Genomic DNA, 69,355 nt, shown 5'->3' with positions numbered 1-69,355 from the left:
TGACAGAAAGCAGTTCCCTAATGGGCAGCAGTTGTTGAAAACATCTGACGTTTGGCGTGAAAGGGGTTGGCCCTGAATGCCCAGAGTTTGCCACGTGGAAGCTGTGTGGCTCATGATGAAGTCACTTCATCCACAGTTCCTCAACCTTGAATGTGTGTGCAGATCACCAGGGGGTCTTGTTAAGAAGCAGCACCTAATTCAGCGGGTTGGGGGCAGGACTGAGATACTGCGTTTCTTTCTTTCTTTTTAATTAAGTGGGAAGTGGGGAGGCAGAGAGACAGACTCCCGCATGCGCCTCGACCAGGATCCACCCGGCAGGCCTTCTATGGGGCAATGCTCTGCTCATCTGGGGCGTTGCTCTGTTACTCTGCAACTGAGCTATTTTAATGAGGTGGAGGCCATGAAACCATCCTCAGCACCCAGGGCCAACTTGCTCGAATCATTCAAGCCATGGCTGCAGGAGAGGAAGAGAGAACGAGAGAGAGAAGGAAGAGGGTTGGAGAAGCAGATGGTCACTTCTGCAGTGCCCTGACCAGGAATTGAACCTGGGACTTCCACACACTGGGCTGACACTGTACCGCTGAGCCAGCTGGCCAGGGCCAAGATAATGCATTTCTAACAGGCTCCCAGGTGGCACCTGGTGTAGTTAGGACCTAAGCTCTCTGTGCCTCTGGGTGCAACGGTGAAACCACAGCTGTGAGGCAGGAGGCGAAGTGTGAGTACAGGACATCAGTGCACACACGTGCGGAGGGGATGTTAAGTGGTGGAGCTGTGGCTGTGCAGGACATTAGTGCACACACGTGCTGGGGCGTGTTAAGTGGTGGAGCTGTGGCTGTGCAGGACGTCAGTGCACACACGTGCTGGGGGTGTGTTAAGTGGTGGAGGTGTGGCTGTGCAGGACATTAGTGCACACACGTGCTGGGGGTGTGTTAAGTGGTGGAGCTGTGGCTGTGCAGGACGTCAGTGCACACACGTGCTGGGGGTGTGTTAAGTGGTGGAGCTGTGGCTGTGCAGGACGTCAGTGCACACACGTGCTGGGGGTGTGTTAAGTGGTGGAGCTGTGGCTGTGCAGGACATTAGTGCACACACGTGCTGGGGGGTGTGTTAAGTGGAGCTGTGGCTGTGCAGGACATTAGTGCACACACGTGCTGAGGGTGTTAAGTGGTGGAGGTGTGGCTGTGCAGGACGTCAGTGCACACACGTGCTGGGGGTGTGTTAAGTGGTGGAGCTGTGGCTGTGCAGGACATTAGTGCACACACGTGCTGGGGGTGTGTTAAGTGCTGGAGGTGTGGCTGTGCAGGACGTCAGTGCACACACGTGCTGGGGGGTGTGTTAAGTGGTGGAGCTGTGGCTGTGCAGGACATTAGTGCACACACGTGCTGGGGGTGTGTTAAGTGGTGGAGCTGTGGCTGTGCAGGACGTCAGTGCACACACGTGCTGGGGGTGTGTTAAGTGGAGCTGTGGCTGTGCAGGACATTAGTGCACACACGTGCTGAGGGTGTTAAGTGCTGGAGGTGTGGCTGTGCAGGACGTCAGTGCACACACGTGCTGAGGGTGTTAAGTGGTGGAGGTGTGGCTGTGCAGGACGTCAGTGCACACACGTGCTGAGGGTGTTAAGTGGTGGAGGTGTGGCTGTGCAGGACGTCAGTGCACACACGTGCTGGGGGTGTGTTAAGTGGTGGAGCTGTGGCTGTGCAGGACGTCAGTGCACACACGTGCTGGGGGGTGTGTTAAGTGGTGGAGCTGTGGCTGTGCAGGACGTCAGTGCACACACGTGCTGAGGGTGTGTTAAGTGGTGGAGGTGTGGCTGTGCAGGACGTCAGTGCACACACGTGCTGGGGGTGTGTTAAGTGGTGGAGGTGTGGCTGTGCAGGACGTCAGTGCACACACGTGCTGAGGGGATGTTAAGTGGTGGAGCTGTGGCTGTGCAGGACGTCAGTGCACACACGTGCTGAGGGTGTTAAGTGGTGGAGGTGTGGCTGTGCAGGACGTCAGTGCACACACGTGCTGAGGGTGTTAAGTGGTGGAGGTGTGGCTGTGCAGGACGTCAGTGCACACACGTGCTGGGGGTGTGTTAAGTGGTGGAGGTGTGGCTGTGCAGGACGTCAGTGCACACACGTGCTGGGGGTGTGTTAAGTGGTGGAGCTGTGGCTGTGCAGGACGTCAGTGCACACACGTGCTGGGGGTGTGTTAAGTGGTGGAGCTGTGGCTGTGCAGGACGTCAGTGCACACACGTGCTGAGGGTGTGTTAAGTGGTGGAGGTGTGGCTGTGCAGGACGTCAGTGCACACACGTGCTGGGGGTGTGTTAAGTGGTGGAGGTGTGGCTGTGCAGGACGTCAGTGCACACACGTGCTGGGGGTGTGTTAAGTGGTGGAGGTGTGGCTGTGCAGGACGTCAGTGCACACACGTGCTGGGGTGTGTTAAGTGGTGGAGCTGTGGCTGTGCAGGACGTCAGTGCACACACGTGCTGGGGGTGTGTTAAGTGGTGGAGCTGTGGCTGTGCAGGACGTCAGTGCACACATGTGCTGAGAGGGTGTGTTTAGTGTTGGACCTGTGCTGGGTGGTTCCCCCTTTCATGGTGTGGGGCCCTCACACTTGCTGTTTATCTGCAGCTGCCTTAGGTGGTTGATGTGATCTGTGTGACCCCTGTCTTGGGAGGATTGTTCCTGTGCTGTCGTCTTACTTAGGAGCCTTCCCACTTTGTGACTGCGGGCTTCTGCTTCTGGCAGCTCGAGCAGATACAGCCCTGGCCTGCAGACCTGGCGTTCAGTGATCCCGGCTCCTCCTTCTTCGCCCACAGGTGGTGGCCTTGATGAAGTCTCCGGTGGGTCAGTACTTGGACAGACACCCTTTTGCAGCTCTGACCTTGCTGGTGTTCGTGGTCATGTCGGCTGTCCCCGTGGGGTTCTTCCTGCTCCTGGTGGTCCTCACCTCCCTGGCTGCTTTCGTGGGAGTCCTGCTACTGGAAGGTGACCTGCTCAGTTCTCTGCCCCCCTGGAAAACAACTCAATGGGGAGAAACATTTATTAGCCCCTGCAGCACTTGCCAGAGGTCCCGGTTCTTGTCAAACTCACATCAACCAAGGCAGCTTGCTGGCGAAGTTAAAACATGGACTTTGAAGGCTGCTTTATTTATTTGATTGATTGATTGATTTAGCATGCAAGAGAGAGAGAGAGAGGGGGTCAGACAGGCAGGAAGGGAGAGAGATAAGTATCAAGTCTTTGTTGCAGCACCTTAGTTGTTCATTGATTGCTTTCTCATATGTGCCTTGACTGGGGGGTCCAGCTGACCGAGTGACCCTTTTTTTTTTTAATTTATTTTTTATTTTTTATTCATTTTTAGAGAGGGAGGAGAGAGAGGAGAGAGAGAGAGAGAGAAGGGGGAGGAGCTGGAAGCATCAACTCCCATATGTGCCTTGACCAGGCAAGCCCAGGGTTTTGAACTGGCGACCTCAGCATTTCCAGGTTGACGCTTTATCTACTGCGCCACCACAGGTCAGGCCCGAGTGACCCTTTTTGCTCGAGCCAGCGACCTTAGGGTCATGTCTGTGATCTGACGCTCCAGCCGGGTTGTTGTTGTTGGTTTTTTTTATGGGAAATCTCTTTGCTTTCAAAAAAAAATCCAAGTTAACTATTGTTTTAAGCACAGTGGTTCAGGGGGTCTGGCTGCTCTCAGCTGTTTCCGGTGAATGCTTCTGACCACACTCTCCTCCAGGACTGGTCATCTCTGTGGGCGGCCTCTCCCTGCTGTGCGTCCTCTGTGGCTTGGGCTTCGTGTCCCTCGCCATGTCAGGGACGATCGTCGTGTCCTACGTGGTGGTGTCCAGCCTGCTCAGCTACTGGTTTGCTCCCAGGTAAGTACATGTCGACCCAACAGTGGAATCTCGTCCACGTGGGGGAATTTTACGGACGGGACCCACACCCGCCCCTGCCTAGAAGCAGCGTTGTAAGAGGCTCGTGTTCCTCAGAGTTCCCCAACACGGCCGGCGTCAGACGGGAGTTCACCGTGGCGTTTCAGGCACATCTGTGGCTCTCAGTATCTGCCACACGGGACGACTCATTTTGTTGTCATGACATGACAACTCTTGGAGGTGTTTGTTTAAACTGATGAATGCCTTTAAAAAGATGACTTCATTTTACAGGAATTTAAATGGGAACCGGGAATAAAGAAATATGTGACATTCCTGACTGACACGAATGAGTCTGACTAGCCACAGAATAGAGCTGAGTGAGAATGAGCAAACAGGGGGCTTCTGAGAGGGTTCGTGTAAAACATTAAATCCGGTGTGTCGCTCTTATAACGCGATTCAGAATTACTCATTTGGCAATCACAGTGATGCATATATAGTGTAACAAATCCAAAGTGTCTACAATCAGTTCTCTCTGATGGAGAGAGGGGGATGGGTGTGTGAGGACAGGGGTCACCCCATCTTCCTGGGCGGCTGGCACTTGAATAGTCAGACCTCTTTCCTTCTCATCCTCATCTGTGTCACATAGTTGGTTTCCATGGCGACAGGCAGCTGACCCGAGGGCTCTGCTTCTCCGAGTTTGAAATCCCGAGGGCTCTGCTTCTCCGAGTTTGAAATCCCGAGGGCTCTGCTTCTCCGAGTTTGAAATGAAGGTCTTCTTTCTGGGAGAAGGGGGAGCTCCATGGTGTGCCTGGCCCCCTGTTCTTCAGGCTGAGTGTCTCATCACCGAGTGTGAGTCTGGTGTTTGACTCCGGGGATCCTGCTCCTGCCAGGGACTTCCTTCCCCGGGGACCCCGACGGAGGGCACAGCGGTCCGTGTAACCGCTGCAGGGGAGCCAGCCCTGTGGTGAACCCACTGGAGACAGTGTGTCTGTCTGTCTGTCCTGGGCCGCTGTCCGAAGGGCTGCTCATGGTGATATATTGATATATATATATATACATATATTGATATCATATATATATATATTTTTTTTTTCTTTCATGCTTGGATTCTGTCCTTTGTTCTCAGGGTTTTGTATCTGAGTCCCGAGTGGGACGTGGTCCTGTTGCACTTCCTGTAAGCTCCTGCTCAGCCGGTGGTGGTGGCTGATACCCACCGAGCGCCCGCCTGTGCCAGGGACTCGGTTACATACTTGCCGGGCTTGAGCTCACGGAGTCCTCACCGCCACCCTGCGGGGCAGGGACCAGCCCTGTTCTGTGTCAGGGAAAAGGAGGCCACGTCCCAAAGCACAGAGTGGCAGGAAGGGACTCGCGTCAGGTCAACGAACTCCAAAGCCTCTTAGGCGAGGTACCGAGTGACTTCACAACAGGGGCCGGGGACAGTTCCTACATACCAGGGGCCGGGCTGTAAGTCTCTTAGACTTCGTGGGTCCTCCGCTGCCACCACTCAGCTCCGGTGCTGCCCAGACAATGAGGAGACAAAAACGGGTGTCACTGTGTTCTAATAAAACTTTATTTACAACACGGAGGCAGCAGGCCAGATCTGGTCTGAGGGCTGTGACGTGCCAGCCCTTGCCCTCGAAGAACATTTTGTTTTTTCTACAGAAGAGCCCGTGAGCTTAGTGGCTGTATCCCTGGAGTCACTTTGGCTTCTTATACATTCTTTCGATTGCTGTCAGTCTTAAAGGAGAGAAAAGGAGAAGTACTCGTCTCTTGACTGGGCTTATTGAGGTGGGTGCCTCTGAGCTCTGCCTGTTTCTGGACGTTGCTCTCCAGCCACAGGAAGTAGCAACATTGGAATGCCACCTGTTGACCAATGAAGAGACAGAAAAAGAGATTCAGGGTTTGTCCTCGGTCTCCTTCTCTCCTCCTCTTCCTCCCCCTCCTCCTCCTTCTCCTCCTCCTCCTCCTTCTCCTCCTCCTCCTTCTTCTCCTCCTCCTCCTCCTCCTCCCCTCCCCCTCCCCCTCCTCCTCCCCTCCCCTCCTTCTCTCCCTTCCCTCCTCTTCCCCTCCTCTTCCCCTCCTCCTCCCCCTCTCCTCCCCCTCCCCCTCCTCCTCTTCCTCCCCCTCCCCCTCCTCCTTCTCCTCCCCCTCCCCCTCCCCCTCTTCCTCCTCCTCTCCCCTCCAGACAAGGCACTTGGACACCTTGTTTTCCCTGAGGCTGTCAGTTGTCAACCTCTGTGTTCCCAGGTTCCATTCTACCTTCTTAAAAATGAGTCTTTCAAAGAGTATTTTTGTTCAGTGTATTCATAATTAGTCAAATGGAAATTATAACAGGAATTCAAAAAATATTTATTCATTTAAAAAGAACAAATATAACCCTGTTGATTGAAAAAGCACATATTTTATGAAAAGTAGCTGTGTTTTTCTATACAACATGAACTAAGGGAGTGCTTGTCCCACGTTTCACAGAGACCCTGGTGGGCCTTTGTGGGCGTTGGGGTTCTCCCTCTGGGCGGGTTCTCCTCTGGGCGGGTTCCTGTCTGGGCGGGTCCTCGTCTGGGCGGGTCCTCGTCCGGGCGTCTGTATTCGCTGCGTTGTGAGATGTCACCCTGGTTGAGGCAGAGGAGGAAGACCCAGCCTCACAAACGTGTGGTTGGAAAGAGGAAATGCTTTCTCAGGGGACTAGGGGTGTTCTCTGATGGAACACCGGAACTCGGCAAGTGCTGGTTTCTTCACGGTTAATTGAAACGTGAATTTGTTGTTCCAGCGGGACTTGCTGAAGTCATGGATAGGTTCTGAGACTTGAAGCAAAACAGTGTATGAAAGCAGTTGTGCCTGGGTGATTGATGTAACCCGGAGTTAAGCCGCCATGGCTTCTTATCAACACTGTAACAGGCATGACCCGATGACGGGCTGTCTTCTGTCACACTAAAATCCACTGGTCTATTCTGTACTTTTAATAGACTTTTTTTTGCCATGCATGATTTTGTAACATCATGCTCCAGTCACCAGAGAGTATTGGTTCATTGAGGCCTGCAGCTCTTCTAAGTGTATGCTGAAAAACAAGAATTTGAGTGAAAAAGACACGTAGTATGTAATATTACTATAAAAAAATCGTCACCTGAAAACCCTTCCAGCAGTGGATTTTCAAAACTCAAGAAACAGAGAACTCTTTTTGTTAAGAGACCCAAAACAGAAGGGGGGGAAAGAGGAACTGTCCACTTTATTCCATGACATAAATGGAATTTTGACGCTAAAACGTTAAGATAACACAACTAAACTTTTTAACAAAGGGAACAAAACTCTAGGATGTTCTCGTGACCACGAAGCCATCGTGGAAGAAATGCATCGCGCTGCCCCCCTGTGTAGACAGAGGAACTTTGAGAAGGACACCCCATGCTGCTCGGGTGGGCGTCAGCGAGACCCCCCCAGGGCCTGAGGTTTGGGGGCCGCGGGGGGCGGGGGAAGTCTGCGTCTGGCTGTGGGGTCGCCCCCGTCCTCGCATCTCCGCCCGCAGAGAGTGAAGGATCCTTCTTAGTTCTTTTCTGTGCTTCTGTGATCAGGTAGGAATGCCCTGGGGGCAGGTAATGGCAGCCGGAGGCAGACACTCGCTTAAACAAATAGGGGTTATTTTTATTGTGTGAACGAGCCGCAGAGAGCAGAGTCAACAGCATGCCAGGCCCCTTCTGCCGTTATGTTCCCGTCTGGAGCCCGTTGGGTCGTCTCCTCGTAGCTGGGGCGGCACCACCCACGTGCGAGGGAGGAGAAAGCGAGTGAGTCTAGCCCTTTCGGTCACGTGAGTGAGATCTCTTTTTCCTGCCAGGACCTCTCCCTGTCCTCCTCCAACCAAACCTTCGTGCCCAGAATTTTGTCAGGTGGACACTGAGCTGGAAGGGAGGCCAGGCGACAGGGCTCAGTGTTCTCAGCGTCTGTAAGAAAACCTCGCAGGGAGTTGGACCTTGGGGGACGCGGCTGTCAGCCAAGCTCGGGTGTGTGACCGTGGGGTGTCAGTGTGGGCAAGACTACTCGAAATGCTTAAGATAATTCACAGACTGGTTAGTTAATATCAACAGCACTACCTCCCCTTCCTTCTGAGATCTGCCGTCACAGGGGCCACAAAAGCCCTATTTTTCTCTCTCTCCCCCCTTCCTCCTATTAAAGTCGTCAAGACATCGTCAGTTAATTGGAATCCAAAGATAGGGGTCTGAATCCCAGCCCCACTGTGTCTTAGCTGTGTGATCTTGAACAAACTCCTTAACTTTTCTCTGTTCTAGTTTTCTTTTGTTGGTAAAACAGGGCTACTCCTTCCACAAACTGTGGACTTAAAAGAATATATTTATGATCACGCCTTGCTCTCCTTTCTCCCCAGATTGTGGTGAGGACAGAGGCAACAACAGGGAAGCACAACGTCTGATTTAGAAAAGGGAACAGGGGGCCTTGGTCGCTCGGCTCAGTGGTAGAGCGTCAGCCCGGCGTGTGGAAGTCCTGGGTTCGATTCCTGGTCAGAGCACACAGGAGAAGCAACCATCTGATTCTCTACCCTTCCCCTTCTCGCTTCTCTCTATATCTCTCTCTCTCTTCTCCTCCTGCAGCCATGGCTCAGTTGGAGCAAGTTGGCCCTGGGTGCTGAGGATGGCTCCATGGCCTGTGCCTCAGGAGCTTAAAATAGCTCCATTGCTGAGCAGTTGCCCCAGATGGGCAGAGTATCGCGCCCTAGTGGGCTTGCCAGGTGGATCCTGGTTGGGGCGTGTGCAGGAGTCTGTCTCTCTGCCTCTGCCCCCCCTCACTTAAGGGGGAACTAAAGGGGGAAAGGGGCCGTCACCCCACCTGCAACTCAGTCATTTCAACCCCTTGTGCCCTCAGGATCCTCACGGGTAAAACTGGTATAGCTCCAGCTCGGGTATGGTGACACCAAGCAGCTAAAAATAAACGGACAAAGAGTATCATCTACTCAGCTGTGCACACGCTCAGTCCTACTCTTCACAGCAGCCGCAGAGCTAACCGGTTTCCCTTGTTACCAAACAGACCCCTGACACACAACTCCAGCGGCGGCTGTCAGCTGGCTACGCAGTCCGCGGACCCAGAGGGGCGCTCCCGGTAGTGACTGGCCCAACGGAACCGGAGCTGTTTACCCCGTCCCCTCTGGACGGTGGTTGGATCACACGTGCCCTCCGATGACGACGTGGAGGCCGCCAGGTGGTCAAGCCCCCCCTCGGACGTGTTCTCTGACCTTGTCACCTGCTTGTCGGGCTGAGCACGGCCGTGGCTCAACACCTCCCGCCTCTCCCCCCTCCCCAGCCATGCAGACTTGACCTTGGCAGGGTCCTGAGCCTTGGGACCCGGGCCACCTGACCCCAAAGGCTCAGATCTTGGGTTGTCCAGGAGCCCAATTTGGGGTAACTGTGGATTGCTGGGTTGTTTTTTCTTTTTAATCTTTCCTTTTTCCTTTTTTTTATTTTCTTTTTAAGAAATGAGAGCTGTTTATTTCTAAAACAGACCAAGCTTTTCAATTTTATCAGCTTTTTTTGTCAGAAAGAACAGCCATGCCAAACAGTAATGGACTCTCAAAGCTGGAAAACAAGAGTGCAAAGTTAATGTTATACTTAAGAGCATTCTTTGAAAAAAAATCTCAAGGAATGGCACCCACTGTGGAGTGTACTGTTACGTGCTGTTCCTCAAATATTTGCCCTTGATACTTTTGTATTGTTTTAAAGAACTTGTACTGTTAAACCACTTAAAAAAAGAAAAAAGAAAAATGTTCTATGAAAATGCTGAAGGACTATAGAAATTTTTAAAATCCTATGGGATTTCCACTTCAGTGCTTTTTTTTTTGCTGTGGCATCTTAATAAATATTTATTTAGATGAGCTTTATTTCTTTACTGTGTTTTCTTCCCCGTTCCTCCCTAGATATCAGACCTCCTGTTCCTTCTCTGCCGATGTTCACGTCCAGGGCAGGTTTCGGGTAATGGGGCTTTTTTCAGTTACGAGTGATGGACACTCAATTCTGAGTGGCTGAAAGAACGGAGGGCTGGGGGGAGAGGTTCCCTTCCCTCCGCTGAAGAGCCAGGGGGTAGGGTTTCAGGCACTGCTGGGTCCAGAGGCTCAGGCGGTGCCCCGGGCACGCCCCGTCCGGTCCTGGCCCAGCTCTCCGCGGCGCGGGCTGCTGCTTCAGGCAGGCCCTCCCGCACAGATGTCCAGCGGCTCTAGTTACACTTCAGTCTGCAGTTAGAACCTTGTCCTGGACCAGGAAGCTGGGCTCTGCTGATGGAACATACAGCTATTCTGGGCTTGACACCGATTAGATAGACTTGGGCCGTGTGAACAAGCTTGAGTGACCAGGCGAATGGAATATGCTGATCGGGCAGGGTCAGGACACGAGTATTCTGGAACCAGGGAGGGCGTTTGCTCAGCAACCGAGCTCTTCTTAGTGCCTGAGGCAGAGGCCATGGAGCCATCCTCAGCGCCCAGGGCCAACTCGCTCCAATCGAGCCTTGGCTGCAGGAGGGGAAGAGAGAGACAGAGACAGAGACAGAGAGAGAAGCAAGAGGGGGAAGGTGGAGAAGCAGATGGTTGCTTCTCCTGTCTGCCCTGACCAAGAATCAAATCCAGGACATCCACACAGCAGCTGATGCTCCACCACTGAGCCCACCGGCCAGGGCCAACCGTTCATTGATTCCTTTCAATGCTAGTTATTCCATCCTCCCCCTGCCGGCAGTGCTCTGGGGAGAGAAACACTGCATCTCTTTCCCTTCAGGTGGGCTACATTACACAGACTGCCCCCTGTTCAGTCCACAGAGCAAGTCTCAACCCGGGGCGATTTTGTAAACCACCCCCCTCCCCAGAGAGGACGTTTGGCAGTGTCTGGAGGCACTTGTGATGGTCATGACTGTGTTTGGGTGGGGCTTGCTGCTGGCATCTTATAGGTGGAGACCGGGGATGCTGGTCAACATCCTGTGACGCTCAGGACGGGCTCCACGACACAGAGGCATCCGGGCACCAATGTCAAGACGTCCGAGGTGGAGACACCCTGGTCTAGACAAACATCATCAGGCCCAGCCGGTCCGGGACGGGGCTGGGACGGGGCCAGGTCGGCACCAGAACGGCCTGTTCCCCAGCGACATCCGAGAAACTCACACCTTGACGTCTGTGAACTCCTTCAGGTTTTCAAAGAGCTTCCCATCCGTTACCCGCTGTGACCTTTTCCCACAACAGCCCCGGGAGGTCCTACGTTCTCGTCTTCATGTCCCCACGTTCAAGCGGCGGGAGGGGGAACGGGGCCCCACGTACGGAAGTCACTTGCCAACTTCCCGGAGGTCTCAGAGCCGCATCACAATCCCATCGCGGGCGTGACCTCTGCCCTCGATGCTGGTTCAGTGACAGCATGAGCGATCGGGGCGGGACAGCAGGAAAGGGGGCGGAACAGCAGAAAAGGGGCGGGGCAGCAGGAAAGGGGGCGGGGCAGCAGGAAAGGGGCGGGGCAGCAGGAAAGGGGCGGGACAGCAGGAAAGGGCGGGACAGCAGAAAAGGGGGCGGGACAGCAGAAAAGGGGGCGGGGCAGTAGAAAAGGGGCGGGGCAGCAGAAAAGGGGCGGGGCAGCAGGAAAGGGGCGGGACAGCAGGAAAGGGGGCGGGACCGCAGAAAGGGGGCGGGACAGCAGGAAAGGGGGCGGGGCAGCAGGAAAGGGGCGGGGCAGCAGGAAAGGGGGCGGGACAGCAAAAAGGGGGCGGGGCAGCAGGAAAGGGGCGGGGCAGCAGGAAAGGGGGCGGGACAGCAGGAAAGGGGGCGGGGCAGCAGGAAGGGGCGGGGCAGCAGGAAAGGGGCGGGGCCACACTCGGGAAGTTAGAGACCCCTCCAGGCTGGAGACTTCGCCAGGCTCTCCACAGCTCCAGGTCCCCTGCACATTCCTGTCCTCTCCCCAGCGCAGGTGACAGCTGCCAGCTCCATCTGGAAACCTTGAAAACCCAGCCGAAGGAAAAAAGGAAGTGTCTCCTCAAACGAGTGTCTCCTAAAAACCAAGAGCTCCCTGTCGGCGCCAGTAGAGGGCACCCCTGCTCTGGAAAAGGGGTTAGACTTGCGCTTCTTGGTGCATAATGTGCACGCCTACAGGGGGTGGTTACAAGGCGGAGTCTGAGCCCGGAGCTCTCGAGCAGGACCATAGTTTCCATAGACCTTACGGACCTTACTGACTCCCAGGCAAAGCCTTCCACGGACCGCACTTTGAGCGGCAAGGCAGCGGACGCCCTTGGCCGATTCTCCCTTCTAGAGGGCACAGCTGAGGCGGAGAGGGGAAACTGCTTCCTCTGGCCGTGCTGCGCGTCTCTGCAGTGCCCGGCTGGACCCCGTGTCTCCTGCATCCCGTGCTTGCTTCTGGTTATACCCCACCCACCCCTGCTCCTCTAGACCAGGGGTCCCCAAACTTTTCACACAGGGGGCCAGTGCACTGTCCCTCAGACCATGGGAGGGCCGCCACATACAGTGCTCCTCTCACTGACCACCAATGAAAGAGGTGCCCCTTCCGGAAGTGCGGCGGGGGCCGGATAAATGGTCTCAGAGGGCCGCACGCATAGTTTGGGGACCCCTGCTAGACCCTCAGCAGCGTTCAGGAGGGGAGTCTGCAGTGTGGGCGAGAAGGAAGAGGCTACCATCTGCTTTGAATCAAGCTTCTCTGATCTAACCTTGTGGGTCAAATCGCTTTCCTTGCAGAAGTACCAGTGGGAATTTTAAAGATGAACAGAGCCTGAATCAGGTCCTCTTGGGCTGTGAGGGGGCAAAAGCAAACTAAATGTGTTAACAAAAGGTATTCTTTCTTATTTATTTATTTATTTTTGGTTTATACGATTTGGCTCTTAATCAAAAATTAAAAAAAGGCTTACTTATAACTTGGTATGTTCTTATAGATGTAAATTAGAGTCATAGACTTTTTTCTAAAAATAAAAGTTTTGTGGGTTTTGTTTGTTTGTTTGTTTGTTTAAGCTTTATAATATATGTCTTCCAATGACACTGGCTTAATTCTTCTTCCTATTATGAGTACCGTTACGTCCTAGGCAGTTAGTGTATGTCCGTTTTATACCTTAGATGCTAGCAGGGAGTGAGAGCTATTAAAAAAAAAAACTGTAGCATGTTAAGTGAGTAAGTGCTAAAGAAAGAAGACTTGGACCAGGGTGCAGGAGCAAGAGGGTGAGCACAGACTTCACGGAGAAGGAAACACTTGAACAATTATTTTTAAAGATTTCATTTGTTGATTTTAGAGAGGGGAGAGAGAGAGAGAGAGATGGGAAGAGGGGAGCAGAAAGCATCAACTCGTAGTAGTTGCTTCTCATATGTGCCTTGACCGGACAAGCCCAATGGCTTCGAACCGACAACCTCAGCACTCGAGGTCGACGCCCCATCCACTGCGCCACCACCGGTCAGGGCTCGAACAAGTCTTTAATGGAGTGAAGGGATGTGCTGCGTGAGTGCACTGGCTACCCACAGTCCTGAGGAGGGATCGTCGCTAGTGGGTAAGAGCTTAGCAACCGATGACAACAGCTCTGAGAAAAAGAAGGTGCCGTTCTATCCGGGTGTGGAGCCCAGCAGGCAGAGCACAAACGTTCACGCGGCCATAGCTTCAGAGAACAGGGGGTTCGAGTCCAGAGTGAAACGGGCATGGGAATCGCACCCTTTTACTAAATACTACTCTGGGCTGGTTCCTGAGGCAGAAAGCAGGGGCTTCTTCTCCGTGGAATGAGGCAGCCAGTGTCTCACGGAGTGATGGGGTTCTGATACTGCACGAGGCCCACGCCGCACCTGGCCCACGGCCGGTGTTCCGTAAATGGGTTGGAGCTGGAGATCTGTGCTCTCTCCAGATAAAGAGTAGAGCATCGGAGCCGAACGTTTTGGAGGAAGAGCCCATTCTTTTAGATTCAGGGGTAACAGAAAGTAATGGTCCTTCACCAGACCCAGCATTGATCACTGAGGAAGGAGGTCAAACAGTCAGGGCCTCTGGGGATATCACGTTTCTCTTGACACCCAAGAGAACTTCTCTCTTCACGGGCAGTTTAATGGGCTGTCTGGGCTGCGTTCTGTGCGGAGAACGCCTACCCGTTCATGACAATATTCCACGGGCGGAGAGAGGCTTTGGGGTCTTCAGTGGGTACTGTCCAGCAGTCATCTAAGACGAGCTTAATGTTGGGGGGGGGGTCAGTCCTGTTTAAGAAGACTCCTATTTCCAGGTAAACTGGTGGGCAGAGGTAGTTCACCACCGGGCGGTCCTTGTCCCCATGCGGTTGCAGGTAGGAGTTATCTGAAGTGGAAACGAAGCTACCTGAGTCTTCAGTACTCAAGCACCGGTCGCCACAGGAGCTGAAGCGTGACCCCTACTTCATCTGTCTGGTGGCATCAGAAGGGTCACTTTAGGGGAAAATTCTGGAAATAGTTAAGCAGCTTTCTCGGGCTGTCACGTGTCACCTGGGTAGGAGAGTAGGATCAAGGCAGGTGGACCCGGCTGCGGTCGTACTGGGTGCAGATGGGAGGGTGGAGACTTGGGTGCTGGTATCTGTGAGCATGTCATCTGTGCGCTGATAGTCATTCTGTAAGAGTGGTTGGGGGTGAGGGCACAAAGTATTTTAGGTTAAACAAACCAACCAACCAACAAACTGCTTGAATTTAATCTGGAGCTTAAAAAGTCAAGTGGCCCTTGTATTTGACACCTGAATTCACCATCTCTGGAGACTATGCTTGGAATAACATCTGCCCAGAGAGCATGTCTTTTATTTTTGTCCATGACTTTGTCACCTTGACCTTGAAACCAGAGAAAGGTCAGAGAGAGGATTGTGCCGGTTATCTCAAAGGGAAGTCCTAACCTCCTGCTCTCTGCCCATGACCAACCTGACGTCCTGTGCTGCATCCAGGCAGGGGTGTACGAAACGGTCTTGGCCCCTAAGATGAAGCTTTGCAGGTCGGCTGGCAGGATGAGATCCCCCCTCCACCCGGAGGGTTGCCAAGTTGAGCGCCAGTCTTATGTGGCGGCTGTGGACTTCGCCATTCATAACCCTGTCGTGAGCACCACACAGCTCACCTGTGATTAGATAGTGGTGAGAGTTTAAAGAACTCTGTCTGCTCCGTGAATATTGTCATCTCCTGACCTGGAAGTGTGACAATGGGAACACGTGGGGTTTCACGGGGAGGCACCATTGTGTTTGGGGAAAAGACCTTGATAAGTACCTTGAGCTACAAGAGGAGACGCTGAGGTGCCTGGACAGTAGGGAAGATGCTCTGAGTGAACAGCGAGGGTTTTCCACCCGGAGGAGGAGGGAGCAGGCGATGTAGAGAGAAGACCCAGGTGGGATAAGAAATCGATGAGGATGAAGTGATTTTAAGAGTCAGATTATTCATGGTTTCAAGTGTTGTGACTTGTCAGCCCCCTTCCTTCAAGACTCACACATCCTGAGTGGTTTGGGGAGAAGAAATTGAGGCAGGACATCATTTTTCCTATTTGGCTTGACCTGGTAAGATCTGTGACTAGCAGACAGACAGACAGATGCACAGGGACCAAGGCAATATGGAGCGAGAGAAAAGACCCAGTCCGCATGCTTGTTTGAGGAACTGGCAGGGGCGAAGGGGAAACCTTTTAAACTTTTATAATCCCTCTCGTGACAGGTGGAGAGCGATTTTACTTAGAGAAGAAGAGCTCAGGCTCCTAACGTAAAATAGATCCGGGGTATTTACGCCTGGACCCGTTATTGTGGGATCTACCTGTACGTACATTCTGGAAATGGTGCCTTCTTTAGGGTCCTCTCAGAGCAGCCAGACTGACATCTCTGGTCCGACCAGTGTCTCATTTCCTCCAAGCGTCAGCAAGACAGAGTCTGAGCTTCTGTGCGCTTTCCTTCCCAGACGCTCAAGCAGAGCTAAGGGAGAAGGAGAGGATGGGGAAACTACTCTATATATTTATATTTATATTATATTACATATTTATATATATGTGTATGTATACGTATAGATAAAGATCTTTACTCATAGAAACTGGTGACTCACAGTCATCACTTGGGATGACTCAGGATAAACCACCACGGACACTGTCTCCCCGTTGGCAGTAAAGAGTTAGTTTGAACGAAGATAGAAGAACTGATAGGGGAGACATTTTTCGGAGAAGGGAAAGGAGAGAAAAATGTCCGTTAGCAGCCAGGGCGTGTCCCGCTGGGCCCAGAGCAGGGCAGGAGGAGGAAGGAGGACACTGAACACCTGCCGGGCGGGCACACTTCGAGACTTGACTTGGTTTCCCTCCAAGCCGGAACGAGAGAGCCCCGGATCACTTCTGCCTGTCAGGATGCCTCCTGCAGCAGGAAATTTATTGCTTTAAAACGTTTGCCCTTAAACACCCAGCACTGCGTGTGTGCTCTTTGTACTGGACACTGAAGCTTGAATGAACAGGATCAAATTCCAGAGAGGCACGGAGTACCCTGCCGAGCCAGGTCTGAGTCAGAAGGACTTCTGCATTATTGCAAAACACACATTCGCTGACAGGATTACTCGGTGTCCCTGGCAGTGACATCCATCAAGACTGGCCTCAGTGAGGACAGTTCTGTGTAGATCGAGCTGTCCTGTTCTTAATAGGGCATAAGCCTGACTAGGTGGCGGCACAGTGGAGAGAGCATCGGACTGGGATGCAGACGACCCAGGTTCGAAACCCCGAGGTCGCCAGCTTGAGTGGCGGCTCATCTGGCTTGAGCGAAGGCTCACCAGCTTGAGTGTGGGGTCGCCGGCTTGAGCCCAAAGGTCACTGGCTTGAAGCCTAGGTCGCTGGCTTCAACCCAAGGTCACTGGCTTGAGCAAGGGGTCACTGGCTCTGCTGTAGCCCTCCCCCCTATCCCCCTGTTAAGGCACATATGAGAAAGCAATCAATGAACAACTAAGGTGCTGCAACGAAGAATTGATGCTTCTTATCTCTCTCCCTTCCTGTCTGTCATTATCTGTCCCTCTGTCTGTCACACACAGACACACACACACACACACAAAAAAAAAAATAGGGCATAAGACGTTCATTAGAAGCTTGGCAGCAGCCTGCACTGTTCGATGAGCAGAGAAAAACTGAGGAAAGCTTCCACGGTACAGGTTAAAGAGGTCTGGAGTCCACAAGTGAATTTCAGTTACTAGAGAATCCACTTTATGCAAAGTTGATCAAATGAGGCCGTCCAGAGTTTGAGCCTATTACACTGTCAGTTGAAATTACGGACAAGTCATCAGCTCACAGGATGACCCGTCCGGCTAGGCCTCACGTCAGACTTCCTACGCTCTGTGGTCGGTAATGGGAGGCACTCCTGCTTTAAGACGAGTTCTGCTGAAGAGCAGTCCCAGGCCACCTGTTGCTTCTGTTGTCAACCCCATTCTTACACAACTGGCTCGTGGCAACGCACCTGTTTCCGAAGCTCACAGATTTCAACTTCCCAGGAATCTCTGGTACGGCGAGAGTCACGCATGTGGCATGCCGGGTCACACGGGACCCGGGAGGAGCGATCTGTCACTTTGATAATCAGCCCCCAGAACAACGCCTTCCACAACCGAAGGTGCCCTGTCCTAGGGCCTTACCTGATGTACGAAGTCACTTGTGATGATAAAATGGTCTTTTGTCCCCAAGAATTACACGGATAAGGTTCACGCAGAAATGACCATTACCTTGGGCCGGGGAGGGGGGGGCACCATTTCATTTTCAAACACATTGGTTCCGTCGAATGTTGAAGCAACGCTAGAGGACTAGTCAGAGGCAGAGCATACACTCAAGTATTGGGCCCTATTCTGGCCCAAGTAGCCTTTAGACATTTTTGTCCAATGATGGTTCTGCCACAGACTCGAGTGTTAAAGTTTTTGTACTTCGTCATATCTGGCAAGCTAGGATTGATTGTCTTCTGATACGGCCTGGTGTCAGCTGATCATTTCTAGGCAGATAGGAGCAAAGGGCCACTCCTCTTTTTATGACTGTTGTACGGTTTCATCCTACGGAGAAAATGTTCACAGGACTCAGCGGTTTGTTGAGACGGGGCGATCATTCTTGTTAACACGGCTGGCCTGTGGGCACCGAGCTGTCAAGACCCGTTCTAAGTATGCTGACAGGTTAACTCGTTTAGCACAGAGCCGGGTCATTGGCTGGGAAAGCACTGCTATTGCCTATGAGGCGCAGGGAGGGCGAGGGTAACAGACAGCACACCCTGACGCAGAGAAGTCTTGAACAGCACGCTTCCTCTCCGTCACGGAGAGGACTTAGATCTGCGAGGGAGAGGCGGGAAGTTGAAGTCAGGACCACTTCTGCTCAGCACTGTGTCCTCAGTCCTCGGCACACGGTGAGCCCTCAGCTCCCCACGGAGTCAGCTGTGTGCTCACTGACTGTGAGGATGTGGTTGGGGATCATGCTTGGGTTTAAAGATATTGGTCGGTGCCCTGGCCAGTTGGCTCAGTGGTAGAGCGTCGGCCTGGCGTGCAGGAGTCCCGGGTTTGATTCCTGGCCAGGGCACACAGGAGAAGCGCCCATCTGCTTCTCCACCCCTCCCCCTCTCCTTCCTCTCTGTCTCTCTCTTCCCCTCCCACAGCCGAGGCTCCATTGGAGCAAAGATGGCCGGGGTGCTGAGGATGGCTCTGTGGCCTCTGCCTCAGGTGCTAGAGTGGCTCTGATTGCAACAGAGCGACGCCCCGGAGGGGCAGAGCATCGCCCCCTGGTGGGCATGCCGGGTGGATCCCGGTCGGGCGCATGCGGGAGTCTGTCTGACTGCCTCCCTGTTTCCAGCTTCGGAAAAATACAAAAAAAAAAAAAAAAAAAAAGAGATGTTGGTCGGCGCCTGGGTGGTTGCCAAAGGGCTCACACCTGCTGTGTAGTGAGTCACCCCAGAGGCGTGGAAGGACACACGCCCGGTCATCCCATCGTCGTCATTGTAGCCGGGCGGCACCATGAAGGGTCAGAGTTCAGGTTCTCGGGCAATCTCCCCGACTCCGATGCTCCGTCCCACGTGATGCTGGAGACCCTCAAGTCAACAGTTCCGTCGAGAGGCCTCACGCTCCCCTTCACCCCGAGACTTACTGCCGTCTCATATTTTAATCGGGAGTGGAGTGATGTGGCCTCTGCTGTAGAGAAAACTGTCACAGAAGGCTATTTTAACCATTACTTTCATACCCGATTGTCGCCATGCTGAGGAAGAGCCCGACGCTAAACGGGGAGGAGAGAAACAAATTATGATGTGAGGCTTTGATTTGGAGGACAGGTTCCGAATCATGTGGCCTCACAGGATGCAGAAGATACCCACGCCAGCTCTGTGTACGTCCTACACCCAGGGGCCGGTTGCGGGGTGCGGGGGGATGAGCACCAGTCAGCTGGGCAGCCCAGTGCTGCCCCCGAGAGCTCCTGGTACCAGTGGGCACCTCGGAGGTCGGAGCTCCCTTCCGGCGTAAGCCAGGCACTGGATTCCTTTTTTCTCTTCTTTCCTTTCCTTTATATTTATTTATTTATTTATTTTAATGGGGTGACATTGATAAATCAGGGTACATACATATGTTCAGAGAAAACATCTCCAGGTTATTTTGACACTTAATTATGTTGCTTACCCATCACCCAGAGTCAAATTGTCCTCCGTCACCTGCTATCTGGTTTTCTTTGTGCCCCTCCCCCCCCCGCCCACCCCCATGACCACCACACTCTTGTCCATGTGTCTTAGTCTTGTTTTTATGTCCCACCTACGTATGGAATCATGCAGTTCTTAGTTTTTTCTGATTTACTTATTTCACTCCGTATAATGTTATGAAGATCCAACCATTTTGCTGTAGATGATCCGATGTCATCATTTCTTATGGCTGAGTAGTATTCCATAGTGTATATGTGCCACATCTTCTTTATCCAGTCATCTATTGAAGGGCTTTTTGGTGGTTTCCATGTCTTGGCCACTGTGAACAATGCCGCAATGAACATGGGGCTGCATGTGTCTTTACGTACCAGTGTTTTTTCTTAATTGAATGTATTGGGGGTGACACTGTGTAACATCATCACACAGGTGTCAGGTGCCCAGGTCTACAACCCATCTCTGTGCCTCCATATTGTGCCAGACTCTGGGTTCTTACACGCCCCGCTTCTTACTTAGGTCTCTAGGCATCAAGTTTTAGGTCAAGCCCTGGCTTTCCAGTACTGTTGCAATCAAGTAGAAATGTTCCTTTTACCTCACCGTTGTTGACATTAGCCAGGGCAGGCTACCACACCCACGAGTCTGTGATTGGGCTGCTTTGCGCGTGGACGGTACCCTATCACCCGGCATAGGGCCTGGTACGTGGTTGGTATTCACCCCGCGTGCTGTTTGCTAAGTTAAGATGAAGACAAGGAGGTACACATTGCCCACCCATCGCAGACGTACGCTGTCTCTCGGTGCCGAGACTGCTGTGGAAAACGCCACACTCATTCTATTGTCATGGCAACTGACGAGCAGAGAAAGCATTTGGGGGGCCTCTGGCCTCCAGGAGATGCGACCCCCACAGAAGGGTACGGAGGGACGGCTCTTAGCCAGCAGGCGTCCAGGACGGAGGCCGTTTGGAAGAGACACTGCTCTGTCCTCTACCCTCAGGAAGTTCACAGAACGAGATACCCAGTCCGGGGCATCCTGGGGCTACGACACAGATCCGTTCCTACAACAGCAACGTCACCCAAATTCTGGTGTAAGTGGAAACACACCCTAGCCTACGTCACTCACCTATCCTCACAGAGTTGTAGCATCATCGTCTAGAACAGAAAAACACAACTGAGCCGCAGAAAAAGGAAAAGGACATAAATACACTGTCCTGTCCACTGTACTGTAGTAACAGGAAAAACTGACAAAAAATGAGTGATAAAAAAACATCCTTCCTTTTATCCCTGTGGTTGGCTGGCACCCTGGAGGGGACACTGCAAGGTGGGAGAGAGGGACCTATGGGGAGGAGGGAGCTGGAGAGGCAGGAGAACCTGCAGCAGGGGCTGGAGACGCTAGGTCAGGTGAACCGGGATTGTCTAAGGAACAGGCAGGAGACGCTGGGGATGATCCTACCTGTACGACAGGTGTCTCATCTCGAGAAGCCGCTGACGTAGAGGGTGCAGGATCTGGTGCAGGCCTCTCCACCTTCTTAGAGAATTGTTCCAGGCTCATCCGGAAGGTGGATGGCGTCCTCTCTTCCAAACTCTGCCCTGTAGCATCGCAGGGGGTCCGTCACAGCTCTGTGGACCTCACTGGATCTGTCATCACTGGGTCCTCGGCCTGAAATTCTGTCAACCCATCCTCTCCCATAGCAGAACCTTCTGCCAAACCCGCGGTAGTCCATCTCTTGGGTTCTGGGTTTCTATCTCTTCCTCTCCAATCAGCTGCTTCTCCAGCTGAACGAGGTCGGCAGCAGACAGCTCCTCTCCAGGTGATGCCAGTCGATTTCATCGGGGCTGATCCCTTTCCATGCTCTGGATCCGGGCCTGATCCTTGAAAATCCTTGCTACAGGAGCGCGGCTAAGGCCCAGCACGGGGCCCATATTCGTCGCGGATTCTCCGTTTTCTGATCTCTTTACAACCTCTAATTTCACTTCTGTGGTGATGGCTTCTCCCGTCTTCACAGCACTACCATCTGAAGACTCTGACTTTCATTTAGGAGCCGTGATAAGGGCCCAAAAGTCGCCAAAACAACACAAACAGAACACTTGCGCTTTTAACAGTCCGGAATGGCGTGGGTAAGCGTCCTGGGGCCGCCAAGCCCTCACGCAGAGGCCGCGTCACTGGTATTCTTCCACCGCCCGCAAGCAGACCAGTTCGCCCACCTAGTCCGTAAGTACGAGGCTAACAGCGCAAGCTGGACCGCAAGTCTCAATTTCTTTTAAGTTTTTATGGGAGTGAGCGACGAAACAGCCGTATGTCGAGACTGTCGTAACCCGAGGTCCTCCCTGGAAGGCATCGGTTAAGTGCTGGGGGCGGGGGGGGGGCTCCCCGAAGCCCTCCAGGGGTTACAGCAGGGTCGCGGGTTAACAAACGTGTAGGGGAGACAGGCTGGAACCTTGACCGCGAGTGACCCCGAGGGAGGTGGGACCGCAGGGCCGTGAAGAACTGGAGAACGAGACACGTGTGTCCAAAAGATCCTTCAACTGCAAGTTTTAGAAAACGCCCCGGCGTCAGCTCAAGGATACTTTTTGTAAGGTGAACATTCCGCCACTCTGTATCCTCTGCTCAGGTGCTACTTTCAAAAAACAAACAAACAAACAAAAAACACCCTCCTCATTTCAGGCCGGAACAGCTTGGGTGTCGTCTGTGGTGTTGAGGTTTTCCTTGCGCACGGATGTCGGTTTGCAGACGGCTGCTGTCACAGGGCCGGGTGGGGTGGGGGGGTCTTCGGGTTGTGGCTTGTGTTCTGTGGAGGCTGGATGGCTCCAGACAGGGCGGGCCGAGCAGCACAGGTGTTCTTGCCAGCTCTTCCACTGAGGAGGCAGGCCGCAGGTGAGCAATGGAAAAACCTAGCGACCTGCTCCAAGCAAGAAAGGGTGGATGGAAGACTTGTCTTACCCCGTGTTTGCGTTTTCTGGCCCAGAGGTGCTGAAAGCATTCCCCTCTTCTACGAGGCATGCCCTCAGAAGGCAGAAGTCCCCAGCTGAGCAACATCTGTGGGGTTCACCCAAGTCACCGGGGGGTGACAGTGGAGACCGGTGACCTGTAGGTGCTGGTGCTGGCAGGGAAGGAGTGTTTGTGCGAGGCTGTGCGCACGAGAGGCGTGTTTTAAAACGCCGAGTGCTCCTCTAGCAGTCCGCTCAGCTCTAGCGGTACCAGCTGGCCTTGATCAGAAGGCAGCTGTGGAAAATAAATAACCATAGAAACGTCTGCCAGTGCTCAGAGGCAGCTTAAAACAGCTGTCAAAGACCAAGTCTGAGCTTTCCCTGGGGACAAATGACACGACATCACTGGGATGCTCCTGAATGTCGTAGGGCCGTCCCTTTCACAATGTGACTAGTCCCTTTCACAATGTAACTAGTCCCTTTCACAATGTGACTAGTCCCTTTCACAATGTGACTAGACAACCTGGACTTTCACAATGTAACTAGTCCCTTTCACAATGTGACTAGTCCCTTTCACAATGTGACTAGTCCCTTTCACAATGTAACTAGTCCCTTTCACAATGTAACTAGACAACCTGGACTTTCACAATGTAACTAGTCCCTTTCACAATGTGACTAGTCCCTTTCACAATGTGACTAGACAACCTGGACTTTCACAATGTAACTAGTCCCTTTCACAATGTGACTAGTCCCTTTCACAATGTAACTAGTCCCTTTCACAATGTGACTAGTCCCTTTCACAATGTAACTAGACAACCTGGACTTTCACAATGTAACTAGTCCCTTTCACAATGTGACTAGTCCCTTTCACAATGTAACTAGTCCCTTTCACAATGTGACTAGACAACCTGGACTTTCACAATGTAACTAGTCCCTTTCACAATGTGACTAGTCCCTTTCACAATGTGACTAGACAACCTGGACTTTCACAATGTGACTAGTCCCTTTCACAATGTGACTAGTCCCTTTCACAATGTAACTAGACGACCTGGACGTTATCACCCCCCCCCCCTTGGGATCTTCCGACAGACCCAAGCGGCGTGAACCCACTGAAGGGTGGAGGGCTGAGAAAGCGCAAGGGTAGAGGAACACGCACTTTCCTCGGCCAGCAGACAGAGAGAGGGCGGCTCAGCTCTGAACGGCTAGGAGAGGAAGCACAGCTGTTCTGAACGAAAACTCATTTACTTACGAACACTGACACGGATTACCGCGTAGCTAACGGCCAGGGCCGCGGTCAAGACAGAACTGAGACACGGTCCCTCCGCCACGCAGCGCCTTCCCTTGAGTGGAGACAACATAAAGAGAGGTTAGATGTTCGAGTTCTGAAGGATGCGGTCTGTCGATTGTGGGGGGGTCCCAGGGTACCCCTCCCCCACACTCCTGTCCTTTGCAGCTGTGCCTGGCAGCCAGCCTGTTCCCTGCTCTCCTTCCTCGCCCCCCCCCTTGAATCTGGCCTGCCTGGTGATTTGCTTTGGTCAGTAGAATACGACAGAAGTGTCCAGTGTGTGCCTGTCCCGAGATCAGAGCTATTGAGGAAGTTTACCCCTCAACTCTCTCTCTCTCTCTCTCTCTCTCTCTCTCTCTCTCTCTCAGCGTCCTGTGTCCACCACGAGGACAAGCCCAGGCTAGCGGCCTGGTGGCGATGAGCAGCCCCAAGGAGCAGAGACAGGTCATCTCAGGCCACCCTAGAGCAGCCCGTCCCCCCGTCGACCCAGCCGTCGGCCGGCCGCTGAGGAAGGCAGGAACCCAGCCACGGTCAGGCGAGCACAGAGGAATTGACCAGCTGGTTACAGACGTGTGGCCTAAAAATCAACGCGTACTGGTTTCGAGCCAGCTCTGTTCGGCGGGTTTGTTAGGCAGTTGGTTGTGGCAATCTGTGCCGATTGTTTACGACGACACCGCTCACACACAAACGTTGGGGGACATCTTATCGCGTCAGGGTCCCTTTGAGGTACCCCCTGATGTTTGTGAGGAGTGTGCTCAGAACCCCTAGTTCAGCCCCGGTGTAAAGTAGGATGCAGCAGGCGTTCCCTGAGCAGCCGGGAAACGGTGAAGAGTCTGAGAGAAGCAGGGGACACAAGGGTGAGAGTCCTGGAGGGGCCGGCCTTCTGTCGGGGGAGCTCCAGATGATCACTTGTGACCGGAGCGTTAGTAACTGAGCTCAGATGACACAGGTGTATTCTTCCCTGCTGCCTGTCCTTCTCTTACTGGCACCAGATGTGGCTTTAGGGACGTCTCTTTCCCATGAGATGTCACCTTGGTGAGGCTTTTAGCCAGGCCAGCTCCATCCTGCCCCTTTGGGCATCGGGCAGGCGCATGAAACTAGTTAAACAACTCGACACTCTCTTTGGAATTTCGACCTTGACCAGGGAACCACAGGTGTTGGTTCAGCCTGCTTCCTGAAGGTTGTCTCTTTTTGTATTTTTTTTTTTTTTTGGTTGTTGTTGTTTTGTATTTTTCTGAAGTGAGAAGCAGGGAGGCAGAGACAGACTCCTACATGTGCCCGACCGGGATCCACCCGGCATGTCCACCAGGGGGCGATCCTCTGTCCATCTGGGGCGTTGCTCTGTTGCAACCAGAGCCATTCTAGCGCCTGAGGCAGAGGCCATGGAGCCGTCCTCAGCGCCCGGGCCAACTTTGCTCCAATGGAGCCTTGGCTGCGGGAGGGGAAGAGAGAGACAGACAGGAAGGAGAGGGGGAGGGGTGGAGAAGCAAATGGGCGCTTCTCCTGTGTGCCCTGGCCGGGAATCGAACCCAGGACCCCCACATGAAGGTTGTCTCTTATTTAGGTGACAGCTGAGTTCTGTTTAATCTCCCTTCCTAGCATCTTTGTCACCCACCCTTTCCTCCCTGGGTCCCCCTGCAGGACTGTGATCCATCCCTTTATTACTCCCATTCCACACAGAATACTGGGAAGAGCCCAGGGGTCTGTAGGAAGAAGGGAAGGAAATTTTAACTAAGGCCCCACTGTGTCCAGATCTGGCACTGGGACACGTAGGCATCAACTTCTGAGGGAGGGCTAAGAAAAGGAAATGAAAGGTCCTTGAAATGAATTCCACTCCCCCCCCCTCCCCAAACAGTTGAGAGCCGCTAAGTAGAAAGCTGTCTCCCCCGCAACGAAGCCCCAGTTCACGTGGAGGTCGTCAGCCTCAGCGACTGAGTTGGAGACCGGGTCTTGGCAGAGGCGATTAACTGCAAATGAGGCCTGCAGGCTCTAATGCACTAGGACTGGGTGTCCTTGTAAGAAGGGGAGATGAGGACAGAGCCAGGCCCAGAGGGGAGACCTGGTGGAGACACCGGGAGGAGAGAGGCCGGGAGCAGCTCTTTCCCACGCAGCCCTCGGAAGAAGCCAGTCTTCCTGACACCTCGGTCTCGGACACCGTGTTTCCGGAGTTATGAGAAAATCAAGTTCTCCGGTGTAAGGCTCTCAGCGTTGAGGTAATTTATGTCAGCCCTAGAAAACGAAGACAAATTTCCAGCTTGAAATGCAACTCTGTGGAACTGTAAAATATATTCTCTTTTTACTGCATCAGGATAAGAGACAGACAGGGTCAGAGGGGGGAAAAAAAACCCCGCAATCAATCAAACAAACAAAACACAAGTCCCAGTTGTTGTTATTGAGAAGAAAAGTGCGGAGGAAAGAGAGGGTTTAAGAAAATAGAGCAGTTACACATCACCTCTCTGATTGACCTGAGGAAGGGGGGGGGCCCTTCTATCTCCCCATCACCCGTTCAACTATTTCTACTCCTTCTTCCTCGGGGACGACCCCCATCACCGTCGCTACCAACGTCTATCCGTGGAACACGGACTGCACACCATACACCAGGGGTCCCGCAGGGCCACAAACTACAGCCCGCAGGCCACATGCGGCCCCCTGAGGCCATTTATCCGGCCCCCGCCGCACTTCCGGAAGGGGCACCTCTTTCATTGGTGGTCAGTGAGAGGAGCATAGTTCCCATTGAAATACTGGTCAGTTGGTTGATTTAAATTTACTTGTTCTTTATTTTAAATATTGTATTTGTTCCCGTTTTGGTTTTTTTACTTTAAAATAAGATCTGTGCAGTGTGCATAGGGATTTGTTCATAGTTTTTTTTATAGTCCAGCCCTCCAATGGTCTGAGGGACAGTGAACTGGCCCCCTGTGTAAAAAGTTTGGGGACCCCTGCCGTACACCGTGTGAGTATTTTACCAATATTAACGCAGCAGTTACTTTCCTGTAGTCTCTAGTTGTTCTGAAAGTACTTTGTTCGTTTTACTACTGAGGACACTGAAGCTCGTAGAGAAGTAATTTGCTCAAGTGAAGCGTGGGGGTCCGGTTGCTGGTTGAATGTCCGTCTGCGCCTTAAGAACCTCTGTTCTTAACCACTGCTGTCTTCTGGCTTTCTTTCTCTCTCTCTTTCTTTTTTTTCCCTTAAATTGATTGGCTTTATTCAGGGGTCTCAAACTCAACTCAGCATGTGGGCCGCAGAGCAAGATCATAGCCGTTCGGCGGGCCGCACTAGGTCTACAAAAGGCAACTGTTATGCAACACTTTTCTCACTGCAGTTGAAAACAAAAAAAAATCAGTACAACAAGCACAATCGTACATGCAGTTTACTCAGTGTCACAAAACGACCAGAAACTGTAGTTCGCATCACAACTGCTGTTAACTAAGCTAATATCTAGCTAGGATGCTAGAGAAATGAAAAATACAAGTAGGCCCCTAGGCTTACTTAATTTTATCCAAAATATTTTGAACTTCGTGGATTAGTCTGCAGGCCGCACAAAATTGTTTGGCGGGCCACATGCGGCCCGTGGGCCGCGAGTTTGAGACCCCTGGTTTTATTAGAGAGAGGAAGGAGGGAGGGAAACAGAGAGAAACATCAATTTGTCGTTCCTCTTATTTATGCATTTTTTTGGTTGATTCTTGCATGTGCCCTGACCAGGGATTGAACCTGCAACGGTGGCGTAGGGGGGACGATGGTCTAACCAACTAAGCTACTCAACCAGGGCCGCTCTGGCTTTATTCCAACACAATTCTTGACACTCACACTTGTGTCTGCCTAGTCCTGCTATCAGCTTGGAGAGAGTTGAATAGTTCTGAGGGCATCGGATGATCTGTGAAAAGGTGCTAGAGCATGCTGCCCTTGCGGTAAATCCTGCCATGTGGGAACAAAATGGCGGCCATGATGGATATTTCCAGTGATCATTGTCCCTACAATTTTTATAGACCTTAAGCTCTGGGAGACAGTTCAGGTCGTATGGTTACTGCCTATTGATGGAAGTTGTCAATTCACAGAACCAATGACTAATTAGAAAGGTGGGAAAAACATAAGGAAAAAGGAAATTTGTCCAGCTGACAAAGCCAGTTGATTTCAAGTGTGGACTTTAAATCCATAGCCCCTGCTGAGACCATTCAGGGTTCACATTTTAAAGAATTTGTTTTTGAAGACTTTATTAAAATCCTGTTACAGTTTAATGCCATCTGGGATTTAGCATTTATACGACATGCAGGGAAGAGGTGCCAGGAGCTTCCTCATGCAAACCAGATGGTACAATAACAGCTTTGTTTTTCTCACATGGAAAAAAAAATGATAGGGCTTTGAATGGCTTGAAACTTATGTGGATACATTAAGCCCAGTCAGTACTTCAGGGACATTCCAATTTCCATAAGTCAACTTGCCCACCTAAATATTTTTATAAATGTTTTCCTTTGGAGAAGAAATAACAAAAAGGGTAGACAATGGTTCCTTTGATTGCTTCCTATTCGTGTTTAATGTTTCAAAGGGAAACAATGCCAGCAACCTTCAATGTGGAGAAAGAAAGTACTCATTATTCTAGGCATGATGTATGGTTTGAAATGAGAAGTGGGCTTGTGAAATCTCTTTTCAAGAGGAAAGCCCCACTCAAATAGGGTGTAGACTTCTATTACTGTGCAAAAGAAAAAAAAAACAAAACACAGATCCAAGTGACATTTTCTGTAAGATGCATTTGAAAACGTCTTGACCTCAACAGACCTATTTCTCATAAATGCAGATTCAACACCTACAGGACTGGGTTAAAAATAATGCCTTGTTCTACCCTCTTCTGACCCCTGTAAATTTTCTGTGTAACAACAGGACTTTTGTGGTTGCCTTTCATTTCTTGTACTTTCTGTATTGCCTTTATTTTCATAAAATAATAGATGCTCATTAGATGAAGCCATTTTGTTCAGAGCAAATGCCCTGCTTGCATCTTTTCTTTTTCCCTATTACGTAAAAAAATGTGCTTCCACCATGCAAGTGAATTTCCTCTGTAATTAGACGCGAATAACTTTGGAGAACAAATACAGTCCACTTTTGAAAGCTAGATCTCTTGAGGTGCAGGGAGCCATCTCATTAATTAAAAAAAAAGAAAAGAAAAGTGTTTCTGGGCTGCACAGGCTATTGAATTTCTTTCCCAATTAGAAGTGAATGGTTTTCCAGAACAACAAGACAGAAGTTGGGTTCCCACTTTCCTGGCATGGTGATTTTTCTTAGGGTAGAATGCAAGTATTAATCACCACCAATCTTTGCCCCTTCTTGACCTCTCTCTGAGCCATTATGCCTCAATTAGAGCGGTTCATGCAGAAATGAAGGAAGGAACAGCAATACCTTCTTCTCAAAGTACCCGCAGTCGTGCTTGGATATTTCACTGTCTCCGGGCTAACTGGAAACTTCTTTTACGACTAGATAATGTCCTCTAGGGCTAGGCTACTTCTAAAGCTACAATGAGTCTTCTCACAGAAACCAGAAGGAAGAACAAACTCGGGGCTAATTGATATTGTGAGGAAACTGCAGATGGAAACTTTGTACTTTCTCAGAGTAGGCAAATAATTTATTTTGGAACAAAGACTTAGACAAAGAAAGAGGAGGGTTAAATAAACAGTTACCGTTTTCACAAATAAAACTTCCTCACGTCAGTTTAGTGGACTACTATTAAAGATGTTAAAGATCTTGTAACAATATAAAAATTTTTTTATGGTGAATTAAAGAGTAAAGACTCAATGCAAAATGGTATATATTTGATGATGAGAACTATGTAAAACTATACTACTATATCTATATCTATATTCATTTATAGATATATTCAATATGTATATATCATATATATATATTTGATCATTTGTGTAAGGATGGTGGTTCTAATTTTATTGTAGTGTTTTTGGAGAGCATAGTCTGCATGAAATATATTATTTGGCATTTGTTGGGACCTATATTAGGCGAGCAATTTTTATAAATATTTTCTGTGTGCATAAAAAAGAACATGCATTTTCTACTGAGTGCAGAGTTCTCTATTTGATTGTTCGAGCTTGTGAATTGTGTTCATATCTTTGCTAATCTTCTATGTGATTGATATGTGCTATTAATAGGTGTATTAAAATCTTCCAATATAGTTGTGGATTTGTTCTGTAAATTTACTAATGATCATTGAATTGTATACTTAAAATGGGTGATTTTCATAACATACTGCTCACAAAAATTAGGGGATATTTCAAAATGAATATGAAGCGATAAAAAAAAAAGGATTCGATTTTCTGTTTTTAATTAGACAAGAACATCAGAAAAGCAAACGACCAGCCAAAGAAAGTTGTTCAATTAGGCAAATGAGATGCAAAACCCACTTGTATTTCATTGATGAAAATGCACTGGACAAGAGGCTGGAGTCTCTGCACGTTCCCTGATCCCCTAACGTTTGTGAGCAGTTTATATAAATTGTACCTTAAAATAAAATGGTTTTTAAAAAATCACCTTCTCAGGGAACTAGAATAGTTTTGATTTAAAAAAATTTTTTTTTTTTGGAAATGATTTTCAACATCCAGAGCCTAGATAATGAATCGTATATTGAAGACTTGTTATTGTGGGGAAAAAAAATTAAATGGGCCCCCAAAACACTCACGATGAACCCAGCAGTCTTCGCTATTTAACGTCATGGTCATATTCCAGAAAGAAGAAAAAAGATCCAAGTTCAGTGCCATAAATTTTATCTTGGCTGCCTTCCCAGGAGGGAGACTGGCATGATCTTTGCCCGGGGTGACACTCTTCCTTGTCACTGATTAACCAGCTCTGTAAGCAGGCTGCCCCATCGACATCGTGGCCCTGCCGGGGAGCCAAGCACCCGTGAGCAGGAGAGATGTCGACCCGCTACCACCAAGCCGCCAGCGACAGCTACCTGGAGCTGCTGAAGGAGGCCACCCGGAGAGACCTGAACCTGTCCGATGACGACGGCATGACCCCCACGCTCCTGGCGGCCTACCACGGGAACCTGGAAGCCCTCGAGGTCATCTGCAGCAGAGGGTACGTTCCACCTGGAGGCTCTGACGGGACCCCGTGTGCCGTGGGGTTTGGCAGACCAGTGGCCGCCGCGGCAGCAGGAGGCAGGGGGTTCGGCGGAGACACTTTTTGCCCTCTTTTCTGGACTGTCTGGACAGCTGTCCTTTTAGAGAAAGGGAGAAAACTGCCCTGAGATGCTCTCTCTTCTCACTGAGAGCTGCCGTCGTCTGGGTGGGGCTCAACCTTTGTGAGCCCCACACAGGGAGAAACCCTGGACTTGAGGACATGTTCGCTGCCCTGTGGGGAGGGTATTTTAATTCTGTGCCTTAAAAAACATGGTCCATAAAATTTATTTATTAAAGATTTTACTTATTGATTTTAGAGAGAGGAGAGAAAGGGAAGGGGGAGAGCAGTACAAATCAACCCACAGCAGTTGCTTCTGGTACATGCCTTGACCGGGCAAGCCCAGGGTTTTGAACTGGTGACCTCAGATTTCCAGGTCGATGCTTTATCCGCTGCACCACCACAGGTCAGGCAAAAGCACCTTTCCTTCCTTCTTTCCTTCCTTCTTTCCTTCCTTCTTTCCTTCCTTCTTTCCTTCCTTCTTTCCTTCCTTCCTTCCTTCCTTCCTTCCTTCCTTCCTTCCTTCCTTCCTTCCTTCCTTCCTTCTCCTCCCTCCTCCTCCTCCTCCTCCTCCTCCTCCTCCTCCTCCTCCTCCTCCTCCTCCTCCTCCTCCTCCTCCTCTTCTTCTTCTTCTTCTTCTTCTTCTTCTTCTTCTTCTTCAATAGAGAGACAGAGAGAAGCATCAATTCATTGTTCCACTTAGCTGTGAAAGCATTGATTGCTTCTCATGTGGGCCTTGACCAGGATTTGAGTGGGGTGGGGACCCTGGGATCGAGCTGGTGACCTCAGTGCTCCAAGTTGCCCACTCTATCCACTGTGCCACCAGTCAGGGTAAAATATATATATTCCATGAAACTTAAATGGTTCCCTCTTTAACTCTTCTACTTGGTTTTAAGGTGTCAGCCTTGATTGGAACAAATGATGTCATTTTTCATCCACAGCTGGCTATCAGTACTCAATCCCAGCGCACCCCATTGTTCTTAGATGAGGGTGCTGGCTTTGTAAGAGACCTCAGCCCGTCTTCCCTTCATTCCCTGTTTGACAGTCAGATCCACACATGCCCACACTCTCCCTGCTGCTCAGCGCCCCCCAACACACACATTCTAACTCAGAAGCTAGCTGGCTCTCTTCTTCCGCTTGCTACCAGGGGGGCTAGGGCTGCTAGGCAGTGTTAGCAACTCTTAAAACCCAAGAGGGGGTAAGGATAGAAAGAAAATATAAACAGAGGAGCCCAGCAAGTCGGTTTCAGTTCAATACGTTCGATTTACTTATCCACGGCTGCGATGTGTCGGCCACTTTGCCAGTTGCTGGGGACAACTGTGTGCAGCCACCCAGAGAGACGACAGCTGTCCTCCTGTCGACCAGATCGGAAAGGGGAAGACAGAAGTCAAGCGGGTCATGTATGACAGGAGCTGCCAAGGGGGGACAGGGAATGGTGGACCACAGGGGCTCCGCTCCGCATCGAGGGGCCGAGGGAAGGCTTTCTGAAGGACGTCAGCCGGGGCTGGGGGGACGAGAAGGGGTTGGCCCGGGTGACGTTGGAAGGAAGGTGCTACTGGCGAGAGCACTGGGCATTGTCCGAGATGAAGACGCGGAGGAGGGTTGGGCGTGGCAGGCCTGGGAGAGGCCAGGTCGAGAGAGAGAAGAGCGAGTCACAGGACGGCAGCCCTGTAGGTCCTGTGGGGGGGGCGTGGGCGGCCCCGTAGGTCCTGTGGAGGGGCGTGGGCGGCCCCGTAGGTCCTGTGGGGGGGGCGTGGGCGGCCCCGTAGGTCCTGTGGAGGGGCGTGGGCGGCCCCGTGGGTCCTGTGGGGGGGCGTGGGCGGCCCCGTGGGTCCTGTGGAGGGGCGTGGGCGGCCCCGTGGGTCCTGTGGGGGGGCGTGGGCGGCCCCGTGGGTCCTGTGGAGGGGCGTGGGCGGCCCCGTGGGTCCTGTGGAGGGGCGTGGGCGGCCCCGTGGGTCCTGTGGGGGGGCGTGGGCGGCCCCGTAGGTCCTGTGGGGGGGCGTGGGCGGCCCCGTAGGTCCTGTGGGGGGGCGTGGGCGGCCACGGCCATGGGGCGACTCGGGCAGCCGCCCGGCAGACTTGCGTTGACACAGTTTGCTCAGGCCGCCCCGAGATGGGGTGGGGCTCTCGTCGTGGTTGGAGGACAGACTGACGAGGGGAGAGCGATGCTGACGGGAGGTGTGGGCGGATGTGGGCGGCAGTGCAGATGGCAGAGCTGATGATGACCGACTGGATGTCGGGAAGGGTCAAGGTCCCGGGTTCTGGCTTCAACATCTTGCGGGGTCTGGGTGCCCTTTATCGACGTGAGGTGGAGCTGTGGGGTGAGTTAGAAGGACCCCAGGTGGCGGACGGAGTTTCTGAGCTGAGAACTGAGTGAGGAAGTGGGTGGAGCAGTCTTTGGTTTCTTTCTCAGTCCTGGTGCCTGATGGACTGACTTCCTTTTTCCCAGGTGGCCCCCTGCCCTCCCTGGCCATCAATTAGCCTCCTCCAGGTTATGACACTGTGCTGTCTCTCCTTGTCCCCCAAACTTTCTCCATCGACTTACAGTGTTCCACTTCTCCAGATATGCAAGACGGTGCTTGCTTCACCGCCAGAGAAAGCCCTTGCTCCCTGTGAGGTCTGGTTCGCACGGCAACGCCCAGGCCTTCTCTCTTAATCTTTCCTTCCCTCGCTTCTCTCTGTCTCTCCCTGGTATGCCGGAACATTTCTTACCCTTTTGTCCCGCTGGTCTTGATTTAGGACAAAAGGTAACTTAAGCTGAACTCAGAAAATGAATCCATATATATATATACACACACACACACACACAAACTATAAAGGAAAAAAAAAAGTCCTATACTGTTTTGCTGTTAACAATTCTTTGTTTTATACATATCTAACATAGTGTGTATAAATATATATATATGTATACATGTATAGATATTGTATATGTATAAACACACAAAATGATACCTAAGTAGACTTTTTGGGAACACGCTTTTTTGAAAACCCTTAATGCATAATGAAAAAATGTTCTGTGTGCATATAAATTCTTTTACAATTTAAATTGCAAGGACTTGTTATTCTAGTCAATAAATATATTTCTTAGTCAGCCTCATTTTTGGCTAACTAATTTGTTTCCTATTATTTAAACAGCGCTGCAAAGCATCTAAGAACAGTTGTGTTAAGCTGGCCTCATGCAGGCTGGGGAAAAAAAAGATGTTTTCTGAAGTCACCTCTCATTTTGACGCTAGCCAGCCAGTCTTCAGGAACTTGTGCGAAATCAAATTTCCAGTGAGATCTCAGTAAGGAAAGCCGATGAAAAACCGAATGCAGACGTTGAGCAGTCCCGGAGTTCTATTCCGGTCAGACGATTTCAGTGGTCACCACCGATTGAAACCTCAGGTCACGTGGTGACCGTTGATATCCAAACTCTAGCTTTGTTACAAAACTGTTTGGTTTTTCTACTTTTAAACTCAACAACAGAAAGCAATAGTGGCAGGTGTTATCCTGCACTGGAAAGATGGCCCGAGTGACACAACATTCTATTTTGCCTTTAAAGGGTTCATGATTTTTTTTTTTTTTAGTTTTTTTCATTTTCTGACATGGAAATATTTTTTTCCTCTCTGATTTTGAAAGGAATCTATATAGTTATTTGAACATTCCACATCATAGTGGAAAGCTACACTTAATAACATAAAAATCACATCAATTCTCATAGTCCTCAATAGTTGGATGTATATCCTTTGAGACCATGCACACCCACGTCTATTTTACCCGCATTAAAAGAGCAGTCACGGGCCCTGGCCGGTTGGCTCAGCGGTAGAGCGTCGGCCTAGCGTGCGGAGGACCCGGGTTCGATTCCCGGCCAGGGCACACAGGAGAAGCACCCATTTGCTTCTCCACCCCCCCCTCCTCTCTGTCTCTCTCTTCCCCTCCCGCAGCCAAGGCTCCATTGGAGCAAAGATGGCCCGGGCGCTGGGGATGGCTCTGTGGCCTCTGCCCCAGGCGCTAGAGTGGCTCTGGTCGCAACATGGCGACGCCCAGGATGGACAGAGCGTCGCCCCCTGGTGGGCGTGCCGGGTGGATCCCGGTCGGGCGCATGCGGGAGTCTGTCTGACTGTCTCTCCCTGTTTCCAGCTTCAGAAAAATGCAAAAAAAAAAAAAAAAAGCAGTCACGTTACACAAAGTCTTCTAAAACCTGCCTCTAACTATTTGGCGATACCTCACGGACCATTTACACTTAAAAAGTAGAGATTTTGCCTGTTTCTAATGGCTGCACAGTTTGTGGTTTCCTTGTCCTTAAATCAGCCGCTCGTTCATGGTGTTTAATTTGAATCCAGTCTTTGTTATAAATAAGTCGGGGCAAACATCCTTGCTCATTCGAGGGTCTGATATTTCCTGAGGATAAATTCCCCAAAGCAGAATTGTTGGCTCAAGAGGAGGCCATGTTTTAAAGGCGTCTGGCACCTCTTGTGCCAGGAAATTGGAAGCACTTGATGCTTCTTCCAGCATCGTTCATTTCCCCACACTCCTGCCCAAACTGGGTATTAACTATTCTTTTCTTTTTTTTTTTTTTAATAGTTTTACTTATTGATTTTACAGAGAGAGGAAAGAGAGGGGCAGGGGAGTGAGGAGTATCCACTCATTGCTGCTTCACTTTAGTTGTTCCTTGATTGCTTGTTGTGTGTGCCTTGACCAGGGAACCCCCGGGCTTCGAACCGGCGACCTCAGTGTTCCAGGTTGATGATTTACCCACTGCACCAACCCAGGACAGGCCGCTGTTCGTTTTAGTCAATGCATCTCTGTCTGATAGGCCAATCCGTGGTCGTGTACTCTTTTCATTTGCATTTCTTTGACGATGAATGAATCTAAATAGTCCTTCTTGTGTGGAAAAACAGTTTTGACAGAATGACTTTTTTGTTTGTTTGTTTGTTTGTTTGTTTCTGAGAGAGGAATTCAAAAAATTCAAATCGACTTCAGAAGAAGAGATTGAAATGGAGCAGATACTCAAGAGTGCTTCTCAGAGTAATTTAATATAAGCAAATCGCCACTAGTGCAATATAGGGACAATGAGAGCCATCCAGCTTGATTCCATTTAAAAAAAATTTTTGATTTTGGAATTAAATTTCATGGGATGGGCATTGATCAACCAGAGGTCACAGGGTTTCAGCAAACATCTCTGTATCACATCATAAGCTGTGACTGTGCTATGTGCCCACCACCCAAAATCAAATCATTTTTCATCACCGTCACCATATATTTGTCCCTCTTTTCTCCCCTCCCTCCCCCACTCAGTAACTGTTTCATTTTTATTTATGCCCATGAGTCTCAGTGTTATACCCACTTATGTGTGATATCATACACTTCTTAGCTTTCTCTGATTTACTTATTTCACTCAGTAGAATGTTCTCAAGGTCCATCCATGTATCCATGTTGTCAATGTCACTATGTCATCATTTCTTATGCCTGAGTAGTATTCCATTGTGTATATGTACCACCTCTTCTTTATCCAGTCCTCTATCGAGGGACACTTTGGTTGTTTCCATATCTTGACCACTGTGAATTATGCTGCGATGAACATGGGGGTGCATGTGTCTTTGGATATCAATATTTTCAAGTTTGGGGGTATATACCCAGTAGAGGGATTGCTGGGTGGAATGGTAGTTCTATTCTTAATTTTTTTTGTGGAACCACTGTACTGTCTTCCATAATAGCTGTGCAGTTTACATTCTCCCCAGCAGTAGATAAAGGTTCCTTTTTCTCCACAGCTTCTCCAACACTTGTTATTACCTGTCTTGTATATATTTTTAATTTTTATTTATTTATTTTTTTTGAGAGAGCAAGATAGGAAGTGGGAGAGATGAGAAGAATGAATTCGTAATTGTGGCACTTCAGTTGTTCACTGATTGCTTTCTCATATGTGCCTTGACCGGGAGGCTGCAGCCGCTAAGCCAGTGACCCCTTGCTCAAAGCCAGCGACCTTGGGCTTCAAGCCGGCAACCTTGGGGTTTCGAACCTGGGACCTCAGCATCCTAGGACAATGCTCTATCCACTGCGCCACCACTGGTTAGGCTACCTGTCTTGTTGGTAATAGCCAGTCTAACAGGTGTGAGGTGGTATCTCATTGTAGTTCTGATTTGCATTTCTCGAATAGCTAATAAGGATGAGCATCTTTTCATATCCCTGTTGGCCATTTGTATGTCTTCTTGGGAGAGGTGTCTGTTCAGGTCCCCTCCCCATGTTTTAATTGGATTGTTTGCTTGTTTTTTGTTGAGCTTTGTGAGTTCTTTATGTATTTTGGATATTAACCTTTTATTAGAGCTGTTGTTTGTGAATATCAACTCTTCTTTGATTGTTTTGTTGTTGGTTTCTTTTGCTGTGCAGAAGCCTTTTAGTTTGATACAGTCCCATTCATTTATTTTTTCCTTTACTTCCCTTGCCTTTGGGGTCAAATTCATAAAATGTTCTCTGCAGCCAAGGTCCAAGGGTTTAGTACCTGTGTTTTCTTCTATGTGATTTATCGTTTCCGATCTTATATTTAGGTCTTTGATCCATTTTGAATTAATTTTTGTGCAGGGGGACAAACTGTGGTCAAGTTTCATTCCTTTGCGTGTGGCTTTCCAATTCTCCCAGCACCATTTATTGAAGAGGCTTTCTTTTCTCCTTTGTGTGTTTTTGGCTCCTTTGTCAAAGATTATTTGTCCATATATATGTGGTTTTATTTCTGAGCTCTCCATTCTGTTCCATTGGTCTGTATGTCTGTTTTTCTGCCAATACCATGCTGTTTTGATTATCGTGGCTCTGGAGTATAATTTGAAATCAGGTAGTGTGACACCTCCGGCTTCATTCTTTTTGCTCAGGATTGCTTTGGCTATTCAGTGTTTTTTTTTGTTTTTGTTTTTGTTTTTGTTTTTTTTTTTCTTTTTTTTTTTTTTTTTTCATTTTTCTGAAGCTGGAAACAGGGAGAGACAGTCAGACAGACTCCCGCATGCGCCCGACCGGGATCCACCCGGCACGCCCACCAGGGGCGATGCTCTGCCCACCAGGGGGCGATGCTCTGCCCATCCTGGGCGTCACCATGTTGCGACCAGAGCCACTCTAGCGCCTGGGGCAGAGGCCACAGAGCCATCCCCAGCGCCCGGGCCATCCTTGCTCCAATGGAGCCTTGGCTGCAGGAGGGGAAGAGAGAGACAGAGAGGGAAAGCGCGGCAGAGGGGTGGAGAAGCAAATGGGCGCTTCTCCTATGTGCCCTGGCCGGGAATCGAACCCGGGTCCTCCGCACGCTAGGCCGACGCTCTACCGCTGAGCCAACCGGCCAGGGCTATTCAGTGTTTTTTATGGTTCCACACAGGTGATCTTTTCTATTTCTTTTTAAAAAAAATGACATTGGGATTTTGATGGGGATTGAATTAAATTTGTATATTGCTTTGGGTAATATGGCCATTTTAACTATGTTGATTCTTCCAATCCATGAGCATAAAATAGTTCCCCTTTCATTGTGTCTTTTACAATTTCTTTTAATAATGCTTTGTAGTTTTTTTCAGTTTAAAGGTTCTTCACAACGTTTGTTAAGTTTATTCCTAGATATTTTATTTATTTATTTTGCAATTGTAAAAGGAATTGTTTTTTTTTTTTCGATTCATTTTTTCAAGTTTCATTGTTAGTGTATAGGTAAGTAGTGGAGTATTATTGTACATTGATTTTTGTATCCTGTGACTTGACTGTATTTGTTTATTGTTTCTGATAGTTTTTTTGGTGGAGTCTTTGTAGTTTTCTATATATACAGGATCATGTCATCTGCAGAAAGCGATACCTTTACTTCTTCTTTCCTGATCTGAATGCCTTTTATTTCTTTCTCTTGCCTGATCGCTCTGGCTGACACTTCCAGCCCTAGTTGAACAGGAATGGAGAGAGTGGGCAGCTTTGTCTTGTTCCTCATTTTAGAGGAAAAGCTTTCGGGTTTTTACCATTTAGTATGATATTAGCTGATAGTTTGTCATATATGGCCATTAGTATGTTGAGGTATTTTCCTTCTATACCCATTTTATTGACTGTTTTCAATATAAATGGATGTTGTATCTTATCAAATGCTTTTTCTACATCTATAGAGAAAATTATATGACTTTTGTTTATTGTTTTGTTGATGTGGTGAATTACATCGATTGAATGGCATGTGTTGAACCACACCCCTTTGCTCCTGGAATGAGTCCCACTTGATCGTGATGTATTTTTTTTTTTTTTTACGTGTTGTTGTATTCGATTTGTTAGAATTTTGTTTAGGATTTTTGCATCTCTATTCATTAGAGATACTGGTCTGTAGTTTTATTCTTTTGTGTTGTCCTTGCCAGGGTTTGGTCTCTGGGTTATGTTGGCCTCATAAAATGTGTAGCATGCAATCCAGCTTCAAAAAATATTGCCTTGGTGTCCTGATCTACTAAAAAGCAAGGACAAAATATGGCTATTTAAAACATCTCTTCAGTGAGTTTCTTGTTTGGAAAAAAAAAGGGGTGTGATAGGAAAAAAATCAACACATGACTGAATTTGTCCCCAGAAAACCACATAACATCAATATTGGACTTCGATCAATGAGGTGGGACCAGTTTGTGAATACCTGAACAGGTATCGGTGATGGTTCTGTCAAGAAATTGCTAAAACACTCAGGATTGGAAGACACATTACGTCTAGCAGGGCCCCATGAAGTCTATCAATAGAAAATATTTTTCTCTCATTTATACATTCATTTGGGAAGCTGTTTAGAGATGGAATTTTTGCAAGCCGACGTAAATGCACTTAAGATCATGAATCCATTGTACTGACGGTTTCTTCTATAAATCCGGAATTTTGCATTCAGAATTTTCTTATAAGAAGACCTGTCTTTGGGGTCCTTTCAGGGTTTCTTTATGTTCTTCTTCCTCTCTTGAAAGGATCGTTTAAGATTCCTTGAGATGGAAAATTCCACTGCTCTCTGGCTTGAAGCATGTAGATTTATCCCCAAACTTTTTTTTTTTTTTTTTGTATTTTTCTGAAGCTGGAAACAGGGAGAGACAGACAGACTCCCGCATGCGCCCAACCGGGATCCACCCGGCACGCCCACCAGGGGGCGATGCTCTGCCCACCAGGGGGCGATGCTCTGCCCCTCCGGGGCGTCGCTCTGTTGCAACCAGAGCCACTCCAGCACCTGGGGCAGAGGCCAAGGAGCCATCCCCAGCGCCCGGGCCATCCTTGCTCCAACGGAGCCTCGGCTGCGGGAGGGGAAGAAGAGGGGGAGGGGTGGAGAAGCAGATGGGTGCTTCTCCTGTGTGCCCTTGCTGGGAATCGAACCCGGGACTTCTGCACACCAGGCCGACGCTCTACCACTGAGCCAACCGGCCAGGGCCTGTCCCCAAACTTTTTAATACCCTGTAACATCCTCACCACAGCTCACTCCTATCCATAATTCCTTCTTTTTTTTTTTTTTTTTTTCCACTTACCCCATCCAAGGATCATTTCAGGCTAATTGAATCCATGTGTCTGCGGTTATGTTTAGAGTAACATCTTGGATGTTTCACAATCCCTCTTTGTTGTCCTCTGCGTGTTGTATTTGGTTAAGATAAATGCGTTCAGGCTGAAACGTACGTTCTCTTTGATCGGTTAATTCAGGCGGGCTGACCGGCACAGCCCTGCTGTTTCATATTTGCTTTCTTTAGATTCAGTTTCGTTTCCTTCCCTTCTTCTTTGCACATTTCCGTGCGCGCTGGTCACGCTGAAGTCAACTCTCGGTTCCCCAGATACGCCCCGTAATGTCACCCACATGTGCATCTGCTCATGCTGTGCTCTGCTCAGGAGGGGGCCGCCCGCCGCCCGCTGACAGACCGGATCGAGCCCACGCATTTCTTTTATAATATTTGGGCTTCACTGTATTTTCTTTTTTACATTTGAGCCAACATGTAAAAAAAAAAAAGTAAAGTTTCACATGAAACACTGAGTTGCTGGCTTGTTTGAGAAACGGAAGCGTGGGCTGGCCTGTCATTCAAACTAGAGACCAGCTGGTCAATGGCTCTTTGCGGAGGGAGCTTACCCTGAACTGGAACTTTGCTGCAAGCACAAATCTGCCCCAGTCACCTCCTCGTATTACCCGCTCTGCTTCTATAGGTTGACTGAAATTCCCGCCAGAAGATATAGATGATACAATTGCCAATAAAACCCCCACAAAATAACAAACAAACAAAAAAACAGGCTTTGCTCTCTGAGGCATATTATCTAATTAGACCAGTGGTTCTCAAATTTTTTGAAGTTGGGGCGCATTTAAAATCCTACAGATAATAATTGTAGGCGCACTATATACAAATTTAGAAAATTGAGAAATATGTTATAATAATTAAGTCAAATGTTAAAGAAAAAAATATAAAGTCCAAGCATGCTTTTATGATAATTAAGCAAAATAAATATGACAAAATTAAATTTTTCTGACATTAAAATACATTTTTATGTTACATTTTTTGAGTTATGCTTTTTAGAATTCGTAAAAAAAAGGGTTAAAAAATTTAAAAAATGACAAAAAAGTTCTTTTTATATAGATACATTCTTAGTAAGATTTAGTAAATTCAGCAGGTCCCGGTGCGAATGTGTTAAGTTTCTTCATTCTTGTGTTTATGAGAAACATGAGCCTGATGTGTCCTAGTGATTTCTTCAATGTTTGGACATATATTTGAAGGCAAACTCTCATTTCCTTATCAATACATTGAAGAATTCCTCTCTTTTTACTCTTAATTGCGTTGAGTGCAGAAAACCCCCACCATACGTATCATCTTAACTTGACACCAAACAAAGGATAGAAGAAACTTGCCTCCAGTCTTTCCGGGGGACATGGGGGGTAGTGTAAACAATCCAGCACCACAGCTTAACAGCCTTTTGCAGCCTAATCAGGCAAGTGAGGTGGGGGGGTTGGGCAGACTGTCAGTTCACAGCCAATTCCCCACATCTCTGTCCCCCCAAAATCTAAACTCCAAAAACCCTGTTGGTTTTTTGTTCCCCAACAGGCACATATTTCTCTGGAATACCATAGGGCGCACCTGGAAATCTTCTAGGGCGCACCAGGGTGCCCTGGCGCACACTTTGAGAACCACTGCATTAGGGAGACAAGGCACAAATATTTGACAAATTAAGTCGGATTCTCTTTGTTAGGAGGACACCAGAGCCGCAGCAGGGCTAGATGAGTTTACGGACGGGTGTGAGGATCATGAGTTTTGAGAAAAGAGAAATGTTAATAATATTTATTTTTTTAAATTTATTTTTCTTAAGTAAGAAGCCGGGAGATAGAGAGACAGACTTCCACATGTGCCCACCCGGGATCCACCCGGCATGCCCATTAGGGGACGATGCTCTGCTTGTCTGGGGCCATTGCTCCATCCTTAGTGCCCAGGGCCAACTTGCTCCAACCAAGGCCATGGTTGTGGGAGGGGAAGAGAGAGAGAAAGAGAGAGAGAAGCGAGAGGGGGAGGGGTGGAGAAGTAGATGGGTGCTTCTCCTGTGTGCCCTGACCTGGAATTGAACCCAGGACATCCACAGGCTGGGCTGACGCTCTACCACTGAGCCAACTGGCCAGGGCCCGTAATGTTTATTGAATATCCACTAAGTGCCAAGCCCTCTTCTAGTGATTTATAGATATTAACTTACTCCCGTAACAAGTCTGTGAGTGTAAGGTATTTTTCCCCGCTGAGAAGGAAGGAACAGGTCTCGGAGCCACCAAGTGTGGTAAGTTCAAAAGACTTTATTCAGTACAAACCGTTCCCCGGACAAGACTCACTGGCCTGTAAGATGGAGGTCAGGAAAAAAATCGCACACGGAGAGACCGTGTGGATATATTTTAAAAAGGGGTCCCTCTCGGGAAGTCGGGTTAATATGACGTAGAGAAATCTCTACTGTCTGACAAGTCAGTCGCTTCTTTTCCAAGGACTCCTAGGAAGTTTCTTTTGGCGCGCTTGGCTGTGGGCGGTCCCAGCCAAAGTTCGCGGGCCTGGGTTCCCCACGTGACCATCCCTCTATCCACTGACCTTACAGTGAGCAGGTACTATTATCCTCAATTTGCAGATGAGGACACCTGAGTCCTAGAAAAGTGAAGCCCAAGGCCTCATAACTGGTAGCGTAGAAAAGGTGGAGGTGTGTACCCATTAGACTGGAATGTGCCGGAGACAGGCCCAATGTCCTGGGGGGGTGGATCCACTGAGTGCCCTGAGTCTGTTATACTCCTCTGATCATTCTTCCCTTCTTCCTTCTCTACGAGGAAGGCGGGGCTGTGGTGGTGGGAGGGAGGCAGGCGCGAATGGATGAACGCTTTGTCACCGGAAGGCGTGAAGCAGCCAGGGGTTTCCATGGAGGAGCAGTGACTCTGGTTCATCAAGTTGTTGGGACACCACCTGACCAGGCGGTGGCACAGTGGATAGAGCATCGGACTGGGACACGGAGGACCCAGGTTTGAGACCCCGAGGTCGCCAGCTTGAGCGCGGGCTCATTGGGTTTGAGTAAAAGCTCACCAACTTGACCCCAAGGTCGCTGGCTTGAGGAAGGGGTTACTCAGTCTGCTGAAGGACCGCCGTCAAGGCACATATGAGAAAGCAATCAATGAACAACTAAGGTGTCGCAACGAAAAACTGATGATTGATGCTTCTCATCTCTCTCCCTTCCTGTCTGTCTGTCCCTATCTGTCCCTCTCTCTGACTCTGTCTCTACCACACACACACACAAAAAAATTATTGGGAAACCAGTTTGGGCCACATTAACTAATATAGCTCCTCTCAACCTGCAGGGAGCCTGCTGATCTTGCTACACTTGGGGTCTTGCTACACTTGGGGTGCTCACTCAGGAAGTCTGGGTCGGGGTTGGGGTCCATTAGGACCTGCCTGTATTATCAGAACACTCAGCCGTAGCTCGGGACAGAACCAGGGTTAACAACATTGTAACTTTACTTTACTTTTGTGCCTGTTTGTAACTCAAGCACCAGGGGTGGGGTAGGCTGGGGCAGGGGGGGGCGTAACCTGGGGTAGGATTGCATCAGGCTCTCACTGATTTCACAGACCTTTACTGAGTACGACCCTGCCCGTGCTTCTGTGCCAGGAGTGGGTCTCTGGCCTGACCAGTGCCTCCAACTCCATCTCAGCTCACTGCAGAACGAGTCACACACGTGACACTCTAAGCACCCGGAAGGGGCGTGAGGAAGCAGTGGAGCTGTTCTATCTTTTCTGTTGAGAGTGAGCGCAGTGTCTACGGCGGGCTACCTGCCCAGCCCTCACGGGGACCCAGTTCTCTTCATTCACTTTTCTGGATGTGACTCAGGAGGGTAGCAGTGATATGCTGGAAACAGCTCTTCTGAGCTCAGGAAACATGATTTCCAAGTTTTCCAGGAAGTTTGAGACTCAAATGCAGCCATTATATATATATATTAAAAGTTATATAAACCTGTAATTTAATAAATTATTTCTATAATCCTCAAAACTCACCATTTCCTAGTTATTTTACGGTTATCTATACTCTTGAGATTATGCAGGTCTATTCTGTCTGTATCCGGGAATGATCTATAAGGGCGTGATACTGCCTCTCTCTCCAAAGTCCATGTCCACTCATGTCTGGACAATGAGTCGTTTGAAATTTACCATAGTGGGTGTCTTTACACGACATGAACTGGCATACATCACACTCCAGGGTTTTCCTGAGTGAGTCAGTTGTGAAACATTTACCTCCACACCCTTGGGTAACCCTATTTCTACCTTCAGGAGAAAATCCTAATTAACCCGAGTTAAATATTGTGGCCCTATTTTCCCCGCATGAGGCATGCCACCCAATTCTGACCAATGAGACGTGAAAGTTGCCTTTTTCACCTGACAGGCGGTGATGCCATGGATGGAGCGGTGGCCTGGGACATTGAGGTCCCAGGTTTGAAACCCCACGGTTTCTAGCTTGAGTGTGGGCTCACCAGCTTGAGCGTGGGGGTCACTGGCTTGAGTATAGAATCATCGATGTGATCCCATGGTCGCTGGCTTGAGCCCAAGGTCACTGGCTTGAGCCCAAGGTCGCTGGCTTGAGCAAGGGGTCACTGGCTCTGCTGTAGCCCTCCAGGTCAAGGCACATATAAGGAGCAATTAATGAATAACTAAGGTGCTGCAAATACTAATTGATGTTTCTCATCTCTCTCCCTTCCTGTCTCTCCTTCTCTTGGGGGGGGGGGGAAGCTGCTTTTCAGGGAGTATTTTGAAAATCTTTTCTTGCTTTTAAAAATAAGACCGAGGGTAGAGACAGGCTCTGTTTCTGGCCATGTGATGTCTGCATGTGACATAGCTACACTTCCAGAAGTGATCTTCTAACAACGCCAAGGTGGGATTAACACGCAGTTTTGTTCTTTATTTTTATTTTCTTTTTCTGGACTTTATGCTTGGAGAAAAAAAAAATTTAGCATGGCCCTGGCCGGACAGCTCGGTTGGTCAGAGCATCGTTCAGAAGCACAGAGGTCGCCGGTTCGATCCCCAGTCATCAGGACACATACAGGAACAGATCCATGTTTCTCTCTCTCTCTCTCTCTCTCTCTCTCTCTCTCTGTCTTCCCCCCCCAATTCCTCTCTGACTAAAATCAATACATTAAACACAATTTAAGAAAAGAAATTAGCATGCATTGTTGATATGTTCTCTCCTAGAGGGGACCCCGACCGCTGTGACATCTGGGGAAACACCCCTCTCCATTACGCCGCCTCCAACGGCCACGCCCACTGCGTCTCCTTCCTGATCAACTTCGGGGCCAACATCTTCGCCTTGGACAACGACTTCCAGACGCCCCTGGAAGCGGCCGCGGGCCGGGAGCGGCACCAGTGCGTCCTCCTGCTGGACCGGGCCGCCACCGCCCAGAACATCGCCAGCCCCAGGAAGGTCGCCAGGCTGAAGGAGCAGGCGCAGAAGAACGCCCAGAGACAGATCCGGGAGTGGGAGCGGCTGCAGGAGAGGCACCAGCAGAGGACGGCCCGTGCCCGCGGCCAGGAGGCCTCTGGGTCCCTCTCTTCCTCCAAGGGCGTTCCTCCCGGGTCCTCCTCCCTGTCCAGCGCGTCCGCCTCCAGGGCGTTCGGGTCGCTGTCAAAAGGCATTCTCGGCACCTTCAGGACCAAGTTCAAGAAGAATAAAGACACGGCGGAGCAGGTCGGGAAGGAGTACAGGACCGGGCAGAGGAACGTGATGGAGGTCTTCCCGGAGGAGGAGGAGCAGGAGAAGGAGCAGGAGGAGGAGGAGAAAGACCATGCGTTCTCAGGGGACTCTGAAGAGCGTCGCCGGGTCTCCGCCGAGGACAGCCGTGCGCCACACGAGTCCATCCTCAGCCGTCCGGGGCTGGGGTCGATCGTTTTCAGAAGAGGCAGGATCCTGAGCCCCGAAGACATCTCCGACAGCAAGAAGGAGCTGGCGTTCAAGGTGTCCAGGGAGTTGCTGCAGAGCCCAGGAGCCCCGCAGGAGGACGGGGGTGCGGCCGAGGAGGAGGGAGAGGAGGAGGACCTGCCCTGGGGCCAGGACGCCGTGGAGTGGGAGGAGGACACGGTGGGTGCCACGCCCCTGGAAGTATTCCTGCAGTCCCACCAGCTGGAGAAGCTCCTTCCCTTCTTCACCAGGGAGCAGATGGATCTGGACGCCCTTCTGCTCTGCTCGGACGAGGACCTGCAGAGCATCCAGATGCAGCTGGGTCCCCGGAAGAAGGTTCTGCACGCCATAAACAGAAGGAAGCACACGCTGCAACAGCCTGGGCCGCTGGTCGACACCAGCCTGTAACGCAGAGCTGGCTCAGCAGGGGGAGCCCGCAGCCCCGGGGTGATGCCGAGGCCCCCGGGAGGCGCTCCGGGCAACACCTGCTCTCTGCGGAGTGCCAGACCCCGGGTACAGAGTGCCAGACCCCAGGTACGTGCCAGACCCCGGGTACAGAGTGCCAGACCCCGGGTACCATGCGGCGTCTGGGGCGTTGGAGGCCCCCGTCTCAGTAAGAGGTCCAAGCACTGCTCTGAGAGATCTTCTGTACTTGATTATACAAATAAACCACCAGCGAGAAACTCTAGGAAACCCGGGAATAAAAACAAAAATTTTTTAAAAAGACTTCTCTCTTCAATGATCTTTTTAATATTTTTGAATAGAAAAAGCATTAAACGGAAGTCAGAGAAGAGGGAAACACTCTACCTCCTTTTCCACCTCTGGATTTAAGAGGATGATCTCTCCTCGCACGGCTGGCTGTTTACTTCCTGACGCTCGTGGCCCCTGGGGAAGTCGTCGAACTCCAGTTCTGTCCCGAGCTCTACGCGTTGTTGATGGCGACCCGTTCCTCTGTCGGCCTGAGATCGATGCCCCCAATCTTAAATGCGTCTAAACCTTTCACGGATGTCGACACGCTGATGAGGAATGAGGATGGAGCTAGAACATTCCTGCCCCGAGAAGAGAAACGGAGCCTCAGATATAGAGAGCGAAGAGAGAAACGGAATCGAGGGTGATTACTCTGGACTGAACTGTGTGTTACCCCCGAATTCGTAGACCGAGACCCCACCCCTCAGTGAGGCTGTGCTCGGAGATAGGACCTTCATTAAAGAGGTGAGGATAGTTCGATGGGGTCACAAGGGTGGGGCCCTCACCCATGTAAGCAGGGTCCTTAGAAGAGACAGCTGTGATGCTCACGTGCAGAGGAAAGGTCACAGGAGGACACAGCCAGAGGCCCCCCCGCAGCGAGAGGCCTCAGGTGAAACCCACACCTGCCAGCTCCTTCATCCTGGGACTTCCGACCTGCAGAGCTGTAATAAATTTCTGTCGTTTCAGCGACCTAGTCTGTGATATTTTGTTATGGCCGCCTGAGCAGACGAGTCTAGTCCCCAAAGCAAGAGGGTGGGGAAGAAGGGAAAGAAAAATACAGGGGGAAAAAAAAAAGTCTGGCATATTTGATGGTTTTTCTAAGGGTGAGTACCTCCTGCAATTAAAAAAAGAAAAAGAAAAAAGGAGGGGTGTGAATCTAGTTTCTTTTTAGGGGACATGTGATGATAAAAGTAAACTTGGCATTTTCATGCTCATTCGGGCGCTTATCTTTTATGGACAGCTGTCTATCACCACACGCTCACGTCTGAATTCATGTTGGTTCTAGAATAATACTCATCGGCCACGTTGCCGCTGACATTTTTTTTAAGGGGCAACCCTAGATTAATCGAAACCCTGCTGAGCCACTGAGCTTCACTGGAATTGTTAAGAGCCAGCCTTACCTCAAGGGAAATGTGCATCAGTGACCTGTATGAGAGAGAAACCGGTGTTTCTTCCACACACTCCCTGACTCACATCTGTTCGGGTTATCTCGGGGGCGGGACAGGTAGGGGATACAGATACATCCTCTCTAAGCTCAGGGAGGATACAGACACATTTCAACGAGCCATTCTTCCACAACGAGGGACCCAGGAAGGCTGTCCATCTTCGAGTACACGCGTGGCACGAAGGGACGAGGATGTTTTTGCAAAGAACGGCATTCTGTGGGTCTGGAACACACTGGTGTATCTGCCTTCCACAAGGTGCACAGAAGCCCCTGTCACACAGGAGGCACTGAGGAGAGCGGGGAGCATCTAAGTCTAAGCTGCCTCCATTGGGACTTTTTAAGTTTGGGGGTCCCAGCATCTTCTCTCATCCTGTATTCCCTGCTGTGGGCCTGATGACACTTGTTGCTAGGATACAGGAGAAGGAGAAGCCACTAAGGAAATGCCCGGAACAAACAAGACTGCTTTCCCCTTGAGGGCACAGTGATACAGGAGGTGTGGGGATACATTGTAGCAAGCCAAGAGGCAGCGTCAGGAGGTGCAGAGGGTTCTGAGCTGGCTCCCGGTGGGACAGAGGACAGGGGACGGGGTCAGGGCAACGGAAAGGAAGGAGCTCGTTGGAGAGGAAGATGGGGAGGCCCATGGGGAAGGGCAGGCCAGCGGGCATGTTTCCGGAACTCAGCTTGTAGGATGCAGTTCTAACTGCTTCATCCAGGTGACCCACGGATCGATGGATCGTTTTCTAGCTGGGGTTTTCGATGCCGCCCGCCTGGGGGCAGGGAGGGGGGTCGCACCTGGTTCTGAAAGTATGGGAAGGGGATGATACGTTTGCCTAACGGAACTGGAAGCTTTTCCTGCGACCACCCTCTCAGCGGCGGTGTGTGAGTTCTGTGATGGCTTTGAAGGACGCGTGGATGAACAAGGTCATATTAAGAATTCCATCAAATTGCTGGCTTCAAGAGAAGGAAACAAACACAATCCCTTCAGGTAATCGCAGTGAGGCGGGGATGGGTGATCCCTCAGGTAATCACAGTGAGGCGGGGATGGGTGATCCCTTCAGGTAATCGCAGTGAGGCGGGGATGGGTGATCCCTCAGGTAATCGCAGCGAGGCGGGGATGGGTGATCCCTCAGGTAATCGCAGCGAGGCGGGGATGGGTGATCCCTCAGGTAATCGCAGTGAGGCGGGGATGGGTGAGGAGACACTGGATGTTTTTTGAACAGTTGCATTTTATTTCAGCTAAGGTATCCCAGCTTGTAGATTCCACAGGCTCATCTACCCTTCCCCAAACACCTCCTGTCATTCCAGTGAAAGGGTAACTACTAAACACCGTATTTCCCCACATATAAGATGCACCCTTTTCCAAAAAATCTGGGGTCTGGAAACTGGGTGCATCTTCTTCAGTGGTGGTGGACTTTTTTACTTGCATTTCCCGCTTTTTCCCGCACGTTGAAGAATTGTATGAATTTTATGATAAAACTTGTGTTCAGTAACTTTACGTAATACATTTATTTTTTCAGATTTTGAGCCCCAACCTTAAGGTGTGTCTTATACATGAGATCATCTTAAACATGGAGAAATCACAGTATGTGATTATCACAAAGACGGGCTCAAAACGTATGAACAGTCAGAGTAAGCCTGACCTGTGGTGGCGCAGTGGATAAAGTGTCCACCTGGCACACTGAGGTAGCTGGTTCGAAACCCCAGGCTCGTCTGATCAAGGCACATATGGGAGTTGATTGATGCTTCCTCCTCCTTCCCCCTTCTCTCTCTCTCTCTCTCAAATCAATAAAACCTTAAAGAAAAAAACCCAATAAAAACAGCGGTGAGGGTTGCACAAATATGCGAATAGACCAAAACCACTGAATTGTACACTGTCAACTGGTGGATTTCATAGTATATACATTGTACCTCAAATTTAAAAAGTAGAAACAATGTAATTGCTGTCGCTGGAATGAAGGAGAACCCTCGATCCCCTCCTGCTTTCCTTGCAGAGAGAGACGCTACTGAAGCAACCACGGCAGACACGGAAAATGCTTTATTCCCAGGAATTACAAACGCAGGGGAAAGGCTGGGAAAGGGAGCGCGGTTGCAATCTGCAACCAGGAGGGATGACCGCCCGAGTCCACTTTCTAACCACGAACACAACGGGGGATCTGGTGACCCAGGACAGGACGTGGACGCGCCCAAAACTGGAGCTCGCTGTGCACAGACGGGCTCCCGCGCGTGATCCAGAAACGACGAGACGGAGGCCACCAGCACCCCTTGAGCCGTGGCGTCCCCCTCAGCACCCTGTGGCTGCTTCGTCTGACTGACCGGACGACCAGGACTCGTACACCAACTTGGCAGCCACCATGTCTTCCACTGCCATGCCTGCAACGGACAGACATTCGGGTCACTTCTTTCTGGTCAGAACAAGAACAGCTCTTCCTGAAACGGCCTAGGACCGGCTATTTCTAGATGTACCATCTCTGGCACTGCTGATGCCCGGCAGGGGGACAGAGAGGACACGGTAAGCTCGGGCTCAGCGGGTCTGTGAAAAGGCCCGGCGAGGCGGGGAACGGGACACTGAAAGCAAGGACTGCCCACCAACCAAATTGGAATTGTGCATCCAAGTTAGCGCAGGGCTCAGGAAACTTGCCGTCACGGGACCGAGGGGAGTATTTTAGGTCTGGGGGCCACCACGCCTCCACCTGGCCGCTCTGGTTAGCGCAGGAGCGGTGTGGACAGCAGCCAGGGACGCCCACGGGCCAGGCTGTGTTCCAGTCAGACTTCCTTTAGGAACACCGAGCTGTGTATTTCACGTCATGCTCACCTGTCACAAAATCTTATTTTTCTTTTTCTCCCCTAAACATTCAAAAATTGCTCAAAAGGGCCCTGGCCGGTTGGCTCAGGGGTACAGCATCAGCCCGGCGTGTGGACGTCCTGGGTTCGATTCCCGGTCAGGGCACAGAGGAGAAGCACAGTGGAGACTGCTTCTCCACCCTTCCTCCTCCTCTTTCTCTCTCACTTTCCCTCCCGCAGACAGTGGCTCGACTGTTCTGAGCACATCGCCTGTGGGCACGGAAGAGGGCTCTCTGGAGCCTCTACCTCAGGCACTAAAAATAGCTCAGTTGCGAGCATGGCCCCAGATGGGCAGAGCATCGGCCCCAGACAGCGGTTGCCGGGTGGATCCCAGTCGGGGTGCATGTGGGAGTCTTGTCTCTCTGCCTCCCCTCCTCTCACTTGGAAAAGAAGGAGAAAGAATTGCTCAAGAGGGGAGAGCAGATTGCTGGAGCATTCTGTTTCCTGAAGGGGCTGGCTAACCCCTGATCTGCTCTGAACTCTGAGCCTTTCGGACACAGCTGGGTCAGTGTGACGCCTTCGACCCAGGATCTGGGTAAGGCTGATGCTGCCTTCCCCTGGCTCCCTGTGCGTGAGAGATTTTTAAAATATTTAACAGCCAGTGAGACACCAGGAGTGACCACCTGGCATAAGCTCAGGGTGGCAAGAACTTCTTGTTCTGCTAAGCATTCGAGCTTGGGAGGCTGGATCATTAGAAATATGGAAGATCTCATATTTCAGTGTTTTAGGTGTTTGGCTGAATACCATGTATGTCTATTTCCTTAACTGACGGGGCAGGAAGCTGGGCCGAGAGGCAGAGCCAGCCCATCCCCTGGGGGGCTTCTGCCTGAGCCTGCGGGCTGCTCATGGGGCTCCCTGTGGACGCTGAGCTCAGGTCGGCAAGCAGGAAGGTGAGAGAGGAGGGAAAGGGCCGTCGCCGGCTGTCCCCCGAGTCTCTCTCATGTGGGGTCTGCTTCCCATTTCCTGTAAGTTCCCCATCTTTTAACATTTTCACCCCCACCTCTGGAGGACAGTTTCATTTCAATCTGCGTCTCAATGGCAGACTGCCGACACTTGCCGTCTGCAAATAATTTCACACGCGCACCTCGCTTCACGTTCACGAGAACTGAGGTTAACAGGTGGTGAAGAAACCCTGGCTTAGGGGGGATGTTCCCCTGCTCAAGGACGCATGTCCAAGAAGCGGCAGAGAAGGGGTTCCATCCCGGGACTGCCCGGTTCCAGAGGTCACGGGCTTACCAACGACGCGAGTGATGAATTTCACGGGTCGGTCACAGAGCCCCCCTGACCCACTCCTTCTCCCACCGAGGGACAGACCGCCCTGGGCTCCGGTTAGCTCTGTGCCCTGGACGCAATGGCCCTTACCCAAAGACTTGAACACTGTGGTCTTCTCACGGTGGGCTGGTTTCACTCCCTTCACGACCTCGCCCAGCTCAGCGAAGATCTCCGCCTGGGAGAGGGACACACACAGGCACACTGACCCGGGCCGTGGAGCTCAGGCCGGTCCCAGCCGCTGTGTCCAGCTTCCCCGGGGAGGGCAGGTGGATAAGAGGCAAAGTTGGTAAACAGACCGTCTGTAAACCGGGTGATGTCCGGGGGACGCTTCTTCCCCCTGGAACCCTTTCTGGGTACTGTATGCCTCTGTGATACTCTAAATGCAGAAATACAAGTCTGTGGCCAGAGGGCTGTCCTGCCAGGACCCTGTGTCCGTAGGGAATAGGCATGTTCTTCTCTCAACGCTGAATTTGGCACCCCCACCCCCCCCACTCCCGGCTTGTATGCCTTGATTACAAAAGAGGAATAAGGCCAGAGGGTGGCCAACCACCACCCTACTTTGTTGGCCATGTTGGGAAGGTTTCCTGACAGCAACAGGCACTCAGGTCCTGACCCTGGTGCTCTGGAGGACAGCCCAGCCCACCGGGACAGCCCAGCCCACCTGGACAGCCCAGCCCACCGGGAAAGCCCAGCCCAGCCCCCCCCCCCCCGGGACAGCCCAGCCCCCCGGGACAGCCCAGCACGCCTCTCTCCCCCTGGGACCCAGGCAAGGCCGTCTGGGAAGCAGCACCCCCCCCCAGGGAAGAGGCTCACCCCCGAGAGGAGGACATCTCCAGACTCCTTGAGGGCGGCCTCCCGGGAGTCCACGTACAGCACCGCCTGCTTCATGAGCGCGTCATCCAGCTCCCGCCAGTCGGGTCTGCTGGCACCGACCGCTAGGAAACACCAGAACAGGCCCTCAGCCCGGCAGCAGTCCCGAGGGACACGGGACACACCGCCGAGCAGAGCGGAAGGCAGGAGGGGGACCGGGTGGTGTGACAGATGGCACTGGGAACAGTCAGATTTGGAATGCCTCCTTTCTTCTCCTTCTTTCTTTGTAACAGAAACACAGAAAGACAGAGAGAGGGACAGATAGGGACAGACAGACAGGAAGGGAGAGGGATGAGAAGCATCAGTTCTTCGTTGCAGCACCTTAGTTGTTCATTGATTGCTTTCTCATATGTGCCTTGACCAGGGGCTTCAGCAGAGTGAGTGACCCCTTGCTCGAGCCAGCAACCTTGGTCTCAAGCCAGTGACCTTGGGGTCATGTCCATGATCCCACGCTCAAGCCAGTGAGCCTGCGTTCAAGCTGGAGACCTCGGGGTTTTGAACCTGGGTCCTCTGCATCCCAGTCCAATGCTCTATTCACTGTGCCACCGCCTGGTCAGGCAAGAATGCCTCATTTCCCCCAGGCCAACCCCTTCCAATCAGCCAGACTGATCACTCATTAACAAGAAGAGTGCTGCCGGTTTCCTCCCCATTCCTGTCCCGTTTCATTCCCGAGAGATTGTGAGGCATGTTAGCATTCATTTATCAGCTGCCTTCTAATTGTGGGATGTTTCACCCACAGTATTCATGGTCCCTATAAGCTAAATCCATGTCTGAGTCCCATGTAAAAGATGCACTAACTATGGCTCAAAGAAACTAAGGTGTCTGTCAAAGGTATGTATCTAATGTGTGTCTCTCTGCGGTTCTGAGACGGTGCTGCTTCTCCCACACCTCTTCCGTACATGGGGGCAGTGACTTCCGAACCCAAACCCTGAAGCACAAGCATCACTTGCAGCTTTTTCGTACGTCACATTCACTCCCGTTCCTCACCCCCACCCACTTCTTCTCTCTGAACTGTGACAAGAGAGCCCGTGTCAGGGTCTCAGAGAAAACCCAATAAAAAGGCACACAGGAGAAGTGCCCATCTGCTTCTCCACCCCTCCCCCTCTCCTTCCTCTCTGTCTCTCTCTTCCCCTCCCGCAGCCAAGGCTCCATTGGAGCAAAGTTGGCCCGGGCGCTGAGGATGGCTCTGTGGCCTCTGTCTCAGGCGCTAGAATGGCTCTGGTTGCAACAGAGCAATGCCCCAGATGGGCAGAGCATCGCCCCCTAGTGGGCATGCGGGGTGGATACTGGTCAGGAGCATGCGGGAGTCTGTCTCTCTGCCTCCCCGCCTCTCACTGAATAAATTTAAAAAAAAAGTAAACACACTGCGTCCCAGGCCGAGCTCCCACCCTCCACAGAGCCACAACCGTAGCGGTGCAGAGGGCAACACAGAGGCCACACCCAAACCCCGCGGGGCCAGGCCAGTGATGAGCAAGAGCAGAGCTGGTCAGAGGTGGACACCCAGACCCCGAGAAGAGAGCAGGCCCCTCTGAAGGGCTCACTGGAGGCGTGAGAGAGAGAGGACACAGGGGAGGGACCATGTGTCCACTCCCCTGTGGGGGCAATAGCTCCCACTGCCGGCTATTCTGATTTCTTTTCAACAGAAGCAGGGAATCTATTTCCCTGTGCTCTTTCTTGACTTTTCTTTTTTTTTTTTTTTCTTTAGAACTTTTTATGGTCTAAACTAAACACATGTGCTGGCTGGACCGGGCCAGGCTGCCCACCCGCCCGGCCGGACCCCGGAGAGCCCTGTGCAGCCCCCACACCAACACAGACAGCCTTCGGTGCCGCCCGCCCGGTGTCCTGGGCGTGGTCCCTCCCCTGTGTGCTCCCGGCTCTGACTCTCAAAGGGAGTCGAATGCAGGCGGCCGCCTCGCAGGGTGCTGCTGTGAGGAGCTCCACAGAACAACAGCACCAGCGAGCGAAGCCCGTCAATAAATCATGAGGCGGTGGGCAAACCACAGCAGCCCCTCGGGGGGCGGGGGGCTCATTGCTCCGTTTCCCGATTCTTCTGAGCAGGGATGTCGTCCCAGGGCTGTGTGAGGCCGCACAGCCGGAGAGATGGAGGTGGGCCAGGCAGTGAGGGGCGGGGGTCTGCCTCAGGCTGGGCTCCTCCTGCCCGCCGGTGGGCTTCAGTGGGGGCGGGAATGGGGAAGGGGGCGTTAGACCCTGGCTGGTGGGGTGCAGGCCGGGTCGAGGAAAGTGGGAGGCAGGCTGGGTGTGAGTGAGCCTCCCACCCGCCGGGCTGTCAAGTAAAGAAAACTCTGTGGTGGGTGTCCCCGCCCCCCCCCCCACTCCACGGCACCCGCACACACTTCTCTCAAGTGTATTTGAGGCCTCTGGGAACACGGACACTAGTTCTGTCCTCAGGGCAGGGAGATGGAAGGGGTGTCTCTTGACTCAAAATCAAGCTGGGCCTCCTTCCTGGGGAGGGATTCACAATGGGAGAGGGGGTGGGGGCGGTCTACCGCCACTGGCTTTGAAGACGGAGCATCCACCCCACGGTAGGGGACGTGGGGTCTGCTTCCCGGAGCAGAGAGGGGCCCCAAGGAAACGGGCACAGCCGTCGACAACGTACGGGACCCGTCACAGACGCGGGGGCCTGGCCTGCTGGACGACCCCACACTCTAGATGAGGCTGCGGCCTGGGCACCGCGGTGATTTCGTCCCTGGTGAGTCAGGGAGCCAGCTAAGCCCCACCCACACCCCTGAACCACAGGAACTGAGAGACAAGACCTATGTGGCTGCTTTGAGCTAAAAACATCAAGTCCGTTTTGCTGTATATTCAATTCTTGTTCATTTCACCAAGAACTACTTTCTTCTGAGGTCCCAACTCCTTTCAAGAAGTGATCGTATGGTCCAGAAAGCCAGGCTCCATCCGTCTCTCCCCTGGACCCACGTCCTCACACCAGTGTCTCCGGACTCAGACCCCCAGTTTCTCTGGCCCATTCCTCAACTGGGCCAGGCCGTGTTCCCCTCTCAGAGCTGGTCTTCCGCCGGACCTCTCTAGTTCTCCTATTCGGTCACTTCTGCGCTGTCTCTCTCTCCTCTGGAGAATGTAGGCGCCAGGCACGCAGTGACCCTGAGGGCTGGTTTACCGCGACCACCCCAGGACCTACAGGACCTATGTATAACACAGTGCCTGGCACCCAGGAGGCCTCCAGCAAACATCTGTGAGTGAACGCATGCTCGTGACGCCTGGCTCCTGAATGCTCATCTGCCAATGGGGACAGAGGTCTTAGATTTTGAGCTCACACCATGGGCCTGTCACTAAAACACGGGGCAGGGACATAGCACGGTCACACCCTCTCGTCTTTGCCTGATCGCTCACCAGAATCCAGTCTTCTTACTGAAAAAGATAATGCACAGTAGTATTTAAAAGCTTGGGGTCTGAGGGTAAGGTGCCTCTGTCCAAGTCCCAGCTCTTAGCCCTGGCTGGTTGGCTCAGTTGTAGAGTGTTGGCCTGGCGTGCAGGAGTCCCGGGTTCGATTCCCGGCCAGGGCACACAGGAGAAGCGCCCATCTGCTTCTCCATCCCTCCCCCTCTCCTTCCTCTCTGTCTCTCTCTTCCCCTCCTGCAGCCGAAGCTCCATTGGAGCAAAGATGGCCCGGGCGCTGGGGATGGCTCCTTGGCCTCTGCCCCAGGCGCTAGAATGGCTCTGGTTACAATGGAGCAATGCCCCAGATGGGCAGAGCATCACCCCCTGGTGGGCGTGCCGGGTGGATCCTGGTCAGGCGCATGCGGGAGTCTTGTCTCTCTGCCTCCCTGCTTCTCACTTCAGAAAAATACAAAAAAATACCAGCTCTTGCCACTAAGAACCTCTGACTTTAAGCAAACTAGCGAGTGGCTTAGTCTCTCTGTGCCTCAGTTTACCCATCTGTGAAACGGGGGTTGTGATAACAGATCCTACCCCACGAGGTTACTGTAAGGAATAGATAACACAGAGCAGACATAAAGAACCAGACCAGCACCTGCAACAGAAAGCGTCCCCCACAGACCAGCTCTGCAGCTCGCTGCCCCGCGGCCGTTTGAGGGTCTTCAGAGGGCCCCTACGTTTCCAGGTCTACCATCCAATCACATATTAAAAAAAAGAAAACATTCACATTTCACATTAACCATCTCCTGTACTGTAATTAATTTTTTTGTTGTTGTCATTCTCCATGTGAAGGGTACATGAATCATCTGGCTTTGTCATTTAAATTTCATGACATTTAAAAACCGAGCTGTGACTGATCATTTGCCTAAGGCAGTGGTTCTCAAAGTGTGCGCCCTAGAAGATTTCCAGGTGCTCCGTGCGGTATTCCAGAGAAATACGTGCCTATTGGGGCATAACTCGAAAAATGTAACATAAGGCCCTGGCCGGTTGGCTCAGCGGTAGAGCCTCGGCCTAGCGTGCGGAGGACCCGGGTTCGATTCCCGGCCAGGGCACACAGGAGAAGCGCCCATTTGCTTCTCCACCCCTCTGCGGCACTTTCCTCTCTGTCTCTCTCTTCCCCTCCCGCAGCCAAGGCTCCATTGGAGCAAAGGTGGCCCGGGCGCTGGGGATGGCTCTGTGGCCTCTGCCTCAGGCGCTAGAGTGGCTCTGGTGGCTACATGGCGACGCCCAGGAGGGGCAGAGCATCGCCCCCTGGTGGGCGTGCTGGGTGGATCCCAGTCGGGCGCATGCGGGAGTCTGTCTGACTGTCTCTCCCTGTTTCCAGCTTCAGAAAAATGAAAAAAAAAAAAAAAGTAACATAAAAATGTTTTTTTAATGTCAGAATAAATTTAATTTTGTCATATTTTATTTCGTTTAATTACCATAAAAGTATGCTTGGACTTCATTTTCTTTAATGTTTGACTTAATTATTATAACATATTTCTTAGAAATTTGTATCTAGTGCACCTACAGTTAGTTGTAGGATTTTAAATGCGCCCCGACTTCAAAAAGTTTGAGAACCGCTGGCCTAAGGTGACACTCTGTGGAAATCCTCTTTAGTTTTAGGTTTGCGGATTTGGTTTCACGTTCTGGAGCGGGTATTGCTTTTCCGCCCCCCCCCCCCCCCCCCCGTGCTCCTGAGGCCCTGGGGAAGCGTGGGCCTCCTGCAGGGGTGACAAGGGCCAGCCCAGCGGTGACCCGGGCCACCCCCACCGGCCGCGGCTCAGGAGGCCACTCTGCTTACCGTTGATGTGAGCCCCCGGCTTCACCCACGCGCCAAACAGGATGGGCTCTGTTGCCATGGTGACGGTGATGATCACGTCGGCGCCGGTCACGGCCTCCTGGACCGACGCGCAGACCCGGACCTCTCCTCGCACCGCGTCCGCAAACTTCTCCGCGTTCTCTCGGGTGCGGTTCCATATCCTCACCTTGAATTGGGGGCGAACGAGAGGGGGGCGCGGGGTGCCGTGACTGCCCGGCTGTTTACATAGTCGATCGAGCCCACTCTGGGGTCAGGGCGGCGCTTATTCAAATCATCCCGCAGGGAGAACGGACGTGAACCGGGGTGGCCACGTGGCGGCCACGTGGCCAGCTGTCTGAACATGGCCTCTCTCTACAGAAGGTGGAGACGCTTGTCAGTCCCGGCCCAGGGCGGACGGCGTCACTCGCTGAATCGCTAACCGCCCGGCCCCGTCACACACCAGGCAAGTTCTGGACCCAGACGGGCTGAGAAACCACCCTGCTCCCTCTCACTTCTGCCCCTGGGGTGGGCCACCCTCACTCAGGCCCAGCCTGCGTGTCTGTCAGATGCGAGTGATAACCAGGCAAAGTCAGCAGGACACGACGTTACGGTTGGGACCCCCTAAAGGAGTCCTACCAGGTGTGGGGTTATCCCCGGCGGTGGTCCCCATGGAGGAAGTCGGTCTCGGAAGGGAATGTCGGGGAGGAAAGATCTGAAGAGTCTGAGGAGTGGACGGACGGTCCAGCAGAGGGAGAGGGCAAGTGTGGCCGCTACGATGAGAACCCTGGGGGTGGGATTCTAACGCTGACAGCTTGCCTAGCAGATGTCCAGGTCTGGGGAGAGGCTGGCTGTCGGCCCTGCACTGATAAGACCTAGGGGGTCTCTCACAAGGAAATATGACAAATACCGGAAGAAACCCAAGTGTAAATCAATTCCATACGCCCAGTCAGTCCTAAGAAGACGGTTAACCACACTGCCCTTCGTGACAGAAAGCTGTGCAACTATTGTGCAAAGATGAAGGACTCTGGAAAAGTAATACCATTAGAACAGCCAAAGAAAAGACAGGCTACAGGGCTCTTATCGGACACGACTAACACGGTCTTATAAAAAGATCAGAGGAGGCTGGAAAGCAGAAACTGCTGTTGTGTTTTGAAAACCGATAAAAGGGCATTTTTTCTTTTGTTGTCTTCCTTATCATATGCCTTTCCCAAAGCAGAGGTATTATTTTTATCCTTAAAGAAAAAAAAATCGGCCCTGGCCAGTTGGCTCAGCGGTAGAGCGTCGGCCTGGCGTGCAGGAGTCCCGGGTTTGATTCCCGGCCAGGGCACACAGGAGAAGCACCCATCTGCTTCTCCACCCCTCCCTCTCTCCTTCCTCTCTGTCTCTCTCTTCCCCTCCCGCAGCCGAGGCTCCATTGGAGCAAAGATGGCCCGGGCGCTGGGGATGGCTCTGTGGCCTCTGCTTCAGGCACTAGAATGGCTCTGGTTGCAACAGAGCAACACCCCAGATGGGCAGAGCATCGCCCCCTGATGGGCATGCCAGGTGGATCGGGAGTCTGCGGGAGTCTGTCTGACTACCTCCCCGTTTCCAGCTTCAGAAAAATGAAAAAAAAAAAAAATCATACTTTAAATCGGCCCCAGCCTCCTCACACATGTCCAAAAATAAAAATAAAAATAAAATCACAGCAGAATCAAACTGCAGCTGGAATGGTAAACCAGGACCGGGAAAAGGCAGCCCCCCCACCTGGCTGGAGATAAGGGGTGCTGTGTCTCCTCTCCAGACCGCACTCCTAGTTCTTGGGTCCATCACCCCGAATATGTAAAGACTCCCAGATTCCACTAAGAGAAGCAGAGAGAGACGGGGGCGGGGGGACAACAGGACAAGTGAATGTCCTTTGGAACAGATAGAATATAATCCTTTGACCACGTAGGCTGGCCGCTTCCTTGTGCAGACCCTGTGGACTGAGAAACTAGGAAGAGCTGATTCAGGCCTTGCCCCCAACTCTCGACCTAAAGAGGGAATGTTCTAGAGGGGACCCTCACCCTCACCATGTTGCAGCGAGGGAGCAGAGACAAAGGTCACGGCCACTGTCCCCTCCCCCACACACTGGCGCCCCTTCCGGGCCTTCCTGGACTTACCTCCTTGTAGGAGAACTGCTCTGTGAAGACCTCATAATGGCTGTAGGCCTGGACCCCAGCCCCAAGGATGCACAGCACGTCACTGCTGGGCGGCTTCAGAAACTATTCGAGAGACACGAGAAGGAAAAGGACCAGGTGGTCACTAGAGAGAGCTGGGGGGGGGGGAGCAAACACTGTTTCTGTCTCAGGTCCCCTGAGACCTGGGCCACCTCCCCTGGGCAACCACCATTTGACTCTGTTTTCCTGAGTCTGGCCTGTTCAGATGAAGCCCTAGAGAGATAAGGTAGAGTCCAGGGAATACAGACAACAATGTTGCATTATAATCAGCAATAACTTGCTCAGAAATTAGAACTTACTTATTCTAAGGGCTAAAAATGAATAATAATTATGTAACACAATAGAGGTGCTAATCATTGCTACAGCGGCAGGCAGTTGTATGACCATAGATAAATGAACTGAATGAACACATTTTGCCCCTTAAATTGACCGTGTTGCCTGAAAAGTAAGTCTTCACCATTCATGACTGGCCAAAAGGAGCCTCGGGAATATTACCAGATGTTCACCTCTCCTCTAGTGGTACAAGGAGAAAGACCATTCTGTGACATAAACCACAGTTCAAAGAATCTGCTTTGAAAAGTTTTCAAACTGGCAATATCCACAAGACTAGCACGCTTAAGCATCTGTCCAAGAAGAACTAGGTGATTTTTCTCCAACTACATCAATACTTTTCTGTTCTGCCAATACCAATCTATTCTTAGCATTCCACTCAGGCTACAGAAATTGTTACAGTGTACTGTGAAAGTGATTGTCAACCTCTAAAACAGCATGTCTCATTTTCATAACTTTCCTTTACTCGATAATTTGTTGCCTTGCTAGTAATGTTGTCATCGAGATGTCTTTTTGTAAACAAGTTTATCAAGTTTATTAGATGTATTAAACAGTAACAGGATCAGCGTCACTTCATTCTTTTCCTGGAAGCATGTGGATAATTAAAAACAAGTGTAGGAATGTGCCAGGTTTCTCACTTAAAACAATGAGTGGGAAGGTCTGTGTTTCACTTGCATTTGCTAAGTAAAACCTTGCATGGGCTGGCCCTCCGATCTCTCCAGCCCCTCATCACACCATGCACTCTTACCCTCCAGCCACACCAGCCCCCTTACAGTTCTAGAAGCACATGTGCCTCTGCCAACCACAGGGCCTTTGCACAGGTTCTTTCCTCTGCCTGGGATACTTTCTCTGCCCCTCGTGAGTAACTCTTATTATCCTTCAACTCTTAGCTCAGAGGTCCCTCACAGAGGAGAAGCCTTCCCCAATCCTACAGGACTCGGTCAAGACCCCTCCCCCCCGCCGTGATACATGCTCAGAGCACTTCACCCCTTTCATTCAATGTGCTTGGCAGGGTTGTAATTTCACATTTAGTGGCGTGATCTTTGGATTGATATCTGTCTCCATGAGCGGACTCAGGGCTTCCCGAGGGCAGGCACTGCATCTGGTCTCACCCACTGTTCCATGCCCCAGGCTGAGCACGGTGTCCGGCACCTGGTGGACACTCAGATATTTGTCGAATCAACGCACGCCAATGATAAACCCTGACATATATATATATATATATATATATATACACACACACACACACACACACACACATATATATATGTGTATATATATATATAATGTCACATTGAGAAGGCGTGTCACAGTCCCCAACCCAGACGCAAAGAAGGCACAGTGTCCCTCAGACCTGAGGACTTCCTCCTCCACCCAGAGCCCTAAAGAAAAAAGAAAAACATTCCACTCTTACTGAACAAAAGGTAAAACAGCCCCCCTGTTCCTTAGGGAAAAACCCATCTGAGCCCCCCAGGAATAGAGCCGTGCCGTGCCAGCCCACACTCTGAACCGTCAACGCGGTGATTCTCAGGGCCTTCTGGGAGTGCGGGTCCCTGTCAGTGCGACAAGGCACCGCGGAGCCGAGAGGCGAGTCTAGAACACTCCGGTTCCAACACCTGTCTGATCATCAGAATAAACCAGAGACTGTTGAAAAGAAAACAAAAAACAAGCCTAGGTTCTGGGACCCCACCCTCAGAGATTTTGATTCAGAGTTTTGGGAACCCCCCCAAAAAAAAAAAACAAAACCCATTTTAAATTCCCCAGGTGATGCTGCCGCATAGCTTGGGTTGGAAGTTACTGGTCTGGGGCCGGAAGACCAGGCAGCCTTGGGAGATCCTACAGCTACCTTGTATGTGATTTCAGGAAACCCCAGTCTCCACTTCCTTGTGCATTAAATGAGATCCGTAACACGTCCTCACTGAAAACCAAAGAGAATGGGCTGGAAATTAAAAAAACAAAAAAACAAAACCAGACTCCTTTACCAATGTAAGGCAGTGAGTGTGGTTGGAGTTGCTCTGTTCCTAAACCCACACCAAAAAACATTTCTAAAGAAGCCTATTTATGATTTTTATTTGAGTTGGGTCTAGATATAATTTAAAAAACAAAACCCGGCCCTGGCTGGTTGACTCAGTGGTACAGCGTCGGCCTGGCGTGCAGGAGTCCCAGGTTCGATTCCCGGCCAGGGCACACAGGAGAAGCGCCCATCTGCTTCTCCACCCCTCCCCCTCTCCTTCCTCTCTGTCTCTCTCTTCCCCTCCCGCAGCCAAGGCTCCATTGGAGCAAAGTTGGCCCGGGTGCTGAGGATGGCTCCATGGCCTCTGCCTCAGGCGCTACAATGGCTCTGGTTGCAACAGAGCGACGGCCCCAATGGACAGAGCGTCGCCCCCTGGTGGGCATGCCAGGTGGATTCCGGTTGGGCGCATGCGGGAGTCTGTCTGACTGCCTTCCCGTTTCCACTTCAGAAAAATACAAAAACAAACAAACAAACAAAACCAGTTCATCCAGGTGCACACTTCGTCTGCTCCCTTCCTGTACAATTACCAGATTAGTCCTCCCCCTTCCCTCTCCACTGACACAATCACCAGCTGAACACCTGGTCTCTGTGGGTCCAACCCTCCCCGAGGTCACATTTCCTTCCTACTTAGGCTCCGTGAACCGGGGCTCCCACACCTAGTCCTGGTCCATCGGATGTGGAAGACTGCGGGCTCCACCCGTCCCCACACTCGGTCTTCTGGGCCCCCTTTTCTCCTCTAACCTCTAAAAATACTTGCGTGTGCTGTAGGCTGCCCAGACGCTGCTTAGGGGCACCGTGCCCTCACCACCCCCACCCTCTCCCCAGCCGTCTGGACTCCATGTCACCTTCTCAGTGAGGTCTTCTCTTGGGTTATTTAAAAATCTCCCCAGTCCCCCAATAGTCTTGGTTCTGCTTTTTTGTCAACCTTCTAACATAATATTTTTTGTTAGTGGTGGTGGCAGTGTTTTCTGCAGGTGTGTGTGTCTGGGTGTGTGTGTGTGTGTGTATGACTGTGTGTCTGTGTGTGAGTGTGTGAGTCTATGTGTGTGAGTCTGTGTGTGTGTGAGCGTGTGTATGTGAGCGTGTGTCTGTGTGTGTGTGTGACTGTGTCTGTGTGAGCGTGTGTCTGTGTGTGTGTATGTGTGGCTGTGTGTGGCTGTGTGAGTGTGTGTGTGTGAGTGTGTGTGTGTGACTGTGTCTGTGTGAGCGTGTGTCTGTGTGTGTGAGTCTCTGTGTGTGTATGTGTGGCTGTGTGTCTGTGTGAGTGTGTGTCTGTGTGTGTGTCTGTGTGTGTGAGTCTGTGTGTGTGTCTGTGTGTGTGTGTGCGTGTCTGTGTGTGTGAGTCTGTGTGTGTGTCTGTGTGTGTGAGTCTGTGTGTGTGTGAGCGTGTGTATGTGAGCGTGTGTCTGTGTGTGTGTGACTGTGTCTGTGTGAGCGTGTGTCTGTGTGTGTGTATGTGTGGCTGTGTGTGGCTGTGTGAGTGTGTGTGTGTGACTGTGTCTGTGTGACTGTGTCTGTGTGAGCGTGTGTCTGTGTGTGTGAGTCTGTGTGTGTGTATGTGTGGCTGTGTGTCTGTGTGAGTGTGTGTGTGTGTCTGTGTGTGTGAGTCTGTGTGTGTGACTGTGTGTCTGTGTCTGTGTGTGTGTCTGTGTGTGTGAGTCTGTGTGTGTGACTGTGTGTCTGTGTCTGTGTGTGTGTCTGTGTGTGTGAGTCTGTGTGTGTGACTGTGTGTCTGTGTGTGACTATGTGTGAGTGTGTGAGTCTGTGTGTGTATGTGTGGCTGTGTGTGGCTATGTGAGTGTGTGTGTGTCTGTGAGTGTGTGTGTATGACTGTGTGTGTGTGTGTGTGTGTGTGGCTGTGTGAGTGTGTGTGTGTGTGTGGCTGTGTGAAAACAAATCCTGGCATAGCATTAAACTCAAGAGAGGTTTGTCGTTTATTTTCTTAGCAAATCATACTACGTCGTTCACTTTTTGTTTACTGTCAAACCTCCCCTGTTCGTGCTGTGCTGTTTTGTCCCCTGCCATACCCCCGACAGTGCCCGGCACATGCAGGACCTCGCGAACACCGGCCAAGTGGACGCAGCAGTCTGGCTGGGACCTGTTTGGCTCGCTCCTCTGCATCGAGTGCAGTACCGGCTCTAGCCTACGTGGACACCGTGGGTTTACCAGAAACCCTGTGGCGCTTACAGGGGCAAGAAAGCAGTGTTGGGAGTCAAATGGGATCAAATTTTAAATTCTTGTTCTGCCACTTCTAGCTGGGTGATCTCGGGAAACTCACAAACCCTCTCTGAACCACATTTCTCATGCCTGGAAAATACAGATTAGCATATCTACTTTGCCAGACGGAGGTGAAGACCAGGAGAAAAGCACAGAAGGGACCTGGAATGGGCCCAGTTCAGTCGACAGATGCTAACGCATTCGTGAACCACAGCGCTCACCGGACAACCCGTATTCGGCATATGGAGTTAGTGTCCACAGGAACCTGTTTTAAAGTTCCTCGCATCTCCCTTAGACATTCAAGCTTGAGACACCCCACCCCACCCACCAGCTCCGTCCACAGCCCAGCCGGGCACTGACCTTACCTTGGTGGCGATGGCGGACACTGCAGCTGTGCGCTTGGCCGTGATGACATTTCCGTCCATGACCTTGGAGGAGGGGACAGGCAGTGAGCAAGAAGCAGCCCTATTTACTACTTCCACGAAGAGAAGGCGCTCTCAAGGGGCAGCCCTGGGAAGTATGACCCTGTCCTACAAAGAGCACGGGATCGGTGTCGGACCTGGACCCAATCCCTCCACTTACAGGAGATGCGACACTAAGCACGACCTTCCCCACCTGCAAAACAAAGGCAATGCCAACCACCAGAGGCCTCTGGTGAGGATGAAACACACTGGCACCTGGCACACCTGGAAACATCCACACACGGTGAGCCCTCAAGAAAAGCCCATCTTCTTGGGATGCTCAAAACACCAAATTAAGGAGAAACTGGATAAATAAGTCACTGACATCTGTAGAAAGGCCATGAAACTACTTCAGGGACGGAAGGAAGGAAGGAAGAAAGGAAGGGAGGGAGGGAGGGAGGGAGGAGAAGGGGAGGGGAAGGGAAAGGAGGGGAGGGGAGGGGAAGAGAGGGGAGGGAAGGGAAGGGAAGGGAAGGGAAGGGAAGGGAAGGGAGAGGAAGAAAGAAAAGCACAGTCTTCGAGAGTACAGGTCAGGTCCTGGGCTCACACTGAGGAGGTCTGAAGCCCAGCCATGCCCCTTATTAACCACCTAAGCCTGGGTAAGGAAGTTTGGCATAGTTGTTTTATGACTAAGTTTCCTCCTCATTTGCAAAATGGGGGTATACTATTACTCACCTCACAGAATGGTTCTAAGTATTACATGAGTTAATACACGTCAAGTGTTTAGAACTGTGCCTGACACATACAAAGGGCTTAATAAAAGTGGGCTACTGCTTATTTACTTATTTTCTTTCTTCTTTCTTTCTTTCTCTTTCTCTCTCTCTTGTTCTCTTTCATTCTTTCCAGTGAGAGGAGGGGAGGCAGAGAGACTGACTCCAGCATGTGCCGCGACTGGGATCCACCTGGCAAGCCCACTAGGGGGCGATGCTCTGCCCATCTGGGGCATTGTTCTGTTGCTCAGCAACTGAGCTCTTCCTAGCACCTGAGGTGGAGACCATAGAGCCATCCTCAGCTCCAGGGACCAACTCACTCCAATCAAGCCATGGCTGCAGGAGGAGGAGGGGGGTGGGGAAAGAAAGAGAGAGAGAGAGAGAGAGAGAGAGAGAGAGAGAGAAAGAGAAAGAAGGGGAAGGGGTGAAGAAGCAGATGGGTGTTTCTCCTGTGTGCCCTGACCAGGAATCAAACTCAGAACATCCACACGCCAGGCCAAAATTCTACCACTGAGCCAACCGGCCAGGGCCTTGCGATTCTCTCATACTGTGTCATTAAGTGTTAAAACCGGCCACTGGGTGCCCCTCAGAAAAGACTACCAAGGGTTACAGAAAACTCTTCCATGTTACAAACAGTCGCTAAATAAATCTTTCCTTGGCTACTGTGTATATGGAGTAACTGGCACAGGGCCAGAAAGAATGATTAAATCGTTACTTCTACAACATCACACACTTGAAGCAGCAGTGAGCTCTACACTGGGTTGTGAATCTTCAGGTAGTCCTAGAGACAGATTCATGGTCCCAGACAACCTTCCCTCTCACTGGTATCCAGTTGTTCAGAGCAAGGCATGGGTGGCCATGAATAAAACTTCCCTCACTCATGGTGAATTAATGTCCAGCTCGGCTCTGGGCCCAGGACCCCCCACTCCCACCCCGGGCAGGGACTTGCTCACCGCCAAAAGAGAGCCGTTGCTGGGCTCAAAGAGCAGCACAGTGGCCTGGTGGGAGGGAACAGTGGAGGTGGGGCTGTGGCCCTCGTAGAAGGTGACCAGCTTGGTGGTCAGAGCGTCTTCTGCAGCGCTGTAGGCAGGCATGACGCCCAGGAAACTACAAGGAAAAGAGGGAGCGGCTTCAGCCCCTTCCCACCAAGGCTGCGGTGTCCTGGGAAGGTCCCAGACACCCTCCTTTCTCCCGCCTCCTCACTGCCCTACTGGCATCTCCCTCCGCCATTTCTCGGTCCTTCCCCCTGGCACGAGGCACAGCAAGTTCAAGAGTCCAGCTCGAAAGGAGAAAACCCGTCCCAGTTCGGACACTTACTAACTGGGCCACCTTGGGTACGTGACTTAACCTCTCTGAGTCTTAGTTTTGCCACCAGTAAAATGACTGCATGAGGAGTGTGCTGCCTTAAAGCGAGGTGCCTCCGGCCAAGCGCGCACTTGGCACGGTGCGGCGCGCACGGATTGGGTGGCCGCCGCTATCAGCCGGGATTAGGCAAGCCTCCCTCTCTTCCTCCCTCCGTTTTCCCTTCGTCCCTCCTCCTCCTCTTCTTACTCCTTCCCCGTCTCCCCAGCCCCCTGGCCCCGGCCTTCCTTACTCACCCTCTGTGCTTGGCCACCGGCACCACGGTGCGCACCGGCTGCGTGACCCCTCCGTCCGGGCCGCTGGAGAAGTTGGCCAGAGCCGCTTCCAGAGGCGGGATGAGGAGGCTGGAGCAGCGGAGGTGGCCTTGCACCTCAGCCGCGCTCAGAAACGCCGGCGCCCGGCTCATCGTGCCGCTTGCCTTCTCACCCCAGCGGACACGCAGCGACCGCGGCTCCGTCCCCGGCTGCGCCCGAGGCGAGCGAGCGCGCCAGGCTCCGCCTCGTGGCCACCACCCACCCCGCTCCGGGGGGCGGAGCAAGGCGGGTCCGCCTCCGCCACAGCTTGGGGGGACAGCTGGGTCCCTCCTTCCTGCCGCCGGCCCCCCCACCCCCCTGCACTGGAGTGGACGGGGCGGACTAGACGTTCGTGTTCTTGGGTCCCGTTTCTCAGTTCCTGCGACGAGCTGTAGTCGCTCTGTGGGGCTCCCCTCCCCGCCAACCCCGCTCTGTTCTCTCCCTGTCGTCCTGTCTGGAGGCGAGATCCGGGCAGCGGATGGTGGAGTCCCCTTCCCTCCCTTTAAACTATTGCAGTCTGCTAGGAAATCTTAGATGAAAAGAGGACGTTATTTAAAAACAAAAACAAAAACATTTTTCTTGTGAGTCTGTCCCCATCTGGAGTCTCCGTTTCCACTCATTCCTTTAAATTACATAGTATCTCTTAGGATAAGTTACTCAGCTTAAACTTCACCTTTAAAAGCGGGGAAAGTCACATTAAAAAGCCAAAATGCAGAAGACGACTTAGATGGAGGTCTTTTCTTTCAAACCAACAAAAATATCTTATCCTTGAGAGGAGGAAATAAAACAGTGTGTACAACAGAAAGGTAACCGCGGACGCAGCGCGGTAGATACCGGCTGCCAAAGCAGTGATACGAAAAAGGAAACGCTTTTGATTAATTCCAAGGAAAGAGGGAAACCATTTTGACCAGGGGTGGTTAGATGAGGCTTTTATGAAGGATGGGGGAATAAACCAGGCGAAATAGAAAATTAATAATGATACTAACAACGACACCCAGGGCCGGTTATTGGTTCTACCACTCCAGGCAGCCCGCCAGGCCGTGGATGGGCACCAGCTCCTGGAATTATAAGCTCTCTGCTGTGGGCAGGAGTTGTTAGGAGCCTGACTGTTCATTTGAGGAGCCGAGAGGTGGAGAAAGGCTTTGTCCAAAGCCATCCAGCAAGTGAGCAGGGGAGTTGGGATCTGCCCTGGAAGTCAGACTCCGGAACTCGACTAATAATTGTAGGGGCGTTATATACAAATTTCTGAGAAATATGTTATAATAAAGTCAAATATTAAAGAAAAAAATATAAAGTCCAAGAGTGCTTTTATGGTAATAAATGAAATATATACGACAAAATTAAATTTATTCTGACATTAAAAACATTTTTATGTTACATGTTTTGAGTTGTGCTTTTTAGAATTCATTTAAAAAGGGGGTTAAAATTTTTTTTAAATGACAAAAAAGTTATATTTATATATATATAGATACATTCTTCAGGGGTAGTCAAGCTTTTTATACCTACCGCCCACTTTTGTATCTCTGTTAG

The 69,355-nt window shown here is 51.1% G+C and overlaps 3 protein-coding genes and 1 long non-coding RNA gene across 8 annotated transcripts in view; 2 read left to right on the top strand and 2 right to left on the bottom strand.

The window, feature by feature from the left end:
• LDAF1 (lipid droplet assembly factor 1) overlaps window positions 1–9,686 on the top strand; it is a 15,613-nt gene extending 5,927 nt beyond the window's left edge. The window contains exons 3-5 of one of the 3 annotated variants that reach the window (XM_066275909.1): window positions 2,802–2,970; window positions 3,716–3,854; window positions 8,877–9,686. In XM_066275909.1, the coding sequence (XP_066132006.1) occupies window positions 2,802–2,970; window positions 3,716–3,854; window positions 8,877–8,952 (384 nt within the window). In that variant the 3' untranslated portion in view covers window positions 8,953–9,686. Of the gene's footprint in view, window positions 1–2,801; window positions 2,971–3,715; window positions 3,855–3,968; window positions 4,448–8,876 lie in introns of those variants that run through there. The other 2 variants (XM_066275908.1, XM_066275907.1) reach the window with 2 other exon arrangements.
• A 2,966-nt stretch (window positions 9,687–12,652) lies between these two features.
• LOC136336648 (uncharacterized) lies at window positions 12,653–17,658 on the bottom strand. 3 transcript variants are annotated; one of them, XR_010731483.1, is made up of 3 exons: window positions 17,419–17,658; window positions 15,586–15,740; window positions 12,653–14,420 (listed from the first exon to the last, which is right to left on the bottom strand). It is a non-coding gene; the product is annotated as an uncharacterized lncRNA (long non-coding RNA). The 3 variants fall into 3 exon arrangements; XR_010731485.1 differs by having other exon boundaries at window positions 15,596–15,740; XR_010731484.1 differs by having other exon boundaries at window positions 17,506–17,658.
• A 12,827-nt stretch (window positions 17,659–30,485) lies between these two features.
• ANKS4B (ankyrin repeat and sterile alpha motif domain containing 4B) lies at window positions 30,486–47,591 on the top strand. Its single transcript, XM_066275905.1, has 2 exons — window positions 30,486–30,707; window positions 45,452–47,591. Exons 1-2 carry the CDS (start codon window positions 30,544–30,546, stop codon window positions 46,560–46,562), a joined length of 1,275 nt encoding a protein of 424 aa, XP_066132002.1. The 5' UTR covers window positions 30,486–30,543; the 3' UTR covers window positions 46,563–47,591.
• Window positions 47,592–50,086: 2,495 nt separating this feature from the next.
• CRYM (crystallin mu) lies at window positions 50,087–68,024 on the bottom strand. Its single transcript, XM_066278550.1, has 8 exons — window positions 67,769–68,024; window positions 67,124–67,277; window positions 65,365–65,427; window positions 60,382–60,483; window positions 58,247–58,430; window positions 52,993–53,114; window positions 52,270–52,354; window positions 50,087–50,436 (listed from the first exon to the last, which is right to left on the bottom strand). Exons 1-8 carry the CDS (start codon window positions 67,936–67,938, stop codon window positions 50,348–50,350), a joined length of 969 nt encoding a protein of 322 aa, XP_066134647.1. The 5' UTR covers window positions 67,939–68,024; the 3' UTR covers window positions 50,087–50,347.
• Window positions 68,025–69,355: the final 1,331 nt, after the last annotated feature.

Source organism: Saccopteryx bilineata, chromosome 4, assembly GCF_036850765.1.
Source record: "Saccopteryx bilineata isolate mSacBil1 chromosome 4, mSacBil1_pri_phased_curated, whole genome shotgun sequence".
NCBI lineage: Eukaryota > Metazoa > Chordata > Mammalia > Chiroptera > Emballonuridae > Saccopteryx > Saccopteryx bilineata.
The sequence above is the reverse complement of the archived record's forward strand: the minus strand, read 5'-3'. Positions and strand labels throughout refer to the sequence as shown.

Bases quoted from the DNA above. Each gene is read 5' to 3' on its own strand.
- CRYM (XM_066278550.1), bottom strand. From the start codon at position 67,938: ATGAGCCGGGCGCCGGCGTTTCTGAGCGCGGCTGAGGTGCAAGGCCAC. The intron at 65,428-67,123 runs GTGAGCAAGTCC...CCCTCCTCCAAG, and splicing joins GCAACGGCTCTCTTTTGGCG to GTCATGGACGGAAATGTCAT. The intron at 52,355-52,992 runs GTGAGCCTCTTC...TCCCTCTCCCAG, and splicing joins GAGATGTCCTCCTCTCGGGG to GCGGAGATCTTCGCTGAGCT.
- ANKS4B (XM_066275905.1), top strand. From the start codon at position 30,544: ATGTCGACCCGCTACCACCAAGCCGCCAGCGACAGCTACCTGGAGCTG. The intron at 30,708-45,451 runs GTACGTTCCACC...GTTCTCTCCTAG, and splicing joins GAGGTCATCTGCAGCAGAGG to AGGGGACCCCGACCGCTGTG.